Below are 72,089 nucleotides of genomic sequence, written 5' to 3' on the forward strand. Positions count from 1 at the left end.
CATTACTGGAAGGTTAGAGTTCAAATCGACATTCTGAGTCAAGCGATACTCTCTTTGCCAAAAATGTTCTAACGTATTTGTAGGCAATAACTACATGTTACAACAGCAAAGATATTTTTTTTGTAAGTCAAGCAATACTCTCTTTGCTAAAACGTTATAGCGAATATATAATTCTCTACCTTCTGTTAAATTTTGAGTAATTTCCGTTGACCGGAAGTAGTAATTTACGCTACTTCCGATTTCTCAAAAAACTAATGTAAATTTTTAAAGTACTAATAATATTGCGCACTATTATGCACTTTTTTTATTTGGCGTTCACTTGGTGTGCAATTCTTTTGTCTACGAGATTTTATTCTATTTTTAAAACTTTAAGTATTTAAAATGGATTAAAAATCATGTCTATAGCCCGAGTTCCCATCCCCTGTTAATTTATATAAGAATATTCGAGAAAGTTTAGGGGAGATCACTCCCGGTTTATTTTTTTTTTTACAACAAAGATATCTACATGTAAAAGATTAAACGCTAGAACCAATTAATTTTTCTGCTACAAAAGAAATATGCCTGATCAAAAAGAGAACTGCAGACATCGGTACGTAATCTTAAGTCAAACAAATAGAAAAAACTCCAAAATAAGAGTGCTCACATCTACAAAATGGATAAATCATTTTCTGTGGTAGTTCAAATGAAAGACCAAAGTACATAATTTAGCATTTACATTTTTAATAACAGTAATGATTTACGTTAGGTTTTGATTTGTCTTTTTAATTAAAATGGTTCATTTTACGTAGGGCGGTGGAGTGTTAATCCTAGTTTTCAGTTCGGGTCCCGGGCTAAAAAGACATCTTTGAGCCCACTCGGCTCAAAGTGGTGCCTGACTCAAGGTTGGGAAAAGTAAAGACGACTTACCAGAGAGCTGACCACACTACTACATAATACGAAAATGTAAAAGAAAAAAGTAAACCCAATTTAGTCTTCCCTACCCGAAAGGTTGACCACTTTTTCAAACCTTCGATTTTTAAAACAACTGCAAATTCAGGATAAAAAAAAAAAAAAAAAAAAAAAAAAAAAAAAAAAAAAAAAAAAAAAAAACGCTTTATAGACTAAAATCAAAATTTAAAGACATCTAAGGAAATGCAGTATTTGATCGCTTACTGTCAGCAATAATTCCATACCGACAACTACGTGACCACGGTGATTAGCGGGGGTGGGGGTGTCTACATTTTAAAAAAAAGTTCCATTTTAACTCCTACTTCAATGTGTTTATCGATTTTTTTGGGCAACAATTACTTTTTTTGTTTGGGTTGCTTTTATTTTTTTTTTTAAATTTTTTAAAAGCCAGACTCAAAGGTTGAATGGACAAAGCGCTGATTAAAAGGTAAGGAAATGAGAAATTCTGCCTCATTACCCATGACCAAGTCGGCCATTTTATTTTATCTCGATGTTTTAATCATTGACTTCCCAGTCGTGGAGTGTTTGATGTTTGGGGCCCTCTGAAGCAAATGTTGTTAGTTATTTGTTGTTTTTTTAATGTAATTTCTTAAAGCTGTTTGAAGGTAAGCTATTCTGTGATAAAACGCATACGGTCAAAGGTTAATGAGTAGGAGTGGTGTACTTTTCTGCATATGTGAAATTGTTTAATTCAAATTGTTATTTTATATATATATATATATATATATGTATATATATATATATATATATATATATATATATATATATATATATATATATATATATATATATATATATATATATATATATATATATGAAGTAAATATACAAATATATGAACATTATGATATGATAACCATATTTTCCCGATAGTGTGATCAGCACTTTTTTGCCCAGCCTAACTTGAGTCAGGTACCCATTAGAGCTGGGTGGGCTCATGGACGCCCTATAGAATCGAGCTCGTTATCAGAAATCAAGACATTTGTTTTAGCAGTTTTAGCAGATATATAAATATAAATACATATATATATATAAATAAATAAATAAATAAATAAATAAATATATATATATATATATATATATATATATATATATATATATATATATATATATATATATATATATGTATATAATATAACTATATATACATATATACACATTGGCATACATAAATACATCTATGTAACTTGACCTATACAGCACCAATTGATATGAAATTTAAGCGCAAATCAACTGCTTTTTAGTATGCGGCTGACACACGCCACGCCACAGCACTGCGAACGACATTCCCCAACGACATCCGCCGTACGGCACGTGAGTTAATCCAGCACTCACGCGCGTTAAGTGTCTGATCTCACCACGAGAGGGAGGGGGGCGACGACCAAAAACCCGTCGGTAACAAGCGAGACCTTTAAATAAAACCCGAGACTGTGGCGACTGTTAATTTCATCGCATGCCCGTCCCTGATGTTTTAAAACGCATCGATCTTGTCCTTGCTCTGTAATAGAATTTCAAACCCAGCATGCATTGCGTCAACCCAGATATCGGTCACGGAAATAGAAACACAGAAACAATAGACGGCTACAGTTCGCGCAGTGCACTTTTCAAACTACTTCATGTATATAAAAACAAAAAATCAATTATTAAAATCTCGATTTTTTTGGGACGATTACAATACTTTCTCCATACGATACGAGAAAGTTATAAAAAAAGTCCAAATAATAACGAAACAAAATATGGTAAATAAAGAAAAAACAAAACAAATATATTAACTAATTTCATTAAACATAGAATGTATTATGTTAAATGAAATTATATTCTCTTATTTCTAAAAGCAACCGTTAAGAATAGTTTAACTTGATTAGTCTGCAGAAGGAAAAATGGCGATGGATGAAGAATGCCTCTGGGGTGTTGGACTTCTTAAGATTTCCAGTGCTAGGTAATTAATATGTGAGAGTAAATAGATTTTTAAAGGCAGGGGGGGGGGGGGGGTCCCCTAGGGGTCCCTGTAAGTAGCACGTCAATATGACACATGGAGAATCCATGAAATATCCGTGACAGCTGGTTCTATTATTCGTAAATTTGTTGGTGAATGGGCATGAAAATAACGAGCAACTGCCTAAAGCTTGACTCTACAGACAAATACAATTCCAATGACATCGCTAGAAATTTAATTATTTAAAACTAGCATTTTATTATCTCCAGAACACTGTCGTTTAAAATTCGATAGTTCGTCTTATAAGTTTATTCGCAAGGTCTTTCTTCTAAGTTTAATCATAAGGTCCTTGTTCAAAGTTTAATCATAAGGTCCTTGTTCAAAGTTTAATCCTTAGGTCCTTCTAAGTTTAATCCTTAGGTCCTTCTAAGCTTAATCCTTAGGTCCTTCTAAGTCTGATAATTAGGTCTTTTTTCTAAATATTATCGTTAGCTTATTCTAAGTTTAATTGTTAGGTCCTTGTTCTAAGCTTAATTGTTAGATCTTTCTAAGTTCAATCCTTAGGTCCTTCGAAGTTTAATCCTTAGTTCCTTCAAAGTTTAATCGTTAGGTCCTTCTAAGTTTAATTTTAAGTTACTTGTTCTAAGTTTAATTGTTAGATCCTTCTAAGTTTAATTCTTAGGTCTCTAAATCTAATCGTAAGGTCGTTCTAAGTTTAATCATTCGGCCCCCCGAGTTTAGCGTCAAATTTCTATTTAGACAGAGCTACTCTAGGATCAGTGCCGCTGCTCGCTAAAGGCGGAAGAAATACAATATTTAGTAGCTGTTACCAAGGGAAATGTCGCACATTGGAGATACGCCAAAGGTGATTATCAAAATTAACAACTGCGAAGTTATCAAATCGCCAAAGGCCGCTTGTCTAGTTTAAAGGTTCGGCGGTCTAGAGCAAAAGCTTACGGTCAACTAACCGCATAGCCACATCCACATCAGGATGTCAATACAATCATGAGCTTACTCAGCTAAAATAGGTTTCTGGCATTTTTTGGATAGGTATTTTTTTTTCTTACATAAGACATGTGAAAGGTCGTACAGACTCTACAACTGCTACATAATGAACAGCATATCAATACAGCCGATTTCAATATGATCATGAGCTTACTCAGCTATAATGGGTTTCTGGCATTTTTGGGATAGGTATTTTTTTCTTACATAAGACATGTGAAAGGTCATACAGACTCTACACCTGCTACATAATGAACAACATATCAATACAGCCGATTTCAATACAATCATGAGCTTACTCAGCTATAATGGGTTTCTGGCATTATTTGGATTGGCATTTTTTCTTAAACAACAAGAGATGTAAAAGGTCGTACAGAATTTACATTTGCAACATAATGAACATCATATGAATACAGCCGTACGATAAAGTCGTTGGTCGTTACTTAACCCAGAACGAAGTCGTGAGCGAACCTCAAGACACTTACAAATACCCACACTACAATTTCCTGTAGCATGGGTAATTATTGCAAGGGGAAGGAACCCTATATACTTGTGCCATGCTTGATGATGTAGTTTCACCAAAGACCGATAACTATGCCAACATTCCCCTTGTCGTTTTTTTTTATGGGAAGATTCGGACAAAAAAAAACCACTTTAATTTTGCGAAACAAAACAACAACGTTACAACGCAAACTTGGTAATTATCATTGATTTTTTAAATCTATTGTCAAGTCAAGAATATATTTTTTAAAAAAGCTATAGAAAACATACGGCTAAAAGTATATCTTTCTTCTTTAATCTTCGAAACAGAAATTATAATTTTTTTTTGTTTTGTTTTAAAATATTTTAATTATTTTTTCCCCATTTATTTTAATCTTCAATAAAAACAAGGTCATCTATTTTTAACCACCAGCTTGTAATCTATCCGCGTGGTCATCTCTATGTCATCAGCTTCATTTAATCTACTCCAATACATTAATCCGAGGCTAAAAAAATAGATGGATATTACACCGGGCATCTAAGCTTACGGAATCCGTCTGTGGGAGGTGTCTTTCACTGTCACGTGGTTCCCGTAATCCCGCCGAGGTGTCGCCTAGGATATTATTAAATGGATGTTTTTTAAACAGGGATCCGTGCTCCTAAAGGTATCGACAAACTCCATGCTAAAAAAAAACCAAACCCGAGAAAAAGGGCTGCCGACAAGATGGAGCCCATTAAAACAAGAAGTTAAAAAAAAGTGTTTTATTTTTTCCCTAATGCTTTAAACAATTTTTTGAACATCCGATGTGGCTTTTTAAAAAAAAACGAATTTAAGGGGGTTTTCAACATGCAGGAAAAGGAAAGAAATATTGCCGGAGAAAGCCGGAATACAGAAAATATGAGAGGAAAAAGCCGGAATACAGACAACATGAGAGGAAGAAAGCCGGAATACAGACAATATGAGAGGAAGAAAGCCGGAATACAGACAATATGAGAGGAAGAAAGCCGGAATACAGACAATATGAGAGGAAGAAAGCCGGAATACAGACAATATGAGAGGAAGAAAGCCGAAATACAGACAACACCAGTAGGAGAAAGCCGGAATACAGGCAATATGAGAGGGAGAAAGCCGGAATACAGACTATACCAGTAGGAGAAAGCCGGAATACAGACAACACCAGTAGGAGAAATCCGGAAAACAGACAATATGAGAGGGAGAAAGCCGAAATACAGACATCAGTAGGAGAAAGCCGGAATACAGACTATAACAGTAGGAGAAAGCCGGAATACAGACAACACCAGTAAGAAAAAGCCGGAATACAAACTATACCAGAAAGACAAAGCCGGAATACAACCGGAGATTGAAGCAATTAGAAAACTAATGAAAATACTCTTGTTCAATATATATTTAAAGCATAAAACTGAAACAAAGAAACAAAAATTACTTTTTAAAAATGTGTTTTCCTTCTGATAAATAAATAGAAAATAAACCTAGTTACAAATGGGTACAAATATGATGATGTAGCCAAACTTTCTTGCAATGAATATTTTTTAAAATTAATTGTTATTCAAAAGCTACTTTGACAAAACAATGAACCTGATAAGCCTTCGTTGGACAACAGCTATTGCCACAGCTTGACGCAATCACAGACCGTCGCATGATATAATTGAACCGAAAAACATTGTATTTTCTTTTTGTATACGCTCTGATCCAAAGGCTACAAAATATCGAACCGATAGCTACAACTACCGCAATGCACGTCATAAAAACGGCATCAAATTCCAATGACGAAAAGCGCAAAATGTTCTGAGAATACGGCATAAAACAAAAAAAAAAAAAAAAAAAACGCCATTGAAATTCAGAGGAACATGGCTTCCAATTCATCAGGGGAGAGCAGGCTTTAGACGTGTGAGTTATCGTTCTTGGCCCAGAACAGGTCGGGTAACTCGATTTTTCCGGCCAAATGTCAACAAGATAACTAGTATGCATACAACTAATGAAGGCGTTGAAGTACGGTGTAAATGCAGAGCAGTTATTTGTTATTTCAGTTGTAGTAGGTTTCGTCTTAGTAAGGCTTACTGAACGGGAACAGGACATAACCCACCCCCCCCCTAGCAAAGTTAGGGACAGGGTTAGGGTTAGGTTTGGGGTCAGATGTAAGTTTAGAATTGGTGTTAGGATTGATGTTGGGGTTAGGGTTAGCTGTAGATTTGCAATTGGATTTTGGGGTTAAGGTCAGGATTCTTCAGGATGGTGGGGAGGTAATTGACGGGGGGGGGGGAGGGGGGTGTTTTCAGGGGGATGTCCGGGGAGAGGGTAATTGACGGGGGGAGTAATGTCCTAGACCCTTACCGAACATAGGCTTCTTGAAGAAATGTTTAATAACAAAACTTAAACGACTTGGAGAAGCATTGTCAAATTGTATGAAGTTGCTAGGGTAACATGCAAAGACCAGTAGGTTAAGGGATTACGAATTATTGATTGCGGTGTATACAAAACACTGATTAAGACGACGCTTTGACGATGTATTAAGTAAAAACAAAACCCCGCCCTCCGCCTCTATTTTCTAAACGCCCCTGGTCACCTCCCCCAACTAACAACGCCCCTTGAGCACTGATGTAAACCGCAATGTAAACAAACCAATCAGCACCACGCTAAAAAGGTCAAGGGCGGATCTATGTCTGGGCTGTGTCGCAATTAGTCAAATACGAGCGTCCGGCCTTGACCTAGCTACAGATTCCAACAATGACCTAGCGAATGCAATATCGCGAACGTGAAACACGGATGCAAGGTCTTTGAAATTTGAAATTAGAAGAGTTCCTATGCCGAAAAATCCCGAGTTCGAACCCTCGGGCAGATAAGGCTTGATTGCAGATCTAGAAGAGAGAACTCCAAAATCAAACAAATGCTGCCTTGTTTGTTCTTGGTTGGACAAACTCTAAGAAAGCAAATCCAAATCGTTTAGTTTAGGATTAAGGTTAGGGATAAACCTAAGGTTAAAATTAGATTCAACGCTATTTTGGGGTTGGTGAAATGGTATTGTAAAAGTGAAATTCCCTTTTCAAACCTGACGGTCAAAGAGGCATTGAGTGTAGTAGATTTCACCTGTTTCTGTGATCTTGGCATACCAACGGATCAGGTTTGACTAAGGGACGTTATACTTACTTGAACCAGGATTCAAACTCGAGACTTTTGGGTAAGGAGTCTAGCGCTCTACCGCTAGACCACGCCGTCCCAAAGTGTTAGTGGGTCGTCCCTAAATGACGCAACAGGTCTAAAGGGGGTTCAAGCGTGTGTGACAATATGTTACGTGAGGAGGGTAGGGGGGAGAGGGGGTTCGTAGTAAATGAAGAATCTCTCATTTATAAACCTTAACAAATAAAAACGACGTCAGTTGTTTATCATAACGACGGTTGTTTTAAGAAAGTGTACAGAAATGTGTGATATAGTTTTAAGACTCGGGTCCTTTGTTTATTTCGTGGCGAAGTGTAAACATATAAATGAAAAGAACAATAAATTGATCTAAAATAGTGTGACCCAAATTAACGCCGAGACAACAGACAGAACCGTTGCTTCTATGGGGACTACCGGAGATTATATAACTAAAACATCGTTCCTCTTTATCGAAGACTGTGTTAAGTTAAATGTCCGGTGTAATTTACTTGCTCAAGGAAAAAGGTGGCGTAGAATTTTGTTGATACAGGTAAAAAGTGGCGTAGAATTTGTTGTTCAATTTTAACGTTACAAGTGGCGTATAAATCAAAAGTTGCTAGTTACCCAACCCAAAGCTTCATGTACAGTTCGATACCACAATAATGGAATCTTCTGATAAAAGGGGTGCTAGGTTGCCGTCACAATTGTGTAATGTGATAATGTCAACTGGAACCCTACAACTAGTGGTGGAGTCAGACAATTAGAGTTGCGTTATTTAACAGGGATATGGAAATTGCTGAGTAAGTATTAACTGATACTAATAACATAACAACCCTTCTGTAAAAGAATTCAATATGTAGCACAATTACAAAGGATGCCGCACCCAAAACATTTTTTTAAATAATCACACAGTTGAGTTAATTAGCATTCATTTTTTTCTTTTAAAATATACCATAATTTAGTTGCTATACTTTTTTAAAAGACAGTCCCTAATTTCAACAAGACGCACAAAGTCCCAAACTTACAAGATATTGCACGATGTCCCACCAAAAAAAATAGTTCTAACAATAAGCCAACAACACGGAAATACTCCCGACACGCTTGAGTGAGCACGATAACTCTCCAGCCTCCAAGTTAGAAAACAACACCACCACTAAAGTGAGCAGCTCGTCACACCAAACGACGCCACGGGAATGCTCAGCAGACGACCGCCACCTGTAGTACTCACGAGGCGGGCGACCCTGGGAGTGCGCGCGTGCTTGGGAGAGTTGATCGCAGTGCGCATGCGCAGAACGCACACAAGGAAAATGGGGCGGGGGGGGGGCGGAATGCGTAATAATCGATTTATGATATTTGATGTAAACAAAAAGTATTTGCTGTTGGATTTCGGAGCAGTATCGATACTGTTTAATTGCACCTGTTTAGATGTCGTTTGTAAATATCGAGATTAAAAGAGGTATTCGATTATTCAGAAGGCTGGTTTTCGATAATAACAATAAAGCATTTCTTTGATTTGTAATTGTAATAAATCTTTTATTAATCAGGTGATAATCTTATTAACTACGGTCGAATGGAAGAGCATGATTGACTGGTAAAGCATGCGCCTGCTGATCCGAAAGTCTCGAGTTCGAATCCGATTTCCAATCGCAGAACGTCCCTACGTCCATCCAGCTCCGACAGGTACCTGACTGACGTTAAGGAAAGTTAAGTGCTGACTACAACATACCTTCATATGCCGAGGTCACAGAAATAATGCACTCTACTTCACTTGCCCTTCGTAAGGGAACTTTAGCTCGTAACTATTAGATTCTTTCTTCTACTTCTTTCTTAACTGTAATGTTGGGCATTATTTTCTTCAACAAAATCAAGTATAACGTGGTGTGCGCCTATACAGAGGAGTAGCGAGGGGGGGGGGGGGGACACATGTCCCCGGGCGCCGACCTTAGGGGGCGCCAAAATGGGTTGGAAAAATAAATTGAAAGGTTGAGAGGGGGTGCAAACTACAAGGCAGCAGTTGGAAAGTTATTACTGTTGAAAACTTAAATTTAATGATTGTGGGTACGGTTAAAGCGCTAATGATTGCAGATGCCTATAACTACAAGGCAGCAGTTGTTTGATTTTGGATATTTTTCTCCTAGATGGGTCGCTGTCCCGGGGTCGGCGTGATCGAGTCGGTAAAGCTGATGGTTGCTAAACCGAAGAGTCTAGAGTTCAGCAGGCTGAAATCAGAGTCAATGGCCTATATGGCGCATAACAATTGTGAAGGAGGCGTGGTCGAGTCGGCAACAAAAAAAATCTCAAGTTAGATAAATTCGATAAAAAAAACTCTCGAGTTCAAACCCTAAAAATTGAGAACGAAGAAGAAGAAGACGAAAGGTCTTATCTCCCCGGGGGTTTAGAACTCGGGACTATTCGGTTTGGCAACCATGAGCTCTACCGACTTGACCAGGGCGAACCCTAACTACCAGCGTACCCGTCACGTTGCTGCACTCTAGTCCTACAGGGTAACAAAACATTTTATAAGGGTTTCACCAACACGTTAACTATCGTGTACTGTTACAGGTTCATAGATTTCTAGTTCAACTGTAACTTAAATTATTTTTTGTAAATCCATCTACAGTAGTTTAGTGGAGTGGTTTATTCTCTGATATTTTTTTTTTTATATTGGTGATTGGCTGTTATGTGGAATGCTTAGGGCCTAAGTTTAAACAGTCTTGAGTAATTTCATTTTATTCTCAGCTGAGTTTGTTTATTGGTCTAGTGTTTCATTTCTCATATTAAAATTGTAATTCAGATAAGTTAACAAGTTACACTGACGTGAAAAAAACAGTGTTTCTTTCAGGCATCTCTTTGGGGGATTTAGTCGCCCGCCCCTCGAAAGTCTCAAGTAACCACCTCCCCTCCGAGAAAAAAACCACTGGAAAAAAAACGTATCGTTTAAATTTAAAAAATAAACAAACACTTTAAAAAATTTGATCTATTAGTTTCAGGGCTAAATGATCGTCTGTGTCTGATTGGCTAAAAAAATGTTTGATTTGTAGGATACACGTCGCGTGATGAGCAATAATTTCAAACGAGGCTATGCAAATGCGCATGCCCCGTGCTGTCCTCTCACGACACGCAATAACATAACAACGAGGGCTAATTCTAAGGTGGGGTATCGGGTTTCGTTGGCCATTTTTAAAACACGGTAATTTTGGCGTTTTTATTTTGTTTAGGGCTGATAAAGGATAGCACGTTAGAATGATATATAAACAAAGACGGAGGTTTTTTTTTTGTATATAAAAGCAAATTGTGAATAATTGGAGTTACAGTAAAATGATGTTAATGTGACCTGACAACGTTATACAGTACTATGTCAGAATAACAAAAATACAATAACCATGCTTTTAAAATAAAAGTAGGGAAATCCTTTTATATAATGGGGTAGTAGATACTATGAGGCACTTGAACAACTCGAAGTGTTAATAAAACACTCTTAATAAAATTATAATAATTTGATTTCAAATGCACTGAAAATTTGAAAAATTTGCTTTCTTAAAAGTTATAATAATGTGATTTCATATGCACCGAAAATTTTAAAAATTTAACAAATTTGCTTTCTTAAAAGTTATAATAATTTGATTTCATATGCACCGAAAATTTTTAAAATTTAACAAATTTGCTTTCTTAAATAAAAGTATTGTTAATAAAACACTCTTAATAAAATTATAATAATTTTTTTTCAAATGCACTGAAAATTTTGAAATTTTAAAAATTTGCTTTCTTAAAAGTTATAATAATTTGATTTCATATGCAACGAAAATTATTAAAATTTAACAAATTTGATTTCTTAAATAAAAGTATTGGTTGCTCATGAAATGTTCCACAAACATTTTAGCGACAAGTTAAAGAAAACGAATTTGTTTATTTTCTTTTTTTCGGGGTAATTAAAAGCTTACTGTTATAAAATTAATTTTCAATTCGTTTTTTTTTCTATTGTTTAGTAACTCTTTCTTAATGAAATGGAGAGCACATACGACTAAAAATATTTGCTTTAAAACCTAATCAGTAGCTTGTGATATCTAAAAGACAATTACAAGACCCCTTTTTTGCCCATGGTCGATTCTCGTGCAAAAAACCAACCGACATAATCGTGTTATCTCCCATTTTATTACAGGATTTAGTCATATTTTACCTAACTTTTTGTGACTAATCTAATGTTTATTTAGATTAAAAATTAGATACTTTTACATTGTTATCCCAGACGAATGTAAATAGAAACTTAGTACGAGATCGCTGCATTAGAAGTGGGTTAAAACTGAGTTACAACATTTGCCACAAATTCACAGACACTGTGAATGAAATAAAAACTTCGAATATAATTATAAAAACGCATTCGATTTATAGAGACATGAATGGCTACACAGTTATGGTAAAAACTATTCTAAGCGTCTATAACACATGCTATGTAAGATAAAAATATTTATTACCTATGTGAAAAAAAATGACTAATCGATCAAATCGCTACAAAAGATTATGTCAACATTATTAAATGTCTCATTGATACATATACTGCAGGAATATATAAAAAATATTGTTATATGCGACGTCAGGGTAGAGTACATGAGCATCAGAAGAAGAGATCAAGGGTTGCCAATCCATCATGATCACTACTTCGAACTAATGTATAGCTACATATATTTGTGTACGACACATATTTAACAGCTAGTCAAACTATATCGAGAGGTGAAGTTAAGAAACGAGCAACGCATACATTTTCCATAGCATCAAAACGTTGGGGTTTTTTTAAAAGTCTTAATGGCGCTAAACTTGACATCTCAAGAAAAAAGAAAATAGTGAAGGTCAAGGTGATGTGGAGGTGAAAGGCAGAAAAACAAGTAAGTAGAGCAGGACTATCTTGAGGAACTGACAGGAAAATTGACATAGAACGGCAAGAGACAAACTTGCTTTTTGTAACGGCTCCATGTGTACAGGGCACAAAAGGGAAAATATGATGATGGTGATGAAGATGATAATGAAGAAGATGAAGATAATAATGATGATGATGAAGATTATGATGAAGAATATGATGATGATGATGATGATGAAGATGATGATGATGAAGAGTATGATAATGATAATAATAATGATGATGATGAAGATGATGATGATAAAGATGATGAAGATGATGATAAATCCACCCCTGGTTTCAGTACAACTAACTTAGCAAGCCTCTATCATGTTCGACACTGTTGATACATTTTGATTTTAAAATCTGTAAAGAATGCCATGTGTGCGCTACCATAACTTAATGAAACTGAAGTATAAATATCAGCTCGCATAGACAGTGACAGCCATGTATCAAATAATCACAACATACACGGACATACGTCATCAAAACACAACATACAACTAGAAGTTGTCATACACGGACATACTCCATCAAATAACAACATTCAACTAACAGGTACTATAAACTAACATATGCATATTAAATTAGAACATACAACTACCAGTTACGCTAACATGTACAACGTAATCACAACATAAAAATAACATTACGTTTATACGGATATGTCACACCTAATCACAACATACAACAGTTACATGGACATGTCCCACATAATCACAACCTAATCACAACATACAACAGTTAGATGGACATGTAACACATAATCACCACCTAATCACAACATACAACAGTTAGAAGGACATGTCCCACATAATCACCACCTAATCACAACATACAACAACCAGTTGTCACACACGGACATCTCAGATCCAGCCAAAGATACCTCGCCATTTTTGGCCGGTCCCCCTGCCGCGTATCTGGCCAATCTCGACGAGTCTTGCCAGATTGGATTGTATCAAGAGGCCAATTTAAAACTTGCCTTCAGGGACGAGGGGTAATTAGGGCGGACCGGCAGGGACGTTTTGTCTAGTAGCCGGGCCGTTAATGTGGCCATTAGCCCAGGCCAGCCGCTGGCCACGGGGGACGGGGAGTGCTGCTCTCCAGAGCTCTAGATAAGTAAGGTGACGTCATGTCGTTTATCTAGAGCGGTGAGTACAATAGGTGGTAAGCTGCTCATGTGTAGGACCTATTCAGTGTCTTGTACTGGGATCGGTTAACTATGGATGGCAATGAGACGTGCTGATTGGCTGGGACCTATTCATTGTCTGGTACTGAAGTTAGCTAATTATGGATGGCAATGAGACGTTTAATAAACGATATCTGCTAGAAAAGGAAGTAGGTACCTAACTAGATCAGTTATAAGTGATTGAACACGAATGACAAAATTGGTACAAATACCGAATGATTGGATACAGGGGCGTAGCGAGGAGGGGGGGGGGGGTGCGGACCGCACCGGGTGCCACCATGGCAAAATATAGTAAAATATATAGAGAAAAACTTGAGGGGGCGGTGCAAATCGAAAATTGAAAGTTTGTCCCCGGGACGGGTCGCTACGCCTCTGTGGGGTGACACCATGAAGATCCGCACCGGGTGACACCCGACCTCGCTACGCCACTGATTGGATACACCTTGGGGACAGTTGGAGAGACTATCCCACGGCAGAGACGCCTGGAAAGCTCTTGTCAGAGGCCTATGTCCCACGAGGGGCGACAGGCAAACCTAACCGAATTATTATGTTTGCAGAAATACCGCACGATAATAGTGGTAGAAATACCAAATGGTGCTAATACTCCTAGAAATACGTAGTGAATAAATTGGTGGGATAATATTGGGAGAGTATATTTTAAAAACAAGGAGCCACACACATCTTACAAACATCTCCATCTACACCCGTATCGTCAAAGTAAACTATTTACTATTATTGAAATAAAAAATGTCGCTTGTTCTTCTTCATTTACTTTTTCAGTTGATAATCGAAGAAGTTGGTTATGTCATATGTTCTTAATCCCTTCCCCCCTTACCACATCCCAAACACCCGCCGCCACTACCACTATCGCCACCAAGATTAGACCCCCCCCACCCCCCTCAACCAGCTGCGTGACCAGTGTTTCTTTTCAGAGGGTTACTGCCCCCCCCCCCCACCCCTTTCCCCTCCCCACCCCACCCCCAAAAAAAGATGACCGAAATAGAAAGTGTATATAATACTTTATACAGGAGATATAAAATGTCAATCATGGTATCCACACCCCCAGAAGATTCAAATACCATTCTCTTCCCCCCCCCCCCCCTCAGGGACCGGAATAAAACATCCATAAAATAATTTATGTAGAAAATATAATATTTTAATTAGCACCCCCCCACCGAAGATTCGAGTACCCCTTTCCCCCACCTGTAAAAAAAAATGTCTAAATAAAACACTGTGTGCGACGTCACTCGTTCTTAAACTTAAGGTTTATTCGGCGTGGAGGGAGTGAGAATCAATAAAAACTGTCAGAAAAGATAGACCTCGTGTAAGGCAGATCTCATAATATATGTCGTAGTAGGTCACAGTACGTGTAATATACATTGTGGGTGTCAGTAGCGTAGCGAGGGGGGGGGGGGACGGTACATATGTCCCCTGGCGCCGACCTTAGGGGGCGCCAAAATGGGTTGGAAAATAAATTGAATGGTTGAGGGAGGTGCAAATTGAAATCGTGAGGGGGGGGGGGGGTGCAAATCGAAAGTTTGAGGGGAGCGGGGGTGCAAATCGAAAAGTTTGTTCCCGGGCGCCGGGAAGGGTCGCTACGCCTATGGTGGGTGTAAAAGATATATAGATCTAGGTCGTACGTACAAAGTCAGCTTTTGTCACGTGCAATACCTACTTAAACTGCAAGTCACTGCATCGATGCATATTACACCGTTTTTATATATTGCGCATTGCAGTTCTATTACTGTTCAAAAATCAACGTTTGAAAATATAAGTATTAACATTTGCTGAGAACAGTGAACCTAAGAGTTAAGAGAAGTAAGGGAATAAACCATTATATAATTTAAGACAATGAAAGGTGAGGTTGCGTACCCTACTTTAAACTACATACATATGAATTTAGGATAAGAAACAAATGAGGTCTACAGATTCTATGTAAGTAGTTGTTGTTTTTTTTGTTGTTTTTTTTTTTTTGTATGTATACTTAACTCCTAAACTGAATAGGGTATCAAAGTACTCAAATTAAGAAAATTTGGAAAAATATATCTTTCGTCCTGTGAATTAAAAGACCACCTTAAAATAAAGCTATTTGGAAAATGGTTTTGTCATTATTGGATCAAACAACGTATTATAAAAGGATATATTTTTATCTTGGTTATAAGGACAACCTTAAAGGTAAAATTGGAAAAAAATGTTCAGCAACAGTGGCCAAACTAAGATGACATGACAGAAACAGTTCAGGAATAAATTGTGAAGGATAACTGTGGCAGGAGAATCAAGGGCTGCTAGGCTTACATGGGTTCAACTAAAGAGAGCTGCCCAAAACAGAGTCTGGGGGAGAGGTGCATCTGCAAACATAGGCTTCTCAAGGGCTTGACAGGATTAAGTCAAGTAGAAAAGCCCACTTAGCAGTTAAAACTAAGTATTTAGCAACATTTTTTTTTAAAATGTCAACATAACTATAATTAAGAATGAAGAAGAAGAAAAAGAAGAAATGTTCAGCATTATAGAGGATAAAAAAACTTACCGCAGATACTTCAGGTCTTTAGCCTCGACTGCCATTGTGTTGTTGGTGTTGCTGATAACTCTGGTGCTGTTGATGTTGGTGTTGTCGATACCTCTGGTGCTGTTAATGTTATTGGTGTCGTCGATACCTCTGGTGCTGTTAATGTTATTGGTGTTGTTGATACCTCTGGTGCTGTTAATGTTATTGGTGTTGTTGATACCTCTGGCGCTGTTAATGTTATTGGTGTTGTTGATACCTCTGGTGCTGTTAATGTTATTGGTGTTGTTGATACCTCTGGTGCTGTTAATGTTATTGGTGTTGTTGATACCTCTGGCGCGGTTGATGCTGCTGGTGTTGCTGATACCTCTGATGTTAACGCTACTGCTGATATGTTTCACAGAAGTTTCTCTAACCCAGCACTTTTCAGTACCCGGCTTTTGTAAGGTCTTGTGAAAAAATGCCCTACTCACTACAGCTGAGTTAAAAATGTGATTTATCACTGGAAGAGTTGCTTGATGATGTGATCTAGCAAGAGCAGGTCTATAGATGGCAGCAGCTTGCAGACAGAGTGTAGACATTCAGGGAAATGGAGCTGTGGAATGGCAAACAATAATCACATTACAATCAGAATATCTAACACTGTTTAAAAATTTGAATAAAAATGGATGCATATTTTGTGATATCTTCCTTAATGTAAATAAAGGTTGATTATTATAGTAAAATATTATATTTATTGCAGTTAAGTTTAGAGTTATGTAGGGATTAGTTTAAACACAAAAAACAAACACATTCCCCATTCATTTTTCCTGTGTAAATTAGAAACTTTTTTTTTAACTATATAGTCTGAGGGTCTTTTAAAAAAACATATTTCAAAGATTACTCAAATAAATAGTTCATAATGACTTCATTATATGTTTCCATAACAAATCGAAACTTGATTTATTTCTTGTGTTTAAGTTTCAAAATCATATATAAAGAAATTATGAATATAGAGAACAAACTCTTGTAACTTCCAATCTTTAAAGAAAACAACAACAGAAATGTAATAAAATTATTTTCATCATTTAATAAGAATAATACATGTTGTTTGAAATAACATTTTATATTATACTCAAAGTAATTTATTTGGTCTACATTAGGTTAATTAAAATTAAAACCTAGACTTAGATAAATATTAGGAATACTCTTGCAGATATTAGGGAAGAATAATCAATATGATTGAACCTTAACTCCTAAATCTCAACATTAATCAGTCAAACTCATGTTGGTAATATAACGTGAAAATACCCTTTTGGACCCAGTACGCCTAATACCTTTGTCTACTTGTTAGTAAGCAAACCTAGTAATTACTAAAATTAGTCTAATTTACTGAACAAAGAAATCTCCTAATAACCAGCCTAATTAGTATAATGAAGCGTTTATTCTGAGTCGACTAGGAATAGATTGTTTTTGATAGAATTTATGTTAAACACACCTATTAAAGCATGAAGTTGTGTGGTCGAGTGGAAATGTGGATGGCTGCTGTGCCAGGAGATGCAGGTTTGAACCCATCAGATGCCACTGCTTTTGACACTTAATTTATGCCCCCTATTTTCAAAATTTTAATTTTTCCCAATGTTCATAAAAGGGCTATGTTTGTTAATTTTTTAATCATTTGTGACATGATTAATGGTATATATGCAAAAAAAAACAAAAAAGCAAAAAGGACCTGTCCCTTACATTTTTGCTAAGAGAAAAAACAACTTGTGATAAGTGTGATGGAAACTGAATTATAGTTGAGAAGGACATCCTACTTCACCTGATATTTTTCTATGCGAATTTTAAATGGTAATTGACAGTTGAATAGCAATGTAAACTACTAACTAAACTGATGCATAATAAATATTATTTAGGCCTATTTAAAAATTACCAGATCCATTAATTAGACTAGTATAAAAAAGTGTGGCATTATGTGGGAATAGACTTGGCCTTATTATAATAATACAGAGGATAAAGTGTTCAGCACTGTGCCCAATCGAGTAATGAGTAATCATACTAGATAGATCTAGTACTAGAATCTAGATCTAGATCTAACTAATGAATAATGTCTAATGTGAGTTAAGCGCCCATCAGAGCTAGTGGACTTAGGCTAGGGCAGGGGTCGGCAACCTTTCGAAGCGAAAGAGCCAAAAGTTACAATTTTCAAAATTTCCCTGGTTTTAAAGAGCCACTAACATTTTTTTTTATTTTAAGTATTTTATTTTTTTATTAAGATTATTAGTATTTGTGCAAAGAGCTGGAGAGCCGCATCTTGACATCAAAAGAGCCGCATGCGGCTCGCGAGCCGCAGGTTGCCGACCCCTGGGCTAGGGACATCCTGCAGTTGTTGATATATTACAGTCTATTTTAGTACTAGAGTAGATGTAGGTCTACATCTAGATCTAGAATCTCTATAATAATAACTGTACAGTTCGGTGAGTGCGCCATATAACTCTAAACTTGTTGACTGCTGAAGTTGATGGCTGTGATCGGTACATTCAAGAACCACTGGCAACATGACATCTACTATGATCTACCACTAGATCTAGATCTAGATCTAGCTAGATCTAGATAAGATCTAGATCTAGATCTAGACTCTAGATTTAATACTAAAATACAAGCCGATAAATCTAGAATTCTTTATCTTAATCTAGATTCTATTTCTCTGTTATTTTGCATACTAAATCTAGACTTAAGTTCAACATTGAGACAAACTCACGTCGTTTGAAAGTTTCTTCTTGTTTTTGTTTTGAACAATGTCAATGAGAGTAGTCTTTCCTTGACCTGATGCCGGTGACCTACTTATCTTAGGGTTACGGTGACTTTTTCGTCTTCTGTTTTTACAGTTATTAATTATCTTTTTGACACAGGCCTACACTTTTATGTAATTATGTGTATCGCTTGGTTGCGAAGCATAAGCACTTTAAAGTATTTTACACCTAAAGTCTTGTTGACACTGGTTAAATTTAAAATTGTTATTTTCTCACCACTTCCACTAAAAATAAGCCCATAACATTAATAAAAAAATATTGCCATAGTCAATTTAGCTGCAACGAAATTATGGAAACCAGAGTTTCTTCCATGCATCCCCCGAAAAATTTTCACCGCCCCCCCCCCCCCCCCGAACGAAATGAAATTTATATAATTTATATAGAAAATATATACTTTTAACAGTGTCCGCCCCCCCCCCCCCCCCCCCCGAAGAAAGTCTACCGCCCCCCCCCCCCCGAAAATTTCAAGTGGAAACCAAACACCCCATCCCTGTATATTACTTCAATAGAATGATTTAATTATTTTGAAATAACGTTTTCCTAATTTATTGTTATCAACCAGTGTTTCTTCCAGACTTTTTTCCCCGGGGGGGGGCACTTGAAATTTCGGGGGGGGGGGGGGGGGGCGGTAGACTTTCTTCGGGGGGGGGGCGGACACTGTTAAAAGTATATATTTTCTATATAAATTATATAAATTTCATTTCGTTCGGGGGGGGGGCGGAAGAAACTCTGGCCTAAAACCATCAGAAATTATGTTCTATGGCAACGGACAAATCAACTGCCAGTTGAAGTAGAGATCCTCCTGAGAAAATGGAAATGGAATGGCCACACACTCAGGAAGCCTGTATCCAGCATAACAAGACACCTGGAATCCACAAGGCAGGAGGAGGAGAGGCAGACCAAGAAAGACCTGGAGACGTGACCTGGAAGAAAACACCAAGAAGATTGAATAGACCTGGGGACAGTTGGGGAGACTAGCCCAGGACAGAGACGTCTGGAAAGCTCTTGTCAGCGGCCTATGTCCCAGTAGGGACAACAGGCGAACCTAACTAATGGCATACCTAATTGGACACACACATAAAAATGTACCGAATGCAATTTTCATGTATTGTGTCCTATTGGGGGTAGTTCAGCAGCCTAACTCTCGTGATAAACGTTTACTTACGTGATGTATACTTCTACAGGGCATCAAGCTTCACTACGTGGCTAGCGGACCTGAGAGTAAACCTCTGATGTTGTTCATCCACGGCTTCCCTGAGTTCTGGTTCTCGTAGAGGCATCAAATCAAAGAGTTCCAGAAGGATTACAGGTAACAGATGTAATATTCAAAGCGTTAACAAATCAAAGAGTTCCAAAAAGATTACAGGTAACTTAAGTACAGCGTATTACCAAATTAGTTCCAGAAGGATTACAGGTAACTTAAGTACAGTGTATTACCAAATTAGTTCCAGAAGGATTACTGGTAACTTAAGTAGAGTGCATTTCCTAATCAAAGAGTTCCAAAAGGATTACCGGTAACAGATTGATGTCATATTACCAAATTAAAAAGTTTCAAAAGGATTACAGGTATCATAAGTACAGTGCATTCCCGAATTGAATAGTTCTAAAAGGACTACAGGTAACATAAGATTCGTACTTACAGGACAATGCTTCGACAGATCAAAGAGTCAATTCAGGAAAACTGCGCAAAAAATGTGCGCAAGTGTATTTTTGCCTTTCTCAATAGAGCATTTATAGACATTATCATGTACATGTACATTGGAGCCTAATAAAACACTTTTCCACGAAATATCAGAATTATTGCGCATTTTTCTGTTTGCGAAGTTTTCTATTTGCGCATTTTTCTGGGAACCGACACAATATGTCTCGCTCTACACTGGCATTGTTACTTAATATTCGATGGCCATACATGAATATTCAATGGCCATACTTCTGTCTGACATTGAAATTACTATCAGTGCATTAGGTGACTAATAAACTTACATGTTGTATTCAATTACCTGTTAAGCAAAAGTGTTTTACAAACGCCCTTCTTCTTCCTTCTTAATTCTTGAGGTGGAAGAGATATCCTTCAACACAACTTAGTATTACGCGTCAACTGATTATGCGTAATATCGGCCGTTGACTTCGACATCATCCTGCTTTTCTTTTTGGATTTGCTTCAATAACCTTTGTCCAACCAACAACAAACTACAAGGCAGCAGTTGTTTGAGTGTGTAGTTGACTCTCCTGGAAGAGTTGTTGTCCCCAGCTACCTAGCCTCACCTGACCGAGGGTTCGAACTCGAGACTTTTCGGTTTAGCAACTATCAGCTTACCGACTCGAACAAGTTGATCCCACTGTCGTCCTTAAGTTCATCCAACTCTGATGTGGACTAGACTCTCATTAGGAAAAAACTAACGTTGTTGGGCAAATTACTGATCACACTACCACTTTATATGGTGAGGTCATTGAAACATATGAACTCTACTTCATCTGCCCCATGTGTCCCTGGGTACTAAACTGAAAAGCTGATAATGAAGGTGAATTTTTAAACAAACATGACGAATTATTTAAGTCTTAAACGAATATGCTGAAATGTGTTAAACGTTTAACCAACTATTTATCTTGTGTTAAACGTTAAACAGACATGTTGAAATAACTATTGGTCAAACATGATACAAGTAAACGTATACACGGATATTTTAAACTAGTTAGAGTTAAACGTTCTAGGTTAAGCCAGAGGCGTAGTGAGGGGAGGGGGGCGGGTAAATATGTCCCTGGGGCGCCGACCCTAGGGAGGGCCAAAATGGGTTGAAAATAAAATTAAAAGCTGCAATTTTGCTTTATAAATATTTTAAAAAATATATTGGGGGTGGGGGGGGATGCGCCAACTTGAAAATTTATCTCGGGGGGGGGGGGGGGGCGCCAAAGTGAAAATGTGTCCCCCGGCTCCGGGAAGGGTCGCTACGCCTCTGCTTTTCTTTTTGGATTTGCTTCCATAGCCTTTGTCCAACCAAGAACAAACTACAAGGTAGCAGTTGTTTAATTTTGGAGTTGTCTCTCCTAGAAGAGTGGCTGTCCCCAGCTAACGAGCCTTATTTGCTCGGGGGTTCGAACTCGAGACTTTTCGGTTTAGCAACCATGAGCTTTACCGACTCGATCACGCCGACCCCTGTGAACCCGTTTAAATACTCATGAAATTTTAGTATTCAAATACACAAGTGAAAAGACATTAAAACGCTATATGTTAATCCCAAACTTAGCACGTAAATCATCATAATCATCATCATCATCGTCATCATAAATCCAAGTGAGACAGATCATCCAATATATATATATATATATATATATATATATATATATATATATATATATATATATATATATATATATATAAGTATTACAGTCTTCATCATCGGCTTGTGAGGAATGATACAGATTTACAATAGTAATATTTCTTTCTGCTTAACTATTTTATTACAAGCTTTTATTTAACTCACTTCCTCGTCAGTCGTCAGTCGACAGTCTGTCTGTCTAGACGGAAACGCAGGAGTGAAAATTCGGACAGTTCTACTTGACCGATACGATTCACAGTTGGCACGTGGGTCAAGACATGAAGACAATGCAATCTGAAACTAAATTTGACTTAATTGGATGCCTAATTGATTTTTTATGAATTAATTAAAATTTGGACCGAATTAGTAGGCATGTCTAGCCAACCACACCACACGCGTCATCAATAGCTGCGCCATCACGACCACGTAATGGCTGCGTTCAAAAACCATTGCGCGCCTACTGAACGTGATATTCAGTAGGCGCGCAATGGTTTTTAGTCATGTAACTCTATTGTAGATAAAACATGAAAAGTACTGAAAAAAAAATTCATAAAAAACGTTTTAATAACAAGCTTTTATGTAATGATGCACTAAAAAGTAGAAAATAAATTATAGACTACTATTTAAATAACTATAAAGAAAAGCGTGGGTGTCTTCCTTAACATTAGTAAAGGTATCCAATAGATACTAAAGTGACCCACGCTTTTCTTTATAGTTATTTAAATAGTAGTCTATAATTTATTTTCTACTTTTTAGTGCATCATTACATAAAAGCTTGTTATTAAAACGTTTTTTATGAATTTTTTTATCGTTTTTTTTACTTTCTCGTAAATACGAAGTAGGCCCTATAGAGAAAGTATTGTAATCGTGTACAAAAATCACTTGAAATTTTAACAATTTTCACCGTATTACACCTCACATCCGAAGTACAGAGGACTTATTTTAATCGGGCAAAAATTATAAATCCAGATTTATCAAAATTAAGAGGTTTTATGCGTAATCCAGTCTGAAAAACTGGGCTTTGCAATTCTGTCCGCATGTCTGTGTATCTGTGTGTTTGTCTGTGTGTGTGTCTCTGTGTAAACACGATTACTTGATTACCGTTACAGCGAGGTTGATGTAATTTCATATATAAGTATTTTATCAAAACCGTAGATTCGTATCAACTTTTGAGCGATTTCCGATAAACGGAAGTGGTACTTTTTCTACTTTGAATTTTTCAAAAGCCTATAACTTGAGTACTATTTCAGAAAGATAAATGCAATTTCACATGTGAGTAAAAGATTTAATTTTCTACCTTCTGTTAAATTTTTAGTAATTTCTGTTGAACTGAAGTAGTATTTTACGCTACTTCCGATTTCTCAAAAAACTTATGTAAATGTTTAAAGTACTAATAATATTGCACAGTAATATGCACTTTTTTATTTGGCGTTCACTTGGTGTGCAATTTTTTTGTCTACGAGATTTTATTCTATTTTTAAAACTTTAAGTATTTAAAATGCATTAAAAATCATGTCTATAGCCCGAATTCCCATCCCCTGTTGTTTTATATAAGAATATTTGAGAAAGTTTAGGGGAGATCACTCCCGGTTTATTTTGTGAAGTGGGAAGATAATTTTATTATTCTAAGATCTTTATAAACATGCCCTTGCAGACTGGCCTCAGTTTAAAATTATTTAATAAATAACGAACAATTAAATTAGTATTTTACAATTGTTGTTATTGTAAACTATTGGTCAATTTAATAGTACATGTAATGTGCCATTATTTACAAAATGAAATTAAACTCATTAAAAGTTAGATTGATGAGAAATAATACCTGAAAATTGTACACTATGCAATTTGATAAAAGACGATAATAAAAACAATTACAGAATTGCAGTTGCCCATCAATGTTTTGGTAACTAAATATTCAAAAGTTTTTAAGTACATTTCACAGAAAAGTGAACACTAATCACTATGGTTTTATTCTGCTATGTATATAAATCTTTAAATAGGTTTACGTTTTTTTTAAATAAACACTACTAAACCTGTTTACTTTTAGTGTAATGTGGTAATTCATACAGCCTGTGTTAATACTTGAAATAATAGAACAATTTATGATTATGCAACTGAAATACTGAACTGATAAACAACAGTAACTTATTCAAATATAAATTTAAAATAGCTCAATAGCAATGGCCAATATGACTTTTTTATTTAGCAGCAATACAAAATTTAATTTAAAAAATTCATTTGAACAGTTTTATAAAACAATGATAAAATAAGTTATTTGTTGACAAATTGCACCTTTTGATGGATAAAAAAACAAGTTAAACCAGAATACACGTTTAGAAATATACGAATTGTACAATTCGTTTTTTTTACGTTTTTTACGCTCTTCCTCTTCATATTCTTTAATGGCTTCTTCAATCCTTATTCTAGCCCTCTCCTAAATTCTTGACCTGAAAGCTTCAAGCTCATCATTAATTACAAGCTTTTATTTAACTCACTTCCTCGTCAGTCGTCAGTCGACAGTCTGTCTGTCTAGACGGAAACGTAGGAGTGAAAATTCGGACAGTTCTACTTGACCGATACGATTCACAGTTGGCACGTGGGTCAAGACATGAAGACAATGCAATCTGAAACTAAATTTGACTTAATTGGATGCCTAATTGATTTTTTATGAATTAATTAAAATTTGGACCGAATTAGTAGGCATGTCTAGCCAACCACACCACACGCGTCATCAATAGCTGCGCCATCACGACCACGTAATGGCTGCGTTCAAAAACCATTGCGCGCCTACTGAACGTGATATTCAGTAGGCGCGCAATGGTTTTTAGTCATGTAACTCTATTGTAGATAAAACATGAAAAGTACTGAAAAAAAAATTCATAAAAAACGTTTTAATAACAAGCTTTTATGTAATGATGCACTAAAAAGTAGAAAATAAATTATAGACTACTATTTAAATAACTATAAAGAAAAGCGTGGGTGTCTTCCTTAACATTAGTAAAGGTATCCAATAGATACTAAAGTGACCCACGCTTTTCTTTATAGTTATTTAAATAGTAGTCTATAATTTATTTTCTACTTTTTAGTGCATCATTACATAAAAGCTTGTTATTAAAACGTTTTTTATGAATTTTTTTATCGTTTTTTTTACTTTCTCGTAAATACGAAGTAGGCCCTATAGAGAAAGTATTGTAATCGTGTACAAAAATCACTTGAAATTTTAACAATTTTCACCGTATTACACCTCACATCCGAAGTACAGAGGACTTATTTTAATCGGGCAAAAATTATAAATCCAGATTTATCAAAATTAAGAGGTTTTATGCGTAATCCAGTCTGAAAAACTGGGCTTTGCAATTCTGTCCGCATGTCTGTGTATCTGTGTGTTTGTCTGTGTGTGTGTCTCTGTGTAAACACGATTACTTGATTACCGTTACAGCGAGGTTGATGTAATTTCATATATAAGTATTTTATCAAAACCGTAGATTCGTATCAACTTTTGAGCGATTTCCGATAAACGGAAGTGGTACTTTTTCTACTTTGAATTTTTCAAAAGCCTATAACTTGAGTACTATTTCAGAAAGATAAATGCAATTTCACATGTGAGTAAAAGATTTAATTTTCTACCTTCTGTTAAATTTTTAGTAATTTCTGTTGAACTGAAGTAGTATTTTACGCTACTTCCGATTTCTCAAAAAACTTATGTAAATGTTTAAAGTACTAATAATATTGCACAGTAATATGCACTTTTTTATTTGGCGTTCACTTGGTGTGCAATTTTTTTGTCTACGAGATTTTATTCTATTTTTAAAACTTTAAGTATTTAAAATGCATTAAAAATCATGTCTATAGCCCGAATTCCCATCCCCTGTTGTTTTATATAAGAATATTTGAGAAAGTTTAGGGGAGATCACTCCCGGTTTATTTTGTGAAGTGGGAAGATAATTTTATTATTCTAAGATCTTTATAAACATGCCCTTGCAGACTGGCCTCAGTTTAAAATTATTTAATAAATAACGAACAATTAAATTAGTATTTTACAATTGTTGTTATTGTAAACTATTGGTCAATTTAATAGTACATGTAATGTGCCATTATTTACAAAATGAAATTAAACTCATTAAAAGTTAGATTGATGAGAAATAATACCTGAAAATTGTACACTATGCAATTTGATAAAAGACGATAATAAAAACAATTACAGAATTGCAGTTGCCCATCAATGTTTTGGTAACTAAATATTCAAAAGTTTTTAAGTACATTTCACAGAAAAGTGAACACTAATCACTATGGTTTTATTCTGCTATGTATATAAATCTTTAAATAGGTTTACGTTTTTTTTAAATAAACACTACTAAACCTGTTTACTTTTAGTGTAATGTGGTAATTCATACAGCCTGTGTTAATACTTGAAATAATAGAACAATTTATGATTATGCAACTGAAATACTGAACTGATAAACAACAGTAACTTATTCAAATATAAATTTAAAATAGCTCAATAGCAATGGCCAATATGACTTTTTTATTTAGCAGCAATACAAAATTTAATTTAAAAAATTCATTTGAACAGTTTTATAAAACAATGATAAAATAAGTTATTTGTTGACAAATTGCACCTTTTGATGGATAAAAAAACAAGTTAAACCAGAATACACGTTTAGAAATATACGAATTGTACAATTCGTTTTTTTTACGTTTTTTACGCTCTTCCTCTTCATATTCTTTAATGGCTTCTTCAATCCTTATTCTAGCCCTCTCCTAAATTCTTGACCTGAAAGCTTCAAGCTCATCATTAAAAGCATCAGTGTACTGTTTTTCTCCAAGTTTAATTCTGGAGAAGAAAGCCCCGACGCAACGGCGCGGATCAGTCTTTAGACATTTTGCCAGTTCCAAAATAAATTGCATGACAATGCATTGATGACTGACATGTTTCATGAGATCATGTTTCTCTTCCACCTCTAGATCAATACACCAGATAACAAGATAGTTGGCAGTCTCCTCACACACAAGGTAGTTGTGTTCTGTTAGACACTGCTTGCTGTCATCCCACTTCCGAAGCATGCCATACTTGCGGATTTCACTCTTATATTTTTTAGTAAATTCTTGCTGCTTGCTAATTTTCCTTCTTCTGAAAGTTCTTTCGGTGGTGGTGCTGCTTTATTTATCAGTGTTTTAGAATTTGCTTCTTTACAAATGGTGTCAATATTCAAAGGTGTCAATTTTTCTTCTTATTTTGAGTTCACCTTCCTTCTTTCTATATTCTTCTTCTTGTTTCCCTAGTTCTGAAAGTTCAATCTTGAGCTTTTGAAAATCAGATGATGGAGACTCCTCAGCCTCTTTTACTTTCCTTTTCATCTCTGCTATTCTTTGTTGATAACTTTGTTTATCTTGCTCAAACGTCTTTTTTTTCCTTTCTTTTTTTTTGCTCCTCCATTCTTTCAACTCTTGCTTGATGACGCTATCAGAATAAACTGGGTGTGTCGATATTTGGATGGGTATCATCTTCATCATCAGAGATCTCAATATGATCCCATTTGCTATAATTTATGGTAGATATTTTTAGGTTCAGATTTGATACATCTCTTCTCTCAACTTGACTACTTTGTAACCTTTTTCTTTTTTAATTCGAAGAATCGAAATTAACTATTTTAATATCGACCCTTATTTGAATATTTTTTTTATGAGATTTCCTTTATTTTGATAAAACAGTACAGGTACCGACTACAAAATTCTTACTAAACACACTTGTGATTTAACTTTTTTGTAAACAAACCTTCAGTTGAAACAAGTAATCCAGTCAAATTTATAAATTCTGATAAATTCAATAGTGCTGTTTAAAGTACAGTTCTTACTTCAACAGTACACTATGGCAACATAAAGAGGTAATTAGTAACCACAGAAAAAAAATCAGCATGACTTAAATCAGGTTTGATAACAAGGGGGGCATAAACATGCCTTTAGTTCAGTACCGAAATAATGATTATAATTTTAAAAAATGCAGGATTGCTCAATGTGAAGAACAAACAACATATTAAGTAGATTGTGAAAGTGTAGGATAGAATAAGATGAATGAAACAACCACAAGATACTTGCAACAAGGACAAATGACTTAACAAGAAACTAACCTAACCTAATATATATAAACCTGAAACTAATATTTATCATTTTTCAAATCACAAATCCATAATTGATTTACCAAGTGGATATTCAATTAAAGTAACTTAAATAAAAGACAATGTGTGATGTAACACTACAAAGTGGCAACAAGCTATAAAAAATATCCTTCCTGACCAAAAAGATAAAAAAAAATTCCCAATACTTATGGTTGAGCATTCTAACGTGGCATACTTTGATTTAAAATTAGATCTAACATTAACATTTTCCTGGCTACAACAAATCACAAATTAAAAACACCACATTTTGTGAATAGTAGAGTTCAAAGACAGCAACATATATCTATGTATATGAAATAGGCGGTCAACAAAATATTTACAATTATAAATCATGTCATCAAAATTGCACCTAATAAAATCCATTTTTACACATGTTCATAATTCACAACATTTGAAGAAGTTCTCAGCTTACTTCTCAGGTAAAACTTCATGTCCCAAGTTTCTTTTTATGCGACATATTTTTTTCTTAATAAGGTCTCGGCTATTCTTTAGGGTGGCATTCTCTGTTGCCAACCGGCAATTCTCATCTAGGGAGTCAATATACTGGATAAAAAAAATGAAATGCCAAATGTTAACCAAGCGTGTCCGAAGCTACCAATCAAACATAAATAATATCGCCTCGACTTCAATGCATGAAGTCAGACGTGAAGGCCTATGCTCTAAAATAATATCTAAAACTATTAAAATAGTTATAATAGTTTAATAACAAGTGTGAAAAACATACTTTTTTGTTTAAAGCAAAAAAAGCTTCGAGAAGTTCATTAACACATCTTTCTTCTTTTTCCTTGTTACACAAATCTGTTCAAATATAAAATGTATGTAATACAGGTTTGAAAATTAAGTGGGACAAAGCTTATATATTCCAGCTGATAAGTTCCTACTATATTTTTGTAATTTAGCGTATATATATATATATATATATATATATATATATATATATATATATATATATATATATATATATATATACATAGTTGCATACCCGTACTCCGACCTTCTTTTGGAATTTTTATGACATTTTCTCCAAAATTTGACTCTAAATCCATTTCTTTGTTTCTTGTTTTCTTTACTTTGCGAGCCCAGAGAAATAAACCACAGCCGATCAGCACCAGGTTTAGAAATACAGATACGTAAAAACATATCTCATAAATTTCATCTGAGGAAAACATAAAAGTCATAAAAGTCACTAAGTTAAATAAAGATTTCTATTAACTTAAAGAAAATGTATACACAATTTTTTTTTTAATTGTTTATTAATGGAACTATAATGTCATTTTTCGTACCATTTGTTTTCTCTTCTTGTGGGTTGCATGTTTTTTCTTCAGGTTTGTCGCTTGCTCCGACAGAATCCACCCATAATATTAAGAAAAAAAGTAACTTCACCAGCATCTAAAAAAACATATTGCTTATTAGTTAGGTCGTATTCGTTAAAAACACTACATTTTGGATTATAAGTACATAGTGTTATGGGTGTTGGGGAGTTATGAATTACGTTTGCTGGAGCAAATTGTTCTACCTGAAAGAAAATGAAAGCACAGAGAAATCGGGTTTTTAGGGGATAGTTTGGGACGGTAGGGAGCAGTGTTTCTTCCAGACTTTTTTCTCCGGGGGGGCACTTGAAATTTTTGTGGGGCGGTAGACTTTCTTCGGGGGGGGGGGGGGGGGCGGACACTGTTAAAAGTATATATTTTCTATATAAATTAGATAAATTTCATTTCGTTCGGGGGGGGGGGGGGGGCGGTAAAATTTTTTCGGGGGGTGGGGGGGGGGGGGGGGGGTGGGGGGCTTAGAAGAGATGCCTGAAAGAAACTAGGGAGCAGGGAATGCACCAAAAGACTGTCTGTTTAGAATGTATTTTAGAAGGGCGGGACAATGATTGTAATGTACATTTTAATTTTGTTAATAGAAGAAGTAGCATTCATCCAGTTCAATTACACCTACAACCCACCAGTCATCTTTTATTTTATTTTATATATATATATATTGTATATACATGTCTTGTCGCTGTTGCCTCGTGGTCCCTAAGGTCATGACCTCTGTGTGTATGAGTTTAGTTGGGTCACCGTAGCTCAGACATTCCCCGAGTTTATCCGAGCTATCAGTTGAGTTTGTCACGTCCTAAGTCCTTATGTCCTTCATTTAGCTATCAGTTGAGTTTGTAATGTTCTAAGTCCTTATGTCCTTCATTTTGCTATCAGTTGAGTTTGTAATGTTCTAAGTCCTTATGTCCTTCATTTAGCTATCAGTTGAGTTTGTCACGTCCTATGTCCTTTTGTCCTTCATTTAGCTATCAGTTGAGTTTGTCACGTCCTAAGTCCTTATGTCCTTCATTTAGCTATCAGTTGAGTTTGTCACGTCCTATGTCATTATGTCCTTCATTTAGCTATCAGTTGAGTTTGTTACGTACTAAGTCCTAATGTCCTTCATTTAGCTATCAGTTGAGGTTGCTATGTCCTATGTCATTATGTCCTTCATTTAGCTATCAGTTGAGTTTGTCATGTCGTAAGTCATTATGTCCTTCATTTAGCTATCAGTTGACTTTGTCATATCCTAAGTCCATATGTCCTTCATTTAGCTATCAGTTGAGTTTGTCACGTACTAAGTCCTTATGTCCTTTATTACCCTTCGCCACAGAATCGTTTTCGTCGTCTATGAGGTCATTACATTTTTGTTGTCGTTTTTTTTCGGGATATGTGTGGGAGGGGAAGGGGATCTTGTGAAGGTAGTTGTCAATGTTTAGTAATCCTCCCGGAGCAGGGGAAAGGTGGGGGGGGGGGGTCGGGTTATCTACTTTTTTCTACCTAGCCGTCAAGCTGTCACTCACCGTCTTGAGGTTAATGGGTGATTTGAGCCTGGTTGTTGTATAGAATTGAAGAGTGTGAAACATTTGGTGATTTGGGGCTGCTTGTTGTTAGATTTGCAGTGTGAAACATTTGGTCATTTGAGCCTGGTTGTTGTTAGATTTGCAGTGTGAAACATTTGGTCATTTGAGCCTGGTTGTTGTTAAATTTGCAGTGTGAAACATTTGGTCATTTGAGCTTGGTTGTTGTTAAATTTGCAGTGTGAAACATTTGGTGATTTGATCCTGGTTGTTGTATATAGAATTGAAGTGTGAAACATTTGGTGATTTGAGCCTGGTTGTTGTAAAGAATTGAAGAGTGTGAAACATTTGGTGATTTGAGCCTGGTTGTTGTATAGAATTGAAGAGTGTGAAACATTTGGTGATTTGAGCCTGGTTGTTGTGTAGAATTGAAGAGTGTGAAACATTTGGTGATTTGAGCCTGGTTGTTGTATAGAATTGAAGAGTGTGAAACATTTGGTGATTTGAGCCTGGTTGTTGTATAGAATTGAAGAGTGTGAAACATTTGGTGATTTGAGCCTGGTTGTTGTGTAGAATTGAAGAGTGTGAAACATTTGGTGATTTGAGCTTGGTTGTTGTATAGAATTGAAGAGTGTGAAACATTTGGTGATTTGAGCCTGGTTGTTGTATAGAATTGAAGAGTGTGAAACATTTGGTGATTTGAGCCTGGTTGTTGTATAGAATTGAAGAGTGTGAAACATTTGGTGATTTGAGCCTGGTTGTTGTATAGAATTGAAGAGTGTGAAACATTTGGTGATTTGAGCCTGGTTGTTGTATAGAATTGAAGAGTGTGAAACATTTGGTGATTTGAGCCTGGTTGTTGTATAGAATTGAAGAGTGTGAAACATTTGGTGATTTGAGCCTGGTTGTTGTATAGAATTGAAGAGTGTGAAACATTTGGTGATTTGAGCCTGGTTGTTGTGTAGAATTGAAGAGTGTGAAACATTTGGTGATTTGAGCCTGGTTGTTGTATAGAATTGAAGAGTGTGAAACATTTGGTGATTTGAGCCTGGTTGTTGTATAGAATTGAAGAGTGTGAAACATTTGGTGATTTGAGCCTGGTTGTTGTGTAGAATTGAAGAGTGTGAAACATTTGGTGATTTGAGCCTGGTTGTTGTATAGAATTGAAGAGTGTGAAACATTTGGTGATTTGAGCCTGGTTGTTGTATAGAATTGAAGAGTGTGAAACATTTGGTGATTTGAGCCTGGTTGTTGTATAGAATTGAAGAGTGTGAAACATTTGGTGATTTGAGCCTGGTTGTTGTATAGTATTGAAGAGTGTGAAACATTTGGTGATTTGAGCCTGGTTGTTGTATAGAATTGAAGAGTGTGAAACATTTGGTGATTTGAGCCTGGTTGTTGTATAGAATTGAAGAGTGTGAAACATTTGGTGATTTGAGCCTGGTTGTTGTATAGAATTGAAGAGTGTGAAACATTTGGTGATTTGAGCCTGGTTGTTGTATAGAATTGAAGAGTGTGAAACATTTGGTGATTTGAGCCTGGTTGTTGTATAGAATTGAAGAGTGTGAAACATTTGGTGATTTGAGCCTGGTTGTTGTATAGAATTGAAGAGTGTGAAACATTTGGTGATTTGAGCCTGGTTGTTGTATAGAATTGAAGAGTGTGAAACATTTGGTGATTTGAGCCTGGTTGTTGTATAGAATTGAAGAGTGTGAAACATTTGGTGATTTGAGCCTGGTTGTTGTATAGAATTGAAGAGTGTGAAACATTTGGTGATTTGAGCCTGGTTGTTGTATAGAATTGAAGAGTGTGAAACATTTGGTGATTTGAGCCTGGTTGTTGTATAGAATTGAAGAGTGTGAAACATTTGGTGATTTGAGCCTGGTTGTTGTATAGAATTGAAGAGTGTGAAACATTTGGTGATTTGAGCCTGGTTGTTGTATAGAATTGAAGAGTGTGAAACTGTTTTTTTTTGTTTTTTTTAATTGAATAAGAATCTTTAACTTAATTTTTATTTTTGGTCAAACATTTTTTTTTTTTTTTAAGAATAAAGAAATTTTTTATTTAACTTTTGGATCTATTTTCCATAAAACAAACTACTTCATATTTTACGGTGATAGGTTGGTAATAATTTACATAATGTCAAAGTAAAGAAATACAAATAAATTAATTTTTTTTTCGTCTATATAGATCTATTTTTTTTTTTTTTTTTTTTTTTTTGCCTGTCTTGTCTCCCCTACTATTCTCTTTATTTGCTTTATGTTTGTATTCTTTTTTCCTACATCCGAAAGTTGCATTGAGTGTGTCCATGTATTTAACTGGGTGGTTTTATATTTATGTTCAAAATTATGGTCGTGTTGCCTAGTCTTCGTCTAAGTGTTGCTTTAAAGATTGCGTCAATGTAGTTTTCAGTATAAATCTGACCTTTATGTTTTATCTTATTGCGGGTTATCCATATTGTGTGTCTGTATATTGCTGTTGCTATCAATTTATCATTGTCATCTGATCTATGATTTGTTTGTATTATGTTGTTGAGCGTAATGGCAATCTTTAGCGCTACTGTCTGTGTTGTTTTTTGTATTGTCCCTAGGGTTTGCATAACTTTTTGTAACGTTTTGCATTCCAGATATATATGTCGTTATGTTTCTTGTATCTTCTGTTTACATATTTGACATGTTGTATTGAAGTATGTGTCTATTATGTGGTTCCTGGTGTTTGGTGTTGTGTTGTAAATAAGTCTGTAGCCTACTTCTCTTTCTTTCTGTGTGATCTGTTTATTGTAGAGGTTTCTAAAGGTGGCGCTAATGTCTATAGTGAGTATTGAAATCTCTGGTCCATTTTATCCTGTTATGTAGAGGTACTAGTCTTATATTTTCTTTGTGTTTTCCCCTATAGTATTTCTGTCTGTTTTGAAGATGTTAAGGGCGTCCCTGTAAAAGCTACCTACATCTGTTCCTCCGTAATGTGGTGTCATATTGTTTGTCTTTAGAATGATGTTTATTCTATGTCCAATGTATTACCGTGTTAGTGGGTGGTAGTGTGGTTCTATTCTAATTCTGTCCAAATGTTTTAGTCTGAAAGCATTGATTTTCGTGTTAATGTCGTGTAATCCTATTCCCCCCGTTTTGTTTCTTATGTATGAGGGTTTGATGGCAAATGTTTCTGATTGTGTTTTTGAAAATGAACTCCCTAATATTTTTGATAGTTTTTTTTTTAATTTAGCAGACATTGTGTTGTTTGTGGCTAAAAATGATTTTGGGTATGATGTACCTATTAACTAAAGCTGCCCGGGAGAATATCAAGGTGTTGTAATTTTTATAATTGTTTAGTTTGTGCGTAATTTTTCCCGTAAGTTTTGTCCACGTTACATTGTCTTCTTTCTTTGGGTCATCAGTATATGTTATGCCGTACAGTTTTAGTTTGTCAGTCACTGTAATTGGCATGTTTAATTTGTTTTCCCAGTCCATTTACCTACTCCCTTTATTTTTTTTATTTTTCTGTATTTATTCTACCCCCACTATCTCTCCCAAAGTATATAAAAGTGTCTATAAATGTTTTAATTTCTTTTTCTGTCTGAGGTAAGAAAGTTGTGTATGCAAGTATTTTCCTATGTATTGTTTTGGGGATCTGTAATCCTTTAATGAATTTGTTCTTCCAAATAAATTCTAATAATGATTCTATGCTAAGTATATACAATAGTGGGGATAGTGGACATCCTCGCCTAACTGATTTCTCGATTTGTATTGGGTTGGTAAGGGTGTTGTTTATAATTAGATGACTTTGTGCATTATTGTATAATGTTGTGATCCAGGTTTTAAAATAGGACCCTAATTTGTATGCGTCTATTGTTTTTATTAGCCATGTGTTCTCTACTCTATCAAAGGCTTTTTGTTGGTCTACACTTAATATTGCTAACTGCGTGTTTTTCTGCTTACTGTAGTGTATATTGTCCCTCATCAAATGGGTGTGATTTTGTATGTTCCAACCCGTATCTAAAAATACCTCGTGCATCGGGGCGCTCACGTGTCGATGTACTACTGTGTAGAACAGCACCAAGGGCATTAGCGTCCAAAGGTTGTACAAGTATGAGAAGCCGAGACCCGTGCCGAAGATGTAGCAGCCGAAGGTCAGACCTGTCTTGGACTTTACATAGCTGTCTTCTGGTGATACCTTCACTGATACGGCCAGCCACTCGCGTATCTCGTGCCGGCTGTACTTACTTCTCCTGTTATACGAACAATGTACACGTACGCATACACGTACACGTACATCTACGCATACACGTACACGTACACGTACACGTACACGTACACGTACACGTACACGTACACGTACACGTACACGTACACGTACACGTACACGTACACGTACACGTACACGTACACGTACACGTACACGTACACGTACACGTACACGTACACGTACACGTACACGTACACGTACACGTACACGTACACGTACACGTACACGTACACGTACACATAAATCAAAGTGCGCTCTGTCCGGTACAACATTAAAGTCTACATCATAGAGCGCTCTGCTTGGCGTTGAAATATCACTTTATGTTTATATTGCTACTTCAGTTACAACGCCTGCTTCCACCCCTTACCATGTTTACATATATATACACACACACACACACACACATATATATATATATATATATATATATATATATATATATATATATATATATATATATATATATATATATATATATATATATATATATATATATATATTTGTACCAGAGGAATAAAACGAAGAATTCTATCATCGATCCAAACTTGAGACCGCAGAACGTCCCAGCTCTGATTGGTAAGTTGCACCACGTAAGGAAAAGTACAGGAGTCTGGGTATGTGCTGACCACACCATCACTTCATATACTGAGGTCAGGAAACATGAACTCTACTTCAGCTGCCCTATTGATCGTTTGGTTTGAAAGTGGAACGTTTGTTGTTTTTTTAGAAAAAGCCAAAATTTGAAGTTGAACTTTTTTTGTAATATGATCCTGCCTCAGCTTTAGTCAGTACCTGTCCTAATTTGTAGAAAAATGACTATATCAAATTGTCTTACGCTATGAGGTAGGAGCTGATGTGTAGGGCGGGGGGTACGAGGACACAGAGGGAGGGGCCGTAGGTGTGGCTGGCCAGCTGATGGTCCATGTCGACTGAGTCCATGACGAAGGTCATCTGGATGGGCTGGCTGCTGGTGATGACGGCTAGCTCGCTGCTTCTGTCGATCTGAGGACAAGGTGACATGTCATGTGTGGTCAGTCTGGTGATGACGGCTAGCTCGCTGCTTCTGTCGATCTGAGGACAAGGTGACATGTCATGTGTGGTCAGTTTGGTGATGACGGCTAGCTCGCTGCTTCTGTCGATCTGAGGATAAGATGACATGTCATGTGTGGTCAGTCTGGTGATGACAGGGTGACATGTCATGTATGGTCAGTCTGGTGATGACAGAGTGACATGTCATGTATGGTCAGTCTGGTGATGACGGCTAGCTCGCTGCTTCTGTCGATCTGAGGATAAGATGACATGTCATGTGTGGTCAGTCTGGTGATGACAGGGTGACATGTCATGTATGGTCAGTCTGGTGATGACAGAGTGACATGTCATGTATGGTCAATCTGGTGATGACAGGATGACATGTCATGTATAGTAAGTCTGATGACAAGATGATATGTCATGTATGGTCAGTCTGATGATGACAGGGTGATATACATGTATGGTCAGTCTGGTGATGACAGGGTGACATGTCATGTATGGCCAGTTTGGTGGTGAAAGGTGATATGTATAGAAAGTCTGGTGACAAGGTGACATGTCATATATGGTCAGTCTGGTGACAAGGTGATATGTTATGTATGATCAGTCTGGTGACAAGGTGATATGTCATGTATGGTCAGTCTGGTGATGTATGGTCAGTATGTTGCCACTATGACATGTGATGTATGTTTATTCTGGTGACAGGGTGATAGTTCATAATCCGCCCTAGCTTAATCTCAGGTACTATCAGTGTGGTGACATAGCATCGTGGCATGCGTTGTGATTGTGATGAAGATGTCATGTCATATTGTCTCAGTGTGGTGACATTACATGAATGTCGTGTCATCTAAGCGAGGCTTCAAAACAGCACGTCACGTTGAAATTTTTCATTTAAAAGGCCAGTAATATTATTGTTTGGTATCCAAGTATTTTTTTTCGGATTAATTCAAAGTTAGCATCGAAGTCTGGTGTTCTCGCTACAAATTTAACAAGGATCAGGTTTAAAACGCAGTATAAGGAGTAAGAGTTAGGGATAGGGTCATCGATTACAGCATCAGAGATTCTAATTCTTCCTGGAGTTTAAGTGAAGTGAAAAGCCTTTTAATCCCTAACTCATTCGCTAACTAGCTTGAAACACCCAGGCAACTCGGCAAGCTGCTTTTTAATAATTAACCCACAATACCAACATAAAATTAGATTTTATTTCTACCCTTATATAATAAACCTGTTACGTCCTTGCCATGGCTCATGAATAACCTCCAACTTGAACAGATATCATGTCTAGCCCCCAAAAACTAGCATTAACCTAAACGTATATAGCGGTACGGCTAACCCAAGAGAGCGATTTAAAAAAAAAAAAACAACTCACAACCCTCCATTCGTGCTGCTTCAGAACGAAGGTCAAGGCCACGTCCTCCAGCCTCCACTCGACCTTGACCTGCGTGTTATCCTTCGAGGCGATGATGCAGTACTGGACGAGATCGAACCTCCCGAAGGTGCTGAGTGTGACGTATTCGATGCCCAACTTCTTCAAGGGAAACAGCATTTCTGGAAGAAAGGTTCAGGAATTACAGTAAACACGCTGTTTATTCGTCATCCCCCTTTTCTGGGGTTTTGTGCATCACACTAAAACTATAACTTTTGTCCACTCTAAAACTGTAACTTTTGTCCACCACTCTAAAACTGTAACTTTTTCATTACCTGCCAGTACATTCCGGCTGAGGTTGACCTTGACCGCTGTGCCTTGTGCCGGCATGGAGGTCATGGACCAACAATTGCCGGATATGACACCAACCGGTCGTTTTGACGTCACTAACACGCCTGAAAGACATTGGTCAATACGATTACACAGACCTGTCTATTAAGGTCACAAAATTAAATAATTACATAGTAGGAGAGTGGTGACATCTATCCGAAAACATATTCGTGTTGAGTAGTGGTGGGGTTCAGTTCCCACACCAGATGGTGACACCTTCCAAATATCACACCAGGTGGTGACACCTTCAGTTACCACACCAGGTGGTGACACCTTCCAGTTATCACACCAGGTGGTGACACCTTCAGTTACCTCACCAGGTGGTGACACCTTCAGTTATCACACCAGGTGGTGACACCTTCAGTTACCTCACCAGGTGGTGACACCTTCAGTTATCACACCAGGTGGTGACACCTTCAGTTACCTCACCAGGTGGTGACACCTTCAGTTATCATACCAGGTGGTGACACCTTCAGTTACCACACCAGGTGGTGACACCTTCCAAATATCACACCAGGTGGTGACACCTTTAGTTACCACACCAGGTGGTGACACCTTCAGTTACCACACCAGGTGGTGACACCTTCCAAATATCACACCAGGTGGTGACACCTTTAGTTACCACACCAGGTGGTGACACCTTCAGTTACCACACCAGGTGGTGACACATTCAGTTACCACACCAGGTGGTGACACCTTCAGTTACCACACCAGGTGGTGACACCTTCAGTTACCACACCGGGTGACACCTGCCCATGTGACGTCACCACTGGGGTCTAAACAGTTGCAGTTGTTAGTTAAAAGCCAGTTTGTCTAAAAATAGATCCACCGCAGTACCGTTTGATGTGTGGTTTTACTGATGGTTTTATTTAGTTTCACCATCATCTTTTTCCGTAGATGCCCAAGACAAATGGGGGGAGATGTTTAGCTCTCCACCGCTAGGCCAGGCCGTCCCTTTTAGTGATTTTTATTAACTGCACCAAGAATGTGGAATCTGTTCAGTCAGGAATCATACGCTGAACGTCAAGGAAAGCAAAGACGATTGATATATATTCTTGATTGCTATAATGAGCAATATAGGAAGGAGGGGTAGACCTATATGCTAATATTTTATAACACTGGTTTACGTTAATAATCAAATGTCATTTTTTATTGATGTGAAGTCATACAACTGATATTTCAATTATTTATCAATACAGTACCTAACAAGTTTCCTGAGCTCTCCTTGGCATAGCAAAAGTCGAAAGCAACACTGGATTCGCTAGAAATTATATATATATATATATATATATATATATATATATATATATATATATATATATATATATATATAATTTTTTTTATATTTTTTAAAATTTATTTATTTATATATACGCGTACACGTCAACGTTCACGTACACGTACACGTACACGTACACATAAATCAAAGTGCGCTCTGTCCGGTACAACATTAAAGTCTTCATCATTGAGCGCTCTGCCTGGCACAACATATATATATATATATATATATATATATATATATATATATATATATATATATATATATATATATATATATATATATATATTTGTACCAGAGGAATAAAACGAAGAATTCTATCATCGATCCAAACTTAAGACCGCAGAACTTCCCAGCTCTGATTGGTAAGTTGAACCTCGTAAAGGAAAGTACAGGATGCTGGGTATGTGCTGATCACACCATCACTTCATATACTGAGGTCAAGAACCATGAACTCTACTTCAGCTGCCCTATTGATCGTTTGATTTTTTTAGAAAAAGCCAAAATTTCAAGTTGAACTTTTTTGTAATTTGATCCTGCCTCAGCTTTAGTCAGTACCTGTCCTAGTTTGTAGAAAAATGACAAGATCAAATTGGCTTACGCTATGAGGTAGGAGCTGATGTGTAGGGCGGGGGGTACGAGGACACAGAGGGAGGGGCCGTAGGTGTGGCTGGCCAGCTGATGGTCCATGTCGACTGAGTCCATGACGAAGGTCACCTGGATGGGCTGGCTGCTGGTGATGACGGCTAGCTCGCTGCGTCTGTCGATCTGTGGACAAGGTGACATGTCATGTGTGGTCAGTTTGGTGATGACGGCTAGCTCGCTGCTTCTGTCGATCTGAGGATAAGGTGACATGTCATGTATGTTTAGTTTGGTGATTACAGTGTGATATGTCATGTATGGTCATTCTTGTAATGACAAGGGTGATATGTCATGTATGGTCAGTCTGGTGATGACGGCTAGCTCGCTGCTTCTGTCGATCTGAGGATAAGGTGACATGTCATGTGTGGTCAGTCTGGTGATGACAGTGTGATATGTCATGTATGGTCATTCTTGTAATGACAAGGGTGATATGTCATGTATGGTCAGTCTGGTGATGACGGCTAGCTCGCTGCTTCTGTCGATCTGAGGATAAGGTGACATGTCATGTGTGGTCAGTCTGGTGATGACAGAGTGATATGTCATGTATGGTAAGTCTGATGACAAGGGGATATGTCATGTATGGACAGTCTGGTGATGACAGTGTGATATGTCATGTATGGTCATTCTTGTAATGACAAGGGTGATATGTCATGTATGGTCAGTCTGGTGATGACGGCTAGCTCGCTGCTTCTGTCGATCTGAGAATAAGGTGACATGTCATGTATGGTCAGTTTGGTGATGACAGGGTGATATGTCATGTATGGTCAGTCTGGTGATGACGGCTAGCTCGCTGCTTCTGTCGATCTGAGGATAAGGTGACATGTCATGTGTGGTCAGTCTGGTGATGACAGGGTGATATGTCATGTATGGTAAGTCTGATGACAAGGTGATATGTCATGTATGGTCAGTCTGGTGACAAGGTGATATGACATGTATGGTCAGTCTGGTGATGACAGGGTAACATGTCATATATGGTCAGTCTGGTGACAAGGTGATATGTCATGTATGGTCAATCTGATGATGACAGGGTGATATGTCATGTATGGTCAGTCTGATGATGACAGTGTGACATGTCATATATGGTCAGTCTGGTGACAAGGTGATATGTCATGTATGGCCAGTCTGATGATGACAGTGTGACATGTCATATATGGTCAGTCTGGTGACAAGGTAATATGTCATGTATGGTCAGTCTGGTGACAAGGTGATATGACAGGTATGGTCAGTATGGTGATGACAGGGTGACATGTCATGTATAGTAAGTCTGGTGACAGGGTAATATGTCATGTATGGACAGTCTGGTGACTAATATGTCATGTATGGTCAGTCTGATGACAAGGTGATATGTCATGTATGGTCAGTCTGGTGATGACAGAGTGACATGTCCTGTTTGGCCAGTCTGATTATGACACGGTGAGATTTCATGTATAGTAAGTCTGATGACAAGGTGATATGTCATGTATGGCCAGTCTAATGATGACAGGGTAACATGTCATGTATAGTTAGTCTGGTGACAAGGTGATATGTCATTTATGGTCAGTCTGATGATGACAGGGTGGCATGTCGTGTATGGTCAGTATGGTGCCAGAATGACATGTCATGTATGTTTATTCTGGTGACAGGTTGATGGTTCATAATCCGCCCTAGCTTAATCTCAGGTACTGTCAGTGTGATGACATAGCATCGTGGCATGTGTTGTGATTGTGATGAAAGATGTCACGTCATATTGTCTCAGTGTGGTGACATAGCATCGTGGCATGCGTTGTGATTGTGATGAAAGATGTCATGTCATATTGTCTCAGTGTGGTGACATAGCATCGTGGCATGCGTTGTGATTGTGATGAAAGATGTCATGTCATATTGTCTCAGTTTGGTGACATAGCATCGTGGCATGCGTTGTGATTGTGATGAAAGATGTCATGTCATATTGTCTCAGTGTGGTGACATAGCATCGTGGCATGCGTTGTGATTGTGATGAAAGATGTCATGTCATATTGTTTCAGTGTGGTGACATAGCATCGTGGCATGCGTTGTGATTGTGATGAAAGATGTCATGTCATATTGTCTCAGTTTGTTGACATAGCATCGTGGCATGCGTTGTGATTGTGATGATGTCATGTCATATTGTCTCAGTGTGGTGACATAACATCGTGGCATGCGTTGTGATTGTGATGAAAGATGTCATGTCATATTGTCTCAGTGTGGTGACATAGCATCGTGGCATGCGTTGTGATTGTGATGAAAGATGTCATGTCATATTGTCTCAGTGTGGTGACATAGCATCGTGGCATGCGTTGTGATTGTGATGAAAGATGTCATGTCATATTGTCTCAGTGTGGTGACATAGCATCGTGGCATGCGTTGTGATTGTGATGAAAGATGTCATGTCATATTGTCTCAGTGTGGTGACATAGCATCGTGGCATGCGTTGTGATTGTGATGAAAGATGTCATGTCATATTGTCTCAGTGTGGTGACATTACATGAATGTCGTGTCATCTAAGCGAGGCTTCAAAACAGCAGGTCACGTTTAAATTTTTCATGTAAAAGGCCAGTAATATTATTGTTTGGTATCCAAGTATTTTTTTTTCGGATTAATTCAAAGTTAGCATCGAAGTCTGGTGTTATCGACTGTAACAAGGATCAGGTTTAAAATGTAGTGTAAGGAGTAATAGTTAGGGATAGGGCAGGGGTCGGCAACCTGCGGCTCGCGAGCCGCATGCGGCTCTTTTGATATCAAGATGCGGCTCTCCAGCTCCTTGAACAAATACTAATAATCTTAATAAAAAAAAAATATTTGAAATAAAAAAAATGTTGGTGGCTCTTTAAAACCAGGGAAATTTTGAAAATTGTAACTTTTGGCTCTTCCGCTTCAAAAGGTTGCCGAACCCTGGGATAGGGTCATCGATTACAGCATCAGAGATTCCAATTCTTCCTGGAGTTTAGGAGAAGTGAAAAGCCTTTTAATCCCTAACTCATTAGCTAACAAGCTTGAAACACCCAGGCAACTCGGCAAGCTGCTTTTTCATAATTAACCCACAACACCAACATAAAATTAGAATTTTTTTCTACCCTTATATTCTAAACCTGCTACGTCCTTGCCATAGCTCATGAATAACCTCAAACTTGAACAGATATCATGTCTAGCCCCCAAAAACTAGCATTAACCTAAACGTATAAAGCGGTACGGCTAACCCAAGAGAGCGATTTAAAAAAAAAACAACTCACAAGCCTCCATTCGTGCTGCTTCAGAACGAAGGTCAAGGCCACGTCCTCCAGCCTCCACTCGACCTTGACCTGCGTGTTTTCCTTCGAGGCGATGATGCAGTACTGGACGAGGTCGAACCTCCCGAAGGTGACGTATTCGATGCCCAACTTCTTCAAGGGAAACAGCATTTCTGGAAGAAAGGTTCAGGAATTACAGTAAACACGCTGTTTATTCGTCATCCCCCTTTTCTAGGGTTTTGTGCATCACACTAAAACTATAACTTTTGTCCACAATAAAACTGCAACTTTTGTCCACTACACTAAAACTGTAACTTTTGTCCATCACACTTAAACTGTAACTTTTGTCCACCACACTAAAACTGTAACTTTTGTCCACCACACTAAAACTGTAACTTTTGTCCACCACACTAAAACTGTAACTTTTGTCCACCACACTAAAACTGTAACTTTTGTCCATCACACTAAAACTGTAACTTTTGTCCACCACACTAAAACTGTAACTTTTGTCCACCACACTAAAACTGTAACTTTTGTCCATCACACTAAAACTGTAACTTTTGTCCACCACACTAAAACTGTAACTTTTGTCCACCACACTAAAACTGTAACTTTTGTCCATCACACTAAAACTGTAACTTTTGTCCACCACACTAAAACTGTAACTTTTGTCCACCACACTAAAACTGTAACTTTTGTCCACCACACTAAAACTGTAACTTTTGTCCACCACACTAAAACTGTAACTTTTGTCCACCACACTAAAACTGTAACTTTTGTCCACCACACTAAAACTGTAACTTTTGTCCACCACACTAAAACTGTAACTTTTGTCCATCACACTAAAACTGTAACTTTTGTCCACCACACTAAAACTGTAACTTTTGTCCACCACACTAAAACTGTAACTTTTGTCCATCACACTAAAACTGTAACTTTTGTCCACCACACTAAAACTGTAACTTTTGTCCACCACACTAAAACTGTAACTTTTGTCCATCACACTAAAACTGTAACTTTTTCATTACCTGCCAGTACATTCCGGCTGAGGTTGACCTTGACCGCTGTGTCTTGTACCGGCATGGAGGTCATGGACCAACAATTGCCGGATACGACACCAACCGGTCGTTTTGACGTCACTAAAACGCCTGAAAGACATTGGTCAATACGATTACACAGACCTGTCTATTAAGGTCACAAGATTAAATAATTACATAGTAGGAGAGTGACATCTATCCGAAAACGTATTCGTGTTGAGTGGTGGTGGGGTGACATCTTCAGTTACCACACCAGGTGGTGACACCTTTAGTTACCACACCAGGTGGTGAAACCTTCCAGTTACCACACCAGGTGGTAACACCTTCAGTTACCACACCGGGTGACACCCGCCCATGTGACGTCACCACTCGGGTCTAAACAGTTGCAGTTGTGAGTTAAGCCAGTTTGTCTAAAAATAGATCCACCGCAGTACCGTTTGATGTGTGGTTTTACTGATGGTTTTATTTAGTTTCACCATCATCTTTTTCTGTTGGTGCCCAAGACATATGGGGCAGATGTTTAGCTCTCTACCGCTAGGCCACACCGCCCCTTCTATTGACTATTATTAACTGCACCAAGAATGTGGAATCTGTTCAGTCAGGAATCATACGCTGAACGTCAAGGAAAGCAAAGACGATTGATATATATTCTTGATTGCTATAATGAGCAATATAGGAAGGAGGGGTAGACCTATATGCTAATATTTTATAACACTGGTTTACGTTAATAATCAAATGTCATTTTTTATTGATGTGAAGTCATACATCAATATTAAACAACTGATATTTCAATTATTTATCAATACAGTACCTAACAAGTTTCCTGAGCTCTCCTTGGCATAGCAAAAGTCGAAAGCAACACTGGATTCGCTAGAAATTATATATATATATATATATATATATATATATATATATATATATATATATATATATATATATATATATATATAATTTTTTTTATATTTTTTAAAATTTATTTATTTATATATACACGTACACGTCAACGTTCACGTACACGTACACGTACACGTACACATAAATCAAAGTGCGCTCTGTCCGGTACAACATTAAAGTCTACATCATAGAGCGCTCTGCCTGGCACAACATATATATTTATATATATATATATATATATATATATATATATATATATATATATATATATATATATATATATATATATATATATATGCACACACACACACACACACACACACATATATATATATATATATATATATATATATATATATATATATATATATATATATATATATATATATATATTTGTACCAGAGGAATAAAACGAAGAATTCTATCATCGATCCAAACTTAAGACCGCAGAACTTCCCAGCTCTGATTGGTAAGTTGAACCTCGTAAAGGAAAGTACAGGATGCTGGGTATGTGCTGACCACACCATCACTTCATATACTGAGGTCAAGAACCATGAACTCTACTTCAGCTGCCCTATTGATCGTTTGATTTTTTTAGAAAAAGCCAAAATTTCAAGTTGAACTTTTTTGTAATTTGATCCTGCCTCAGCTTTAGTCAGTACCTGTCCTAGTTTGTAGAAAAATGACAAGATCAAATTGGCTTACGCTATGAGGTAGGAGCTGATGTGTAGGGCGGGGGGTACGAGGACACAGAGGGAGGGGCCGTAGGTGTGGCTGGCCAGCTGATGGTCCATGTCGACCGAGTCCATGACGAAGGTCACCTGGATGGGGTGGCTGCTGGTGATGACCGCTAGCTCGCTGCTTCTGTCGATCTGAGGACAAGGTGACATGTCATGTGTGGTCAGTCTGGTGATGACAGGGTGATATGTCATGTATGGTCAGTCTTGTAATGACAAGGTGATATGTCATGTATGGTCAGTCTAATGATTACAGGGTGATATGTCATGTATGGTCAGTTTATTGATGACAGGATGATATGTCATGAGGACAGTTTGGTGACAGGTTGATTTGTCATGTATGGTCAGTCTGGTGATGACAAGGTGATATGTCATGTATGGTCAGTCTGGTGACAAGGTGATACATCATGTATGGTCAGTCTGGTGACAAGGTGATATGTCATGTATGGTCAGTTTGGTGAGGACAGGGTGACATGTCATGTATGGTCAGTCTGGTGACAAGGTGATATGTCATGTATGGTCAGTCTGGTGAGGATAGGGTGACATGTCATGTATGGTCAGTTTGGTGAGGACAGGGTGACATGTCAGGTATGGTCAGTTTGAGGACAAGGTGATATGTCATGTATGGTCAGTTTGGTGAGGACAGGGTGACATGTCAGGTATGGTCAGTTTGGTGAGGACAGGGTGACATGTCAGGTATGGTCAGTTTGAGGACAAGGTGATATGTCATGTATGGTCAGTCTGGTAACAAGGTGATATGTCATGTATGGTCAGTCTGGTGAGGATAGGGTGACATGTCATGTATGGTCAGTCTGGTGACAAAGTAATAGTCAGTCTGGTGACAAAGTAATATGTCATATATGGTCAGTATGGTGATGACAGAGTGACATGTCGTGTATGGTCAGTATGGTGCCAGTATGACATGTCATGTATGTTTATTCTGTTGACAGGGTGATAGTTCATAATCCGCCCTAGCTTAATCTCAGGTACTCTCAGTGTGACATAGAATATTGGCATGCGTTGGGATTGTGATGAAAGATGTCATGTCATATTGTCTCAGTGTTGTGACATAGCATCGTGGCATGCGTTGGGATTGTGATGAAAGATGTCATGTCATATTGTCGAAGTGTGGTGACATAACACTGTGGCATTCGTTGTGATTGTGATAAAAGATGTCATGTCATATTGTCTCAGTGTGGTGACATAGCATCGTGGCATGCGTTGTGATTGTGAAGAAAGATGTCATGTCATATTGTCTCAGTGTGGTGACATAGCATTGTGGCATGCGTTGTGATTGTGATGAAGATGTCATGTCATCTTGTCTCAGTGTGGTGACATAGCATCGTGGCATGCGTTGTGATTGTGATGAAGATGTCATGTCATCTTGTCTCAGTGTGGTGACAGTACATGAATGTCGTGTCATCTAAGCGAGGCTTCAAACGTCACGTTTAGATTTTTCGTGTAAAGTGCCAGTAGACAATATCGTTTTGTATCCAAGTTTCGTTTTTTTTTTGGATTAATTCAAAGTAACAAGGATCAGGTTTAAAACGTAGTGTAAGGAGTAAGAGTTAGGGCTAGGGTCGTCGATTACTGCATCAGATTCTAATTCTTCCTGGAGTTTAAGAGAAGTGAAAAGCCTTTTAATCCCTAACTCATTAGCTAACAAGCTTGAAACACCCAGGCAACACGGCAAGCTGCTTTTTCATAACTAACCCACAACATCAACATAAAATTAGATTTTATTTCTACCATAATATACTAAACCTGCTACGTCCTTGCCATAGCTCATGAATAACCTCCAACTTGAATAGATATCAAGTCTAGCCCCCAAAGACTAGCATTAACCTAAACGTATAAAGCGGTACGGGTAACCCAAGAGAGCAATTTTTAAAAAAAAAACAACTCACAAGCCTCCATTCGTGCTTCTTCATCACGAAGGTCAAGGCCACGTCCTTCAGCTTCCACTCGATCTTGACCTGCGTGTTTTCCTTCGAGGCGATGCTGTAGTACTGGCCAAGGTCGAACCTCCCGAAGGTGCTGAGTGTGACGTATTCGGTGCCCAACTTCTCCAAGGGAAACAGCATTTCTGGAAGAAGGGTTCAAGAATTACAGTAAACACGCTGTTTATTCGTCATCCCCTTTTTCTGTGGTTTTATCCATCACACTAAAACTGTAACTTTTGTCCACCACACTAAAACTGTAACTTTTGTCCACCACACTAAAACTGTAACTTTTGTCCATCACACTTAAACTGTAACTTTTGTCTATCACACTAAAACTGGATCTTTTGTCCATCACACTAAAACTGTAACTTTTGTCCACTACACTAAAACTGTAACTTTTGTCCACTACACTTAAACTGTAACTTTTGTCCATCACACTAAAACTGTAACTTTTGTCCACCACACTAAAACTGTAACTCTTGTCCACCACACTAAAACAGTAACTTTTGTCCATCACACTAAAACTGTAACTTTTGTCCACCACACTAAAACTGTAACTTTTGTCCACCACACTAAAACAGTAACTTTTGTCCACATCAAAACTCTAACTTTTGTCCATCACACTTAAACTGTAACTTTTATCCATCACACTAAAACTGTAACTTTTGTCCATCACACTAAAACTGTAACTTTTGTCCACTACACTTAAACTGTAACTTTTGTTCATCACTCTAAAACTGTACCTTTTGTCCATCACACTAAAACTGTTACTTTTGTCCATCACTCTAAAACTGTAACTTTTGTCCATCACACTAAAACTGTAACTTTTGTCCACTACACTTAAACTGGAACTTTTGTCCATCACTCTAAACTTTTGTCCACCACACTAAAACTGTAACTTTTGTCCATACTAAAACTGTAACTTTTGTCCACACTAATACTGTAACTTTTGTTCACACTAAAACTGTAACTTTTGTCCACTACACTTAAACTGTAACTTTTGTCCATCACACTAAAACTGTAACTTTTGTCCACCACACTAAAACTGTAACTTTTGTCCACCACACTAAAACTGTAACTTTTGTCCACCACACGAAAACTGTAACTTTTGTGCATCACAGTCAAACTGTACCTTTTGTCCATCACACTAAAACTGTAACTTTTGTCCATACTAAAACTGTAACTTTTGTCCACACTAATACTGTAACTTTTGTTCACACTAAAACTGTAACTTTTATCCATCACACTAAAACTAACTTTTGTCCAACACTCTAAAACTGTACCTTTTGTCCATCACACTAAAACTGTAATTTTTGTCCATACTAAAACTGTAACTTTTGACCACACTTAAACTGTAACTTTTTTCCATCACACTAAAACTGTAACTTTTGTCCATCACACTAAAACTGTAACTTTTGTCCATCACACTAAAACTGTAACTTTTGTCCACTACACTTAAACTGTAACTTTTGTCCATCACTCTAAACTTTTGTCCACCACACTAAAACTGTAACTTTTGTCCATACTAAAACTGTAACTTTTGTCCACACTAATACTGTAACTTTTGTTCACACTAAAACTGTTACTTTTGTCCATCACACTTAAACTGTAACTTTTGTCCATCAAATTAAAACTGTAACTTTTGTCCATCACACTTAAACTGTAACTTTTGTCCATCACACTAAAACAGTAACTTTTGACCACACTTAAACTGTAACTTTTGTCCATCGTACTAAAACTAACTTTTGTCCACCACACTAAAACTGTAACTTTTGTCCATCACACTAAAACTGTAACTTTTATCCATCACACTTAAACTGTAACTTTTGTCCATCACTCTAAACTTTTGTCCACCACATAAAAACTGTAACTTTTGTCCACCACACTAAAACTGTAACTTTTGTCCACCACACTAAAACTGTAACTTTTGTCCACCACATTAAAACTGTAACTTTTGTCCACCACACTAAAACTGTAACTTTTGTCCATCACACTAAAATTGCAACCTTTGTCCATACTGAAACTGTAACTTTTGTGCATCACAGTCAAACTGTAACTTTTGTCCATCACACTAAAACTAACTTTTGTCCAACACTCTAAAACTGTACCTTTTGTCCATCACACTAAAACTGTAACTTTTGTCCATATTAAAACTGTAACTTTTGTCCACACTAATACTGTAACTTTTGTTCACACTAAAACTGTAACTTTTGTCCATCACACTAAAACTGTTACTTTTGTCCATCACACTAAAACTGTTACTTTTGTCCATCACACTAAAACTGTTACTTTTGTCCATCACTCTAAAACTGTAACTTTTGTCCATCACACTAAAACTGTAACTTTTGTCCACTACACTTAAACTGTAACTTTTGTCCATCACTCTAAACTTTTGTCCACCACACTAAAACTGTAACTTTTGTCCATACTAAAACTGTAACTTTTGTCCACACTAATACTGTAACTTTTGTTCACACTAAAACTGTAACTTTTGTCCACTACACTTAAACTGTAACTTATGTCCATCACACTAAAACTGTAACTTTTGTCCACCACACTAAAACTGTAACTTTTGTCCACCACACTAAAACAGTAACTTTTGTCCAGAAAACTGTAACTTTTGTCCACTACACTAAAACTGTAACTTTAGTCCACCACACTAAAACTGTAACTTTTGTCCATCACACTAAAACTGTAACTTTTGTCCATCACACTTAAACTGTAACTTTTGTCCATCACTCTAAACTTTTGTCCACCACACTAAAACTGTAACTTTTGTCCACCACACTAAAACTGTAATTTTTGTCCATCACACTAAAACTGCAACTTTTGTCCATACTAAAACTGTAACTTTTGTCCACATCAAAACTCTAACTTTTGTGCATCACTGTCAAATTGTAACTATTGTCCATCACACTAAAACTAACTTTTGTCCACCACTCTAAAACTGTAACTTTTGTCAATCACACTAAAACTGTAACTTTTGTCCATCACTCTAAAACTGTAACTTTTGTTCACACTAAAACTAACTTTTGTCCACCACTATAAAACTGTAACTTTTGTCCATCACACTAAAACTGTAACTTTTGTCCACACTAAAACTGTAACTTTTGTCCATCACACTAAAAGTGTAACTTTTGTCCACCACACTAAAACTGTAGCTTTTGTCCACCACACTAAAACTGTAACATTTGTCCACACTAAAACTGTAACTTTTGTCCACCACACTAAAACTGTAACTTTTGTCCACTACACTAAACCTATAACTTTTGTCCATCACATTAAAACTGTAACTTTTATCCACACTAAATCTGTAACTTTTGTCCATCACACTAAAACTGTAACTTTTGTCCACCACACAAAAACTGTAACTTTTGTCCATCACACTAAAACTGTAACTTTTGTCCACACTAAAACTGCAACTTTTGTCCATCACACTAAAACTGTAACTTTTGTCCATCACACTAAAACTGTAACTTTGTCCATCACTCTAAAACTGTATCTTTTGTCCAAACTAAAACTGTAACTTTTGTCCACCACACTAAAACTGTACCTTTTGTCCATCACACTAAAACTGTAACTTTTGTCCACACTAAAATTGTAACATTTGTCCACACTAAAACTGTAACTTTTGTCCATCACACTAAAACTGTAACTTTTGTCCACTACACTAAAACTATAACTTTTGTCCACTAAACTAAAACTGTAACTAAAACTGTAACTTTTGTCCATCACAATAAAACTGTAACCTTTTCATTACCTGCGAGTACATTCCGGCTGAGGTTGACCTTGACCGCTGTGTCTTGTACCGGCATGGAGGTCATGGACCAACAATTGCCGGATACGACACCAACCGGTCGTTTTGACGTCACTAAAACGCCTGAAAGACATTGGTCAATACGATTACACTGACCTGTCTACTAAGGTCACAAGATTAAATAATTACATAGTAGGAGAGTGGTGACATCTATCCGAAAATGTATACGTGTTGAGTGGTGGTGGGGTGACACCTTCAGTTCCCACACCAGGTGGTGACACCTTCAGTTACCACACCAGGTGGTGACACCTTCCAGTTATCACACCAGGTGGTGACACCTTCCAGTTACCACACCAGGTGGTGACACCTTCAGTTACCACACCAGGTGGTGACACCTTCAGTTCCCACACCACGTGGTGACACATTCCAGTTATCACACCAGGTGGTGACACCTTCCAGTTACCACACCAGGTGGTGACACCTTCCAGTTACCACACCAGGTGGTGACACCTTCAGTTACGACACCAGGTGATGACACCTTCCAGTTACCACACCAGATGGTGACACCTTCAGTTACCACACCAGGTGGTGACACCTTCCAGTTACCACACCAGATGGTGACACCTTCAGTTACCACACCAGGTGGTGACACCTTCAGTTACCACACCAGGTGGTGACACCTTCCAGTTATCACACCAGGTGGTGACACCTTCCAGTTACCACACCAGGTGGTGACACCTTCAGTTACCACACCAGGTGGTGACACCTTCCGTTACCACACCACGTGGTGACACCTTCAGTTCCCACACCAGGTGGTGACATCTTCAGTTACCACACCAGGTGGTGACACCTTCCAGTTATGACACCAGGTGGTGACACCTTCAGTTACCACACCAGGTGGTGACACCTTCAGTTCCCACACCAGGTGGTGACACCTTCCAGTTATCACACCAGGTGGTGACACCTTCCAGTTACCACACCAGGTGGTGACACCTTCCAGTTACCCCACCAGGTGGTGACACCTTCAGTTACGACACCAGGTGATGACACCTTCCAGTTACCACACCAGATGGTGACACCTTCAGTTACCACACCAGGTGGTGACACCTTCCAGTTACCACACCAGATGGTGACACCTTCAGTTACCACACCAGGTGGTGACACCTTCCAGTTATCACACCAGGTGGTGACACCTTCAGTTACCACACCAGGTGGTGACACCTTCCAGTTACCACACCAGGTGGTAACACCTTCAGTTACCACACCGGGTGACACCCGCCCATGTGACGTCACCACTGGGGTCTAAACAGTTGCAGTTGTAAGTTAAGCCAATTTGTCTAAAAATATATCCACCGCTGTACCGTTTGATGTGTGGTTATACTGCTGGTTTATTTAGTTTCAACATCATCTTTTTCTGTTGGTGCCCAAGACAAATGGGGCAGATGTTTAGCTCTCTACCGCTAGGCCACGCCTTCCCTTCTATTGACTATTATTAAATGCACCAAGTATATAGAATCTGTTTAGTCAGGAATCAAACGCTGAACGTCAAGAAACGCAAAGACGATTGATTCATTTATTTGATTGCTATACTGAGCAATATAGGAATGCGGGGTAGACCTATATACAAATATTTTATAACACTGGATTACGTTAAAATTAAATGCCGATTATACATTAATGTTAAACTACTGTTTCAATTATTCATCAATACAGTACCTAACAAGATCCCTGGGCTCTCCTTAGCATAGCCAAAGTCGAAAGCAACACTGGATTCGCTAGAAATTATATATATATATATATATATATATATATATATATATATATATATATATATATATATATATATATATATAAGGAATATTTTTATGTATATCTAAAACAGACTCATGCATAAATAGTACAATGACTAAATACGACCTAGTTTTATCTAAACAACCAACAAAATCTCTGGTTGCATTCACGTGACCAAGATCTGACCTTGCCACTGAGTAGACGAGCGTGTTCCCCATGGTGCTGGGTGACCCACGCTGTCCCAGCATCCTCAGCAGGGTCCTGTTTTCTGACGTCACGCTGACCGAGGTCGCCAGGTCGCTGATATTGATGAACACAGGCGATACCCTGTAACAGGTTAAGTTGGGTTAGGGTTTGGGGTTGGGTTAGGGGTTGGGTTTGGGGTTGGGTTAGGGGTTGGCGTTGGGTTAGGGGTTGGGGTTGGGGTTGGGTTAGGGGTTGGGTTAGGGGTTGGGGTTGGTTTAGGGGTTGGGGTTGGGTTAGGGGTTGGGTTAGGGGTTGGGTTATGGGTTAGGGGTTTGGTAAGGGTGGGGTTAGGGGTTGGGGTTGGTTTAGGGGTTGGGGTTGGGTTAGGGGTTGGGGTTGGGTTAGCGGTTGGGTTAGGGGTTGGGTTATGGGTTAGGGGTTGGGTAAGGGTGGGGTTAGGGGTTGGGATTGGTTTAGGGGTTGGGGTTGGGTTACAGCTACGGATACAGATACAGATACAGATACAGATACAAATACAGATACAGATACAGATACAGATACAGATACAGATACAGATACAGATACAGATACAGATACAGATACAGATACAGATACAGATTCAGATACAGATACAGATACAGATACAGATACAGATAAAGATACAGATACAGATACAGATACAGATACAGATACACATACACATACACATACACATACACATACTCATACACATACACATACACATACACATACACATACACATACACATACACATACACATACACATACACATACACATACACATACACATACACATACACATACACATACACATACACATACACATACACATACACATACACATACACATACACATACACATACACATACACATACACATACACATACACATACACATACACATACACATACACATACACATACACATACACATACACATACACATACACATACAGCTACAGCTACAGCTACAGATATGCATACGCATACGCATACGCATACGCATACGCATACGCCTACGCCTACGCCTACGCCTACGCCTACGCCTACGCCTACGCATACCCTTACCCATACCCATACCCATACCCATACCCATACCCATACCCATACCCATGCACATACACATACACATACACATACACAAACACATACACATACACATACACATACACTTACACATACACATACACATACACATACACATACACATACACATACACATACACATACACATACACATACACATACACATACACATACACATACACATACACATACACATACACATACACATACACATACACATACACATACACATACACATACACACACATACACATACACATACACATACACATACACATACACATACACATACACATACACATACACATACACATACACATACACATACACATACACATACACATACACATACACATACACATACACATACACATACACATACACATACACATACACATACAGCTACAGCTACAGATACAGATACGCATACGCATACGCATACGCATACGCCTACGCCTACGCCTACGCCTACGCCTACGCCTACGCATACCCTTACCCATACCCATACCCATACCCATACCCATACCCATACCCATACCCATACCCATACCCATACCCATACCCATACCCATACACATACACATACACATACACATACACATACACATACACATACACATACACATACACATACACATACACATACACATACACATACACATACACATACACATACACATACACATACACATACACATACACATACACATACACATACACATACACATACACATACACATACACATACACATACACATACACATACACATACACATACACATACACATACACATACACATACACATACACATACACATACACATACACATACACATACACATACACATACACATACACATACACATACACATACACATACACATACACATATACATACACATACACATACACATACACATACACATACACATACACATACACATACACATACACATACACATACACATACACATACACATACACATACACATACACATACACATACACATACATCATAGTGGGCTCTGTCCGGCACAACATTATACTCTACATCAGGGGTCTCCAAACTACGGCCTCTCATCCGGCCCGCGGAGATCATTTTGTCCAAGGAAAAATCGTTTGTTGGTGATGGTTGAGGAACTTTGCCCCGAAAAATCAAAGACATGCCTGGAAGAAACTGGCCCCCGAACTGAAATTTGACAGTTAATGCGGCCCCCGGACTGAAAAGTTTGGAGACCCCTGCTCTACATCATAGTGTGCTCAGCCCGGCACAACATATATATATATATATATATATATATATATATATATATATATATATATATATATATATATATATATATATATTTACCAGAGGAATAAAACGAAGAATTCTGTCATCGATCCTAACTTGAGACCGCAGAACGTCCCAGCTCTGATTGGTAAGTTGCACCATGTAAGGGAAAGTACAGGAGTCTGGGTATGTGCTGGCCACACCATCACTTCATATACTGAGGTCAGGGAAACATGAACTCTACTTCAGCTGCCCTATTGATCGTTTGGTTTGAAAGTGGAACGTTTGTTGTTTTTTTTTAGAAAAAGCAAAAATTTTAACTTGAACTTTTGTAATATGATCCTGCCTCAGCTTTAGTCAGTACCAGTCCTAATTTGGAGAAAAATGACAAGATCAAAGTGTCTTACGCTATGAGGTAGGAGCTGATGTGTAGGGCGGGGGGTACGAGGACACAGAGGGAGGGGCCGTAGGTGTGGCTGGCCAGCTGATGGTCCATGTCGACCGAGTCCATGACGAAGGTCACCTGGATGGGCTGGCTGCTGGTGATGACCGCTAGCTCGCTGCTTCTGTCGATCTGAGGACAAGGTGACATGTCATGTATGGTCAGTTTGGTGATGACAGGGTGATATGTCATGTATGGTCAGTCTTGTAATGACAAGGTGATATGTCATGTATGGTCAGTCTAATGATTACAGGGTGATATGTCATGTATGGTCAGTTTATTGATGACAGGATGATATGTCATGAGGACAGTTTGGTGACAGGTTGATATGTCATGTATGGTCAGTCTGGTGATGACAAGGTGATATGTCATGTATGGTCAGTCTGGTGACAAGGTGATATATCATGTATGGTCAGTCTGGTGACAAGGTGATATGTCATGTATGGTCAGTTTGGTGAGGACAGGGTGACATGTCATGTATGGTCAGTCTGGTGACAAGGTGATATGTCATGTATGGTCAGTCTGGTGAGGATAGGGTGACATGTCATGTATGGTCAGTTTGGTGAGGACAGGGTGACATGTCATGTATGGTCAGTTTGAGGACAAGGTGATATGTCATGTATGGTCAGTCTGGTAACAAGGTAATATGTCATGTATGGTCAGTCTGGTGAGGATAGGGTGACATGTCATGTATGGTCAGTTTGGTGAGGACAGGGTGACATGTCATGTATGGTCAGTTTGAGGACAAGGTGATATGTCATGTATGGTCAGTTTGGTGAGGACAGGGTGACATGTCATGTATGGTCAGTTTGAGGACAAGGTGATATGTCATGTATGGTCAGTCTGGTAACAAGGTGATATGTCATGTATGGTCAGTCTGGTGAGGATAGGGTGACATGTCATGTATGGTCAGTCTGGTGACAAAGTAATAGTCAGTCTGGTGACAAAGTAATATGTCATATATGGTCAGTATGGTGATGACAGAGTGACATGTCGTGTATGGTCAATATGGTGCCAGTATGACATGTCATGTATGTTTATTCTGTTGACAGGGTGATAGTTCATAATCCGCCCTAGCTTAATCTCAGGTACTATCAGTGTGGTGACAGCATCGTGGCATGCGTTGTGATTGTGATGATGTCATGTCATATTGTCTCAGTGTGGTGACATAGCATCGTGGCATGCGCTGTGATTGTGACGAAAGATGTCATGTCATATTGTCTCAGTGTGGTGACATAGCATCGTGGCATGCGCTGTGATTGTGACGAAAGATGTCATGTCATATTGTCTCAGTGTGGTGACAGTACATGAATGTCGTGTCATCTAAGCGAGGCTTCAAAACACACGTCACTTTAGATTTTTCGTGTAAAAGGCCAGAAGACAATATCGTTTTGTATCCAATTTTTTTTGGATTAATTCAAGGTTAGCATCGAAGTCTAGTGTTATCGGAGTAAGGAGTAGGAGTTAGGGATAGGGTCATCGATTACTGCATCAAAGATTCTAATTCTTCCTGGAGTTTAAGAGAGGTGAATAGCCTTTTAATCCCTTACTCATTAGCTAACAAGCTTGAAACACCCAGGCATCTCGGCAAGCTGCTTTTTCATAACTAACCCACAATGTCAACATAAAATTAGAATTTATTTCTACCCTTATATACTAAACCTGCTACGTCCTTGCCATAGCTCATGAATAACCTCCAACTTGAACAGATATCATGTCTAGCCCCAAAGACTAGCCTTAACCTAAACGTATAAACCAGTACAACTAACCAAATGGAGCGAGTAAAAAAAACAAAACTCACAACCCTCCTTTCGTGCTGCTTCAGCACAAAGGTCAAGGCCACGTCCTTCAGCCTCCAATCGACCTTGACCTGCGTGCTTTCCTTCGAGGCGATGATGTAGTACTCGTCAAGGTCGAACCTCCCGAAGGTCCAGAGTGTGACATATTCGTTGCCCATCTTCTCCAAGGGAAACAGCATTTCTGAAAGATAGGTTCAAGAATTACAGTAAACACGCTGTTTATTCGTCATCCCCTTTTTCTGGGGTTAAGTCCATCACACTAAAACTGTAACTTTTGTGCATCATACTAAAACTGTAACTTTTGTCCATCACACTAAAACTGCAACTTTTGTCCACCACACTAAAACTGTAACTTTTGTGCATCTTACTAAAACTGTAACTTTTGTCCACCACACTAAAACTGTAACTTTTGTGCATCTTACTAAAACTGTAACTTTTGTCCATCACACTAAAACTGTAACTTTTGTCCACCACACAAAAATGTAACTTTTGTCCACCACACTAAAACTGTAACTTTTGTCCACCACACTAAAACTGTAACTTTTGTCCATCACACTAAAACTGTAACTTTTGTCCATCACACTAAAACTGTAACTTTTGTCCACCATTCTAAAACTGTAACTTTTGTCCATCACTCTAAAACTGTAACTTTTGTCCATCACACTAAAACTGTAACTTTTGTCCATCACACTAAAACTGTAACTTTTGTCCATCACCCTAAAACTGTAACTTTTGTCCACCACACTAAAACTGTAACTTTTGTCCACCACACAAAAATGTAACTTTTGTCCACCACACCAAAACTGTAACTTTTGTACACCACTCTAAAACTAACTTTTTTCCATCACACTAAAACTGTAACTTTTGTCCATCACTCTAAAACTGTAACTTTTGTCCACCACACTAACACTGTAACTTTTGTCCATCACTCTAAAACTGTAACTTTTGTCCACCACACTAAAACTGTAACTTTTGTCCACCACTCTAAAACTGTAACTTTTGTCCACCACACTAACACTGTAACTTTTGTCCATCACTCTAAAACTGTAACTTTTGTCCACCACACTAAAACTGTAACTTTTGTCCACCACACTAAAACTGTAACTTTTGTCCACCACTCTAAAACTGTAACTTTTGTCCACCACACTAAAACTGTAACTTTTGTCCACCACTCTAAAACTGTAACTTTGGTCCATCACACTAAAACTGTAACTTTTGTCCATCACACTAAAACTGTAAATTTGTCCACCACACTAACACTGTAACTTTTGTCCATCACACTAAAACTGTAACTTTTGTCCACCACACTAAAACTGTAACTTTTGTCCACCACACTAAAACTGTAACTTTTGTCCATCACTCTAAAACTGTAACTTTTGTCCATCTTACTAAAACTGTAACTTTTGTCCATCACACTAAAACTGTCACTTTTGTCCACCACTCTAAAACTAACTTTTTTCCATCACACTAAAACTGTAACTTTTGTCCATCACTCTAAAACTGTAACTTTTGTCCATCACACTAAAACTGTCACTTTTGTCCACCACTCTAAAACTAACTTTTTTCCATCACTTTAAAACTGTAACTTTTGTCCATCACTCTAAAACTGTAACTTTTGTCCACCACACTAAAACTGTAACTTTTGTCCATCTTACTAAAACTGTAACTTTTGTCCATCACACTAAAACTGTAACTTTTGTCCATCACTCTAAAACTGTCACTTTTGTCCACCACTCTAAAACTGTAACTTTTGTCCATCACACTAAAACTGTAACTTTGTCCATCACACTAAAACTGTAACTTTTGTCCATCTTTCTAAAACTGTACCTTTTGTCCATCACACTAAAACTGTCACTTTTGTCCACCACTCTAAAACTAACTATTTTCCATCACACTAAAACTGTAACTTTTGTCCATCACTCTAAAACTGTAACTTTTGTCCATCACACTAAAACTGTCACTTTTGTCCACCACTCTAAAACTAACTTTTTTCCATCACACTAAAACTGTAACTTTTGTCCATCACTCTAAAACTGTAACTTTTGTCCACCACACTAAAACTGTAACTTTTGTCCATCTTACTAAAACTGTAACTTTTGTCCATCACACTAAAACTGTAACTTTTGTCCATCACTCTAAAACTGTAACTTTTGTCCACCACTCTAAAACTGTAACTTTTGTCCATCACACTAAAACTGTAACTTTTGTCCATCACACTAAAACTGTAACTTTTGTCCACCATTCTAAAACTGTAACTTTTGTCCAACACACTAACACTGTAACTTTTGTCCACCACACTAACACTGTAACTTTTGTCCATCACACTAAAACTGTAACTTTTGTCCATCACACTAAAACTGTAACTTTTGTCCATCGCACTAAAACTGTAACTTTTGTCCATCACTCTAAAACTGTAACTTTTGTCCACCACTCTAAAACTAACTTTTTTCCATCACACTAAAACTGTAACTTTTGTCCATCACTCTAAAACTGTAACTTTTGTCCATCACACTAAAACTGTCACTTTTGTCCACCACTCTAAAACTAACTTTTTTCCATCACACTAAAACTGTAACTTTTGTCCATCACTCTAAAACTGTAACTTTTGTCCACCACACTAAAACTGTAACTTTTGTCCATCTTACTAAAACTGTAACTTTTGTCCATCACACTAAAACTGTAACTTTTGTCCATCACTCTAAAACTGTAACTTTTGTCCACCACTCTAAAACTGTAACTTTTGTCCATCACACTAAAACTGTAACTTTTGTCCATCACACTAAAACTGTAACTTTTGTCCACCATTCTAAAACTGTAACTTTTGTCCAACACACTAACACTGTAACTTTTGTCCACCACACTAACACTGTAACTTTTGTCCATCACACTAAAACTGTAACTTTTGTCCATCACACTAAAACTGTAACTTTTGTCCATCGCACTAAAACTGTAACTTTTGTCCACCACACTAAAACTGTAACTTTTGTCCACCACACTAAAACTGTAACTTTTGTCCACCACACTAAAACTGTAACTTTTGTCCACCACACTAAAACTGTAACTTTTGTCCACCACACTAAAACTGTAACTTTTGTCCATCACATAAAAACTGTAACTTTTGTCCACCACACTAAAACTGTAACTTTTGTCCACCACACTAAAACTAACTTTTTCATTACCTGCGAGCACATTCCGGCTGAGGTTGACCTTGACCGCTGTGTCTTGTGCTGGCATGGAGGTCATGGACCAACAATTGCCGGATATGACACCAACCGGTCGTTTTGACGTCACTAAAACGCCTGAAAGACATTGGTCAATACGATTACACTGACCTGTCTATTAAGGTCACAAGATTAAATATTTACATAGTAGAAGAGTGGTGACATCTGTCCAAAAATGTATAAGTGTTGAGCGGTGGTGGGGTGACACCTTCAGTTACCACACCATGTGGTGACACCTTCAGTTACCACACCAGGTGGTGACACCGTCAGTTACCACGCCAGGTGGTGACACCTTCAGTTATCACACCGGGCGACACCCACCCTGTGACGTCACCACTCGGTTCTAAACAGTTGCAGTTGTTAGTTAAGCCAGTTTGTCTAAAAATAGACCCACCGCAGTACCGTTTGATGTGTGGTTTTACTGTTGGTTTTATTTAGCTTCAACATCATCTTTTTTCCGTTGGTGCCCAAGACAAGTGGGGCAGATGTTCAGCTCTCCACCGCTAGGCCACGCCGTCCCTTTTAGTGATTAGTATTAACTGCACCAAGAATGTAGATCTAGAATCTATTTATGGGACGGAGTGGTCTAGCGGTAGAGATCTGGACTTCTAGCCCGTTAGTCTCGAGTTCAAATCCGGGTTCAAGTCAGTAGACCGTCCCTGAGTCCACCCCTCTGATTCAAGTTAGGGAAAGTAAAGGCGGCTGGGCATAGTGCTGACCACACCATCTCTTCATATGCCGAGGTCACAGAAACAAGTGAACTCTACTTCACTTGCCCCATAGACCGTCAGGTTTGAAAGGGAAATTTTACATTACTTATTTAGTCAGGAATAATACGCTGAACGTCAAGAAACGCAAAAACGATTGATATATTTATTTGATTGCTATACTGAGCAATATGGGAAGGAGGGGTAGACCTATATGCTAATATTTTATAACACTGGTTTCGTTAATAATCAAATGTCATTTTTTTTATTGATGTGAAGTCATACATCAATATTAAACTACTGATATTTCAACTATTCATCAATACAGTACCTAACAAGATCCCTGGACTCTCCTTAGCATAGCAAAAGTCGAAAGCAACACTGGATTCGCTAGAAATTATATATATATATATATATATATATATATATATATATATATATATATATATATATATATATATATATATAAGGAATATTTTTATGTATATCTAAAACAGACTAATGCATAAATATTACAATGACTCTAAATGTATCGATTTAGACACCTATCTAAAATGCGACCTAGTTTCATCTGAACAACCAACAAAATCTCTGATTGGATTCACGTGACCAAGATCTGACCTTGCCATTGAGTAGACGAGCGTGTTCCCCGTGGTCCTGGGTGACCCACGCTGTCCCAGCATCCTCAGCAGGGTCCTGTTTTCTGACGTCACGCTGACCGAGGTCGCCAGGTCGCTGACGATGATGAACACGGGCGACGCCCTGGAACAGATTAAGTTGGGTTAGGGGTTGGGGTTGGGTTAGGGGTTGGGTTGGGTTAGGAGTTGGGGTTGGGTTAGGGTTTTCTTTGTCGCAACTGTGAGTGCCAGAACACCGAAATTGTAGTGTGCAGTGTTTCTGGGCCGCTATAATAATAAGTATTTAAACAAGCGGCCCACGCTTTTATTTATAGTGGTATGAATAGTAGTGCATTAATATATTTAAAGAAAGTAATTTTTTATATTTAAAGTATCCGCAGAATTATATTTAATAAAATTTGAATTATTTTCCTCTTTTTAGTGCATTTATAAAAGCTTGTAATTATAAAAGTTTTTACGTATTTATTATTTTCTATTTATATTCCATTTCGTTCGGGACCCGGAGAATACGGAGCACGTCCTTCAAGAATGTCCATTATATAGCCAGGCGCGATCAAAACACTGGCCCCTACACACCCCACTCAAGGAAAAACTATATGGGGCACCCGCTGATCTGGAGACCACAGTCCAGTTCATACACGAAGTTGGCTGCGATGTTTAAATCCTCCATCATATACCAAATTAAGAACGAAGAAGAAGAAGAAGTTCGGGGGTGGGTGGGCGGTCTACTAGTGTGTGGTGTTTCTGTGAATGTGGTTTGAGTGTAAGGTGTGTGTGGGACATTTCGTGTGGTGAGTGTACGTGACGTGTGTGGTGTGCGTGCGTTCGTTTGTGCGTGTATATTTGTGCGCGCATGTGTGGTATGTGTAAGTTGTGTGTGTATTATGTGTGTGTTGAAGACTTCACAAAGATAAATTTAAAAAGTGTTATCTAGTTCACTGCTATTTAACTAAAAATAGAGCGGGAGTGACAAAATTGTAAAACTGTTTTGTTCGACTCTGGGAGGTGTAAAACGTCGAAATTTTTCGATTTGTTGCACTATTACAACACTTCCTCTACAATTCGTATACGAGGAAGTAAAAATGATCATGATGATATACTTTCAGGCGAAAAGGGAAAGGGACGAAACGAAAACGTATATAATTTACAAATAAAAATAAAATATAGTATGCTCAAACCAGGGTCCGACCTACTCCTCCGGAAATTTAAAGTGCTCCTTCCACCCCCAAAAGTTTCAGATGCCCCCACACATCCTTATAAAAATGTTTGAAAGAAGCCCCGCCTCCTAATATAAAGTTGATCAAGATCTACTTAAGATATCTCTAAACAGCCGCTGTTGTTGTAATTAAATGCCAAAACTCACTGCATTGCGAACGGGTAGTAGCTCCTCCCCCAGGATGAAGTGGGCGTGGCTTGAAACGTTTCAAACGTGCCAGCAATGGTGTACATAACCAAGGTCAACGCGAAGTTGTTGACAGATGTCAAGGTTATCAAAATGAGGGATGTTTCGTCCATGTGTCTGAGAAAAATATTATCCATTGATTATTGGTTTCACCCAACAATAGACTCTTCCAAAAATAGGTGTGTTAGGTTGTTGATAGTATTTAATCTCAAGTCTAGTTATTAGGGTTAGGCGTATAGTAGGATTGTGTGGTCGGCACTAAGCACCGGTCGCCTTTACTTTCCGTAAGGTGGTCAGGTACCCATTACAGCTGAATCGACTCATGGACGTCTTACTGTAGTCAAGATCGAATTGCGAACTCGAGACCTTCGGGATAGCAGTCGATCTCTCTATCACCCGACCACGCGAGATGACTAAGGAAATATAGAAAGGGCTGATGATAAAATGGCAGACATTAGCTGTAGCCGTAGTTGCGAGATGACTAAAGATTAGCTGACGATAAAATGACAGACATTAGCTATAGCCGTAGCCATAGTTTGCGAGATGACTAAGGTTATGCTTGAAAACTACGATGTCTCGATTGATTAAATACAAGCCTCTAACGCTTTACAGTTACTCAATATAGAATGAACTATTGTAAGGTACAAGAGCACATCGTAAACGTCGAATAGAAGTCGGCCAAAAGTCTTTAAACGACTCGCATTACTTGCACAGTTTCTTCCAGGCATATCTTCGGAGGGAGGGGGGGGGGGAGGCTAAGTACCACCAGATGAAAGATAAAAATCTACCCCCCCCCCCCCGGACCCCCGGAGAAAAAAGTCTGGAAGAAACACTGACTCCTAAGGAGGGAGGGTTAAAAATGTTGTGACCATGTGTAACGAAGGATTGGAGGGGGGCGAGGGGCGGAAAAGAAAGTTTGAAGACAGAAAAAAGTATGAAAGAAACACTGGTTAATTGAAGGTTTTCAACAGTCAGACGCCAGATGAAATGTTTACCGGACTTTACGCAACCCTCGAGGAGACGTGTGCTGGGTGTAGTTGAGGGGTGGGGCGTAGGCCCGGGTCTCCCACCCGTCCGTCCATACCGTGTCCCTCCATTTGTAGGTCACGCCATCAGTGGTCACGGCACCGTCAATCTGGGGAACATGGTACACGTGTCAAAGGTCAGTAAGTGTCGGTGTAGCAGAGGTCAAAATGACAAAGGTCAGCAAGTTAGAGGTCAGAGTATCGGGAATCAAAGTATCGGAGGTAAAACTGGCAGTCAATTAAAGTCAGTTTCTGGGGTCGGTGTTTTAGAGATTAAAGTCAGTTTCTGGGGTCGGTGTTTTAGAGATTAAACTCAGTTCCTAGGGTCGGTGTTTTAGAGATTAAAGTCAGTTCCTAGGGTCGGTGTTTTAGAGATTTAAGTCAGTTTCTAGGGTCGGTGTTTTAGAGATTAAAGTCAGTTTCTAGGGTCGGTGTATTAGAGATTAAAGTCAGTTCCTGGGGTCATCATTATTGGAATTCATAAATACATTGATCATACGAGTGAGATGTAATCAAACACGCTTAACAATGCCCAATGTATTCATCTGCGTTTGACATATATCATATTTAATTTATCCATAGTCTTATTTCACACTGCTTGTGGGAGGGGGTGGGGAGATGGGACGTGCAGAAGAAGTTTAACCGGAAAGGTAGGTTGGAGTGTGACGTCATTTCAAAGTAGTTTTATAAAGATGTTTGACGATAGTGGGGGGGGGGGGGGTGGTGTTGTGTTGTGTTGATATTCGGCTTTAAACACCGTGACATTATTTTTGAACGAGTCTTGACATAGGTTGTTTTATTATAGTCTCTACCCATGCATACGTTCAAACAATATCCATACAATTGTAATTGTCTCTACGCATGCATACGTTCATGATATCAGACACTATAAATACAATTGTTTTAGAGCCTCTGTTGTCCTTACCGAAATGTCTGTAACGGTCACAGTAGAGCCTCCCCTTACCGAAATGTCTGTAACGGTCACGGTAGAGCCTCTCCTTACCGAAATGTCTGTAACGGTCACAGTAGAGCCTCTATTGTCCTTACCGAAATGTCTGTAACGGTCACGGTAGAGCCTCCCCTTACCGAATGTCTGTAACGGTCACAGTAGAGCCTCTATTGTCCTTACCGAAATGTCTGTAACGGTCACGGTAGAGCCTCCCCTTACCGAAATGTCTGTAACGGTCACAGTAGAGCCTCTCCTTACCGAAATGTCTGTAACGGTAACGGTAGATCCTCCCCTTACCGAAATGTCTGTAACGGTCACAGTAGAGCCTCTCCTTACCAAAATGTCTGTAACGGTCACGGTAGAGCCTCCCCTTACCGAAATGTCTGTAACGGTCACAGTAGAGCCTCTCCTTACCGAAATGTCTGTAACGGTAACGGTAGATCCTCCCCTTACCGAAATGTCTGTAACGGTCACAGTAGAGCCTCTATTGTCCTTACCGAAATGTCTGTAACGGTCACGGTAGAGCCTCCCCTTACCGAAATGTCTGTAACGGTCACAGTAGAGCCTCTCCTTACCGAAATGTCTGTAACGGTAACGGTAGATCCTCCCCTTACCGAAATGTCTGTAACGGTCACAGTAGAGCCTCTATTGTCCTTACCGAAATGTCTGTAACGGTCACGGTAGAGCCTCCCCTTACCGAAATGTCTGTAACGGTCACAACAGAGCCTCTCCTTACCGAAATGTCTGTAACGGTCACAGTAGAGCCTCTATTGTCCTTACCGAAATGTCTGTAACGGTCACGGTAGAGCCTCCCCTTACCGAAATGTCTGTAACGGTCACAGTAGAGCCTCTCCTTACCGAAATGTCTGTAACGGTAACGGTAGAGCCTCCCCTTACCGAAATGTCTGTAACGGTCACAGTAGAGCCTCTATTGTCCTTACCGAAATGTCTGTAACGGTAACGGTAGAGCCTCTCCTTACCGAAATGTCTGTAACGGTCACAGTAGAGCCTCTATTGTCCTTACCGAAATGTCTGTAACGGTCACGGTAGAGCCTCCCCTTACCGAATGTCTGTAACGGTCACAGTAGAGCCTCTATTGTCCTTACCGAAATGTCTGTAACGGTCACGGTAGAGCCTCCCCTTACCGCAATGTCTGTAACGGTCACAGTAGAGCCTCTCCTTACCGAAATGTCTGTAACGGTAACGGTAGATCCTCCCCTTACCGAAATGTCTGTAACGGTCACAGTAGAGCCTCTATTGTCCTTACCGAAATGTCTGTAACGGTCACAGTAGAGCCTCCCCTTACCGAAATGTCTGTAACGGTCACGGTAGAGCCTCTATTGTCCTTACCGAAATGTCTGTAACGGTCACGGTAGAGCCTCCCCTTACCGAAATGTCTGTAACGGTCACAGTAGAGCCTCTATTGTCCTTACCGAAATGTCTGTAACGGTAACGGTAGAGCCTCCCCTTACCGAAATGTCTGTAACGGTCACAGTAGAGCCTCTATTGACCTTACCGAAACGTCTGTAACGGTCACAACAGAGCCTCTCCTTACCGAAATGTCTGTAACGGTCACAGTAGAGCCTCTATTGTCCTTACCGAAATGTCTGTAACGGTCACGGTAGAGCCTCTATTGACCTTACCGAAATGTCTGTAACGGTCACAGCAGAGCCTCTCCTTACCGAAATGTCTGTAACGGTCACAGTAGAGCCTCTCCTTACCGAAATGTCTGTAACGGTCACAGTAGAGCCTCTCCTTACCGAAATGTCTGTAACGGTCACAGTAGAGCCTCTCCTTACCGAAATGTCTGTAACGGTCACAGTAGAGCCTCTCCTTACCAAAATGTCTGTAACGGTCACAGTAGAGCCTCTCCTTACCGAAATGTCTGTAACGGTCACAGTAGAGCCTCTCCTTACCGAAATGTCTGTAACGGTCACAGTAGAGCCTCTCCTTACCGAAATGTCTGTAACGGTCACAGCAGAGCCTCCCCTTACCGAAATGTCTGTAACGGTCACAGCAGAGCCTCCCCTTACCGAAATGTCTGTAATGGTCACAGTAGAGCCTCTCCTTACCGAAATGTCTGTAACGGTCACAGTAGAGCCTCTATTGACCTTACCGAAACGTCTGTAACGGTCACAACAGAGCCTCTCCTTACCGAAATGTCTGTAACGGTCACAGTAGAGCCTCTATTGTCCTTACCGAAATGTCTGTAACGGTAACGGTAGAGCCTCCCCTTACCGAAATGTCTGTAACGGTCACAGTAGAGCCTCTATTGACCTTACCGAAACGTCTGTAACGGTCACAGCAGAGCCTCTCCTTACCGAAATGTCTGTAACGGTCACAGTAGAGCCTCTCCTTACCGAAATGTCTGTAACGGTCACAGTAGAGCCTCTCCTTACCGAAATGTCTGTAACGGTCACAGTAGAGCCTCTCCTTACCGAAATGTCTGTAACGGTCACAGTAGAGCCTCTCCTTACCAAAATGTCTGTAACGGTCACAGTAGAGCCTCTCCTTACCGAAATGTCTGTAACGGTCACAGTAGAGCCTCTCCTTACCGAAATGTCTGTAACGGTCACAGTAGAGCCTCTCCTTACCGAAATGTCTGTAACGGTCACAGCAGAGCCTCCCCTTACCGAAATGTCTGTAACGGTCACAGCAGAGCCTCCCCTTACCGAAATGTCTGTAACGGTCACAGTAGAGCCTCTCCTTACCGAAATGTCTGTAACGGTCACAGTAGAGCCTCTCCTTACCGAAATGTCTGTAACGGTCACAGTAGAGCCTCTCCTTACCGAAATGTCTGTAACGGTCACAGTAGAGCCTCTATTGACCTTACCGAAACGTCTGTAACGGTCACAGCAGAGCCTCTCCTTACCGAAATGTCTGTAACGGTCACAGTAGAGCCTCTATTGTCCTTACCGAAACGTCTGTAACGGTCACAGCAGAGCCTCTCCTTACCGAAATGTCTGTAACGGTCACAGTAGAGCCTCTCCTTACCGGAATGTCTGTAACGGTCACAGTAGAGCCTCTCCTTACCGAAATGTCTGTAACGGTCACAGTAGAGCCTCTCCTTACCGCAGGGGCGTAGCGAGGGGGGGGGGGGGCGGGGGGTGAGGGCCGCACCGGGTGACACCATTTAGGGGGGTGACACCAAGGCAAAAAATAGCAAAATATATAGAGAAAAACTTGAGGGCGGGTGCAAATCGAAAGTTCGAGGGGGGGGGTGCAAATCAAAAACTTGAGGGGGGGGGGGGTGCAAAGCGAAAGTTCGAGGGGGGGGGTGCAAATCGAAAGTTTGAGGGGGGGTGCATATCGAAAATTTGAAAGTTTGTCCCCGGGAAGGGTCGCTACGCCTCTGGGGGGGGGGGTGACACCATTAAGTGCCGCGCACCGGGTGACACCCGACCTCGCTACGCCACTGCCTTACCGAAATGTCTGTAACGGTCACGGTGCTGATCAAGAACTCAGATGACCCTCGGTGGGGCTCGACAGGCCAGGCTATGACGTACTTGGTGAGATGCGCCTCACTGGGGGTACCTGGATGGTGGTGGACAGGTGTGGTTAGTCTGTGTGGGGGTGGGGTACAGTCTGTGTGAGGGTGTGGGGGTGGGGTACAGTCTGTGTGGGGGTGGGGTACATTTAGTCTGTGTGGGGGTGTGGTACAATAAGTCGGTGGTGGGGGGGGGTACAGTCTGTGTGGGTGTGTGGTACATTTAGTCTGTGTGGGGGTGGGGTACACTCTGTGTGGGGGTGGGGTACAGTTAGTCTGTGGTGGGGGGTGGTACAGTCTGTGTGGGGGTGGGGTACAGTTAGTCTGTGTTGGGGGTCTGGTACATTTAGTGTGTGTGGGTGGGGTACATTTAGTCTGTGTGGGGTTCTGGTACATTTAGTCTGTGTGGGGGTGTGGTTCGTTAAGTCTGTGGTGAGGCGGGGGTGGTACAGTCTGTGTGTGGGGGTGGGGTACAGTTGTTTAGTCTGCGTGGGGTTCACAATTGTACATTTATTTAGTCTACCTGAATATGTCGTTATCAAATGCAGGCCTATAGTTATTGTGAACAATGTACGAATGTGTACATGAATGACATAATTTGTTGGCTATGTTTGATAAGAAAAAGAACTTAAACGTGTAATGTTATTCAAGAAATCAAACACGTAGTCAACAAACACAAACAAATCCTCTTAACGTGTGAATGCGCGCGTGGATGGTGTGTTTGATTGTATGACGTTACATACACGCGGGAATGTGTGTTTGTCGTTCAAAGCATGCGTTTATTTATGGGAAAATCTGCGTGTAAATTAAGTCTTTAAGACAGAGGTTTACACATTTTTTATTGACCAGTTTTTGTGTGCTGAAGCTAGAGCAGATGCGTAGCGAGGGGGGGGGGCGGTAAATATGTCCCCGGGCGCCAAAATGGGTTGGAAAAAATTATAAGCTCATTTTAGCTGCAATTTTGCATTATAAATATAAAAAAATATATGCGGTGGGGGCGCCGAATTGCAAGTCTGTCCCCCCTCGCCGGGAAGGGTCGCTACGCCTCTGTGCTAGAGGATACCAGGCTGAAACACAACAAAGTACCTGCTTGTATGATGAATGCCATCACTACACAAATAGCACCACAGATTATCGTCATGATAAGGATACTGTGGAAAACACACGTTTTATTACAGGATCACATTAGGATCATTGGACACAAACCCTTTATTACATTATAGCTGATTTTAACAAAGAATCATCAATGATACTGAGCTTTACTTTCATATTAAACGGAAGTAACACCGTGCAGAAAGACGCCATGAGAGAATCTAAATATAAACTGGTGTGCAGAGATTATAGAGATGTGCTCTTAAAACACACAATGATGAGAAGCGGGGGAGATGGCGGAGTGATGAATGAGCGATATGAGGTGTGATATGAAAGCAAAGTTAACTATTAGTTAAGCGGTTAATAGCGTAGATGAAGTAGAGTGTTCTGTGTCCTATGCTTACAAGAGTTAGTGTGGTTATTTCTGCGCCCCCAGCCGCCTTTACTTTGTTAATGCGAGCCAGGTACCCATCACAGTTGGATGGACATATAACAAAACAAACTCGAGCCCGGGATACGAACTTGAGACCAATAGATAGTGGATAGTAGAGCTACCAGTGCCACATCTGACCAGTCTACCAGTGTCATATATATATATATATATATATATATATATATATATATATATATATATATATATATATATATATATATATATATATATATTGGGAAGGCGTGGAGACACTACGAGGTGCGGCAAACAGTCGTTACAATCGACCAAATTTTTACTGCAGACTTACATTTTGGTTGAGCCAGTGGCGTAGACAGGGGAAGGGGGGGGGGGGGTTAGGGGGCTCAGAACACCCCCCAATAGACTCCTCGGTAGATACATAAAGGTTGAGCGGGGGGGGGGTGTAAAATCGGAAGTCTGAAGAAGGGGGTGCAAATGAAAAGTTTGAGGGGGGGGGGGTGCAAATAAAAAGTTTGAGGGGGTGCAAAATACCCCATCTCCTTCGACATCGCACACGCTTAAGTTATAGATTTTTAAAAAAAAAACAAATATTTAAACCTACTATAAAACCCATACCTAATACGATATCCTATAAAATAGGGTTGATATTTTCTTGTAAAATTTTTGACCGAAGGAGCTTAAATAATATTTTCCCTTGTATCTTTCCGCTGTTGTTGTTTTTTTTCACGTATTTTCCCCTGCTTATATTGAGTTTCAAACAGAGTTATCCATCTATAAATCACTCGTCGCATCTCACCCATAGTTGCCTGCCTTTT

General features: G+C 38.7%; 1 protein-coding gene, 1 long non-coding RNA gene and 1 pseudogene across 2 annotated transcripts; all 3 read right to left on the reverse strand.

Annotated features, from left to right (window-relative positions):
• Positions 1-26,711: 26,711 nt before the first annotated feature.
• On the reverse strand, positions 26,712-27,829 carry LOC131956205 (hsp90 co-chaperone Cdc37-like; annotated as a pseudogene).
• Positions 27,830-36,279: 8,450 nt separating this feature from the next.
• Positions 36,280-40,152, reverse strand: LOC131956210 (uncharacterized). Its single transcript, XM_059320626.1, has 5 exons — positions 40,111-40,152; positions 39,433-39,491; positions 38,176-38,295; positions 37,844-38,022; positions 36,280-36,450 (listed from the first exon to the last, which is right to left on the reverse strand). The coding sequence occupies exons 3-5, from the start codon at positions 38,237-38,239 to the stop codon at positions 36,280-36,282; spliced, it is 414 nt and encodes a 137-aa protein (XP_059176609.1). The 5' UTR covers positions 38,240-38,295; positions 39,433-39,491; positions 40,111-40,152.
• Positions 40,153-43,505: 3,353 nt separating this feature from the next.
• LOC131956213 (uncharacterized) lies at positions 43,506-46,148 on the reverse strand. The gene is made up of 4 exons (XR_009388942.1): positions 46,012-46,148; positions 45,224-45,282; positions 44,404-44,523; positions 43,506-43,548 (listed from the first exon to the last, which is right to left on the reverse strand). It is a non-coding gene; the product is annotated as an uncharacterized LOC131956213 (long non-coding RNA).
• Between the last annotated feature and the right edge of the window lie 25,941 nt (positions 46,149-72,089).

This window comes from Physella acuta, unplaced genomic scaffold (assembly GCF_028476545.2).
Source record: "Physella acuta isolate Inbredline_101_S28 unplaced genomic scaffold, ASM2847654v3 ptg001134l, whole genome shotgun sequence".
Taxonomy (NCBI): Eukaryota; Metazoa; Mollusca; class Gastropoda; family Physidae; genus Physella; species Physella acuta.

Coding starts and splice junctions, on each gene's coding strand:
- LOC131956210 (XM_059320626.1), bottom strand. CDS start 38,239: ATGACCTCCATGCCGGCACAAGGCACAGCGGTCAAGGTCAACCTCAGC. Junction 38,023..38,175: donor CAGCCGGAATGTACTGGCAG/GTAATGAAAAAG, acceptor CCTTTCTTCCAG/AAATGCTGTTTCCCTTGAAG. Junction 36,451..37,843: donor AGCAGCACGAATGGAGGGTT/GTGAGTTGTTTT, acceptor CCTTGTCCTCAG/ATCGACAGAAGCAGCGAGCT.